Source organism: Somniosus microcephalus, chromosome 12, assembly GCF_052327205.1.
Source record: "Somniosus microcephalus isolate GS21.2 chromosome 12, FLI_Smic_1.0, whole genome shotgun sequence".
NCBI classification, from domain to species: domain Eukaryota; kingdom Metazoa; phylum Chordata; class Chondrichthyes; order Squaliformes; family Somniosidae; genus Somniosus; species Somniosus microcephalus.
In genome coordinates this window covers 137131927-137204015 of record NC_140998.1, presented here as the reverse complement: position 1 = coordinate 137204015, position 72089 = coordinate 137131927, and the positions used below count along the sequence as shown (strand labels likewise).

Sequence of the window (72089 nt, the reverse complement as noted above, 5' to 3'; positions counted from 1 at the left end):
AATGTGATAATGACTAGGTAATCTGTTTTTTTGTTATGTTGGTTGAGGGATAAATATTGGCTAGGACACCGGGGATAACTCCCCTGCTCTTCTTCAAGATAGTGCCATGGGATCTTTTACGTCCACCTGAGAGAGCAGACTGGGCCTCAGTTTAACGTTTCATCCGAAAGACGGCACCTCCGACAGTGCAGCACTCCCTCGGAGTGTCAGCCTAGCTTTATGTGCTCAAGTCTCTGGAGTGGGACTTTGAACCCACAACCTTCTGACTCGGAGGCGAGTGTGCTACCAACTGAGCCACAGCTGACACTGAGATTGAGATTGATAGATGGATAAGTGTATTCAGAGATAGGGAACAAAGGCGGGTAAATGGAGTTGAGGTACAGATCAGCCGTGATCTAATTGAATGGTGGAACAGGCTCGAGGAGCGAGTGGCCTACTCCTATTCCTATGTTCCTATGACCATGTACACTAGACATGCTCCATGCACCAGACATACTATATACACCCAGATAAATACTATGACATTATATATGTACAATATACCACACATACACAAGACACATATAACCTGCTCCCAAGCTTCTGCCAGTGTCTCTAACTGGATGCTAGGTGGTGTGGGAGAGAACAGGATGCAATAAAAATGCTCTTCCTCCACTAGGGAGATCTTCACTGCATTGAAATCAAGACACCTTGTACCCAATCCAACTTCATTTCTTTCCCAAGATCTCCTGCAATTTCCCCTTCCTCCTATAATCTACAGATTTTTTTGACTAAACATATTCAATTTTCTATCCTACTCTTTTCAATCTTGGTGGTGTTCTGCACTATGTGCCTTGGTCATCCATCCTGGTTTTTCAATGAGAGACAGAAGTGTCTCTCCCTGTAACTTATACATCTCTACGGGGAAGCACTTGGTTTCAACTCCACACTACTTGTGAAGGAATGATGGATATGAACCCAAGTCCTATCATTGCTTGGAGCAGTGTTTTAGATCCCAAATGTGCTGTCACCTTAGCAGATTTTTTTCAATTCTGAGACACAAGGTGAATGTGGCTCTCTAATTCAGTGACCTACTCATTGATAGTCTGTCATGTGCATTAGCGTGGAAGAACTTTCAACTGAATTTACATGTTGTCTCATGTCTGACTCCATCTTCTGTAATAAGAACTTTGTTGCCAGTTAGATCAATGTTGAGTGCTGCATTGTGCTGTAAATTATGCCAGACTGTGTTAAGACTATAGTAAAGGAGACTCAACAACAATTTAGGAAATCCTCAATGAAACAGCCTACAATTAGCAAAAATTATCACACCTCAACTAACAGCTAAATAGGAGAAAAAGGCAGTTAGTTATGTCCCCAGTAACTCAGGTTCTAGCAATGCCATGCAAATAAGCTGAATCAGCTGCCTGCTCAGCTTTATCCTATGGGTTTCTTCTACCAAGTATTGTCATGGTATGAGCAGATCTGACAGTTCAAAGCCATACTCTTAATGAATGCCTCTGAGACTTTACTTACAGGCCTTTGCTCCGATTGTTGGAAATAATTCCATTATAATGGCAGCCTGCGTTTTTGCATAGTGTTTGGTAAATCTGCAAACCAATCTTTTTCTAAAAATATTAATCACATAATTTATGCCTTTTTTTTAGTTTTCATTGTGTATGTGAGTGGACTTCTTGAATGCTCTGCGTGTCAGCCTTGTTGAAGTGTTATTAATATTGATTTCCTTGTTAATATATGCTTTGATCGCAGTGTCGAACTTAAGTATTTCCCACTTGACTATGTAAGTTTGTTACGAGGTGTTAAAAAGAAAAAGGTGGATACAATAAACACGTCTAGAGGAGAAAATTAGCAATTCTTTCACAGACAGTTGACTTTGGTTATGCTGTTACAGTTGTCATGTCACTGTGACAATAAAACTGACATGGTTCCAGTGCTCATTTCAATAGAGTGGACCTTTATATAACTATCATTACCAGCCTCCTCTGCTTTGTAGAATAATTGACAGTGGCAAGTGTTATTGGTGAGTGAGTAATACAATAAAGCATTTATAATACAGCACTGTCACTCAACTCACAAGGTGGATTTCCCAGCAGCCTCCAAAGACCAAATACCATTGAAAGCAAACATACCTGTGGTGGTGCTGGCTGCCATTGTTTATGTGCATTCAGCCCACGTTAATGGGCTAGCGAATGGGCTTTTTATATTGCTGGCCTCCGTTAGCAGTAAAAGAAGTTAAATGAGAAAATGGAACGTGATATACTTGGAGTTGCAGTTACCCTTGAGTAACACCAATAGTACCAAACCCTAAAAAATCCTGTGACGTTACAATTTACTTTCGAAGTTTATTTTAAAGATATATGCAAGTATGCTATCTATTTTTTTTAATGATCTCAAAGTGAATTGCTATCTACCAAGTACTCTGCAAGTCAGCATGTCTGGCAGTTGCATTTTGCCATATTTGAACGAAGATAGACTGTTGGTCCTTGATGTTCCAGCCGTCCCATTGCCCTCGCTATGCCATTAGCAGCTCGCACTTCCAGCAAGTTACGGAGCAAAAACATTTTGATCTGAAGGGTGCAGGAAAAAATAATAGCGTACACCGCGGGATGTCCCGCTCCGGAAAGATCTGGCCCATTGTTTTTCTTGCGAGTGAAATGATTGGTTAGTACTCTTTCAGTACTTTTCATTGGCCATTGTGTAGAAAATAACCGGCTGAAAATTCAGTAGCCTTAGCGCCTCATTTGAGGCGCTAGAGGGCCTTGCGCCGGAGTTATGGCCAGTAGTGAAATTCCCTGGGGCCCTAAATCGGCGTTGCTCCGGTAGCGCTGCGCCGGCACCGATGACGTCATCGGTGTGCGCAGCGTCCCGGTTGCCGTGGTAACCCGCCCGAACTCCGAAATTGAGTTGCGGCCGCCTCGCCCGTGGCAGCCGCAACCAGCGTTTTGTCAGAGGTGCCTTACTGCAGTTAGCGCCGGCGCATTAAAGGCCCCGCGGCGGCCGGCCGCCTGCCCGCAGCTCCCTCCCCGGACTTCTCTCCCCCCCCCCCCCGGAACAGATGCAAGCCCGGCACTTGTCCGAGGTGCCGGGCTCATTTTTAAGCAGATTTGCGCGGGCCGCGGCCGGGTGCAGGCAGCTCCTCCTTAACGGAAGGAGGAGGCCTGCACTTCCCCAGCCTGCCGCACCGCATCGGGTGCCGCAGCGCCGGAATTGCGGCGCGAAACGGCAGTTAGCGCCCTTTTCCAGGCGCTAAGACCCTTCAGTAGCGCCGGCAGCCGTTTGGGCGCGGCGCCACTGAATTTTTGGCGCACGCAGGGGACTTAGCGCCGGCACTAATTTCCGGCGCTAAAGCCCTGGCTAAGCCAAAACCCAATTTCTAGGCCTGCATGTAACTCCTTCCCATCACAATGAATATGATGCAGTAATGTTAAATCTAGTCATTGCTCTTTCAAAATCTTTAGCTACTTCAGGTCAGCACATGCATCAGATACAGGCAAGAGAAGCCATGTTGATTGCAGACTCACAAACCATGTATATTCCAATGATTGTTTTGTTTGTATTTCTCTTGCTTAAAGTAGTTGGTTTCATCAATCCTTGTCACCAATGTTGTGTGCAGAACTGGGTTTTGAATGGAACTGAAGGAAAACCATTCCTTTTGTCTTTATTCCTTCCTCCAGCGATCCATTTTCCAATGTACTTTCCTGTTAACAACTATTTGTTGAAAACCTCACTCTAATGTCTCCACGTTATAAGAAATGGAAGCGAGTGCCTGGTTTACATCTCTGGAAATTTTGGGACAGACATTCAAAATGCGGACTGTCCCATCTGAAAACCAGACATGGTTGATTTTGTGAGCACTTACATCACGGGACGCCTCACCACAAAATTGGTAAGTGGAGTGCTGAATTGGCGCCCAAAAACTGGGCAAAATCATAAATGGATTCCTACCCCTATGGGGGGTAGAGCAAGCTGCAATCGCAACCTTACAGTAGTACCAGTGTGACTATCAGACCCTGATCCTGACCGGGAGCCAAACTGCTGACAGATCTTTTTCATGTCAGGGGACAGCTTCAGTATGGAGCTGAAGGATCCTATTTTGGTGCTGCTGGCATTGCTCTAACAGTCCTCACGCGAGTCACTGAACAAATGCAGTGATGCTCCTCTTTAAACCCAATGCCAGGCTAGCTGGAAGTAGCACGGTGGCATAGTGGTTAGCACTGTTGCCTCACAGCGCCAGGGACCCGGGTTCAAATCTGGCCTCGGGCGACTGTCTGTGTGGAGTTTGCATATTCTCCCTGTGTCTGCGTGGGTTTCCTCCGGGTGCTCCGGTTTCCTCCCACAGTCCAAAGATGTGCAGGTTAGGTTGATTTGGCTATGATAAATTGACCCTTAGTGTTAGGGGATTAAATACATGGGGTTATGGGGATAGGGTGGGATATGTGTCGGTGCAGGCTCGATGGGCCGAAATGGCCTCTATCTGCACTGTAGATTCTGTGATTCTGTGAAATGCCCAACCTTCCTTAAAGCCTCCAGCAACCTTTGTAAACCAACACAAAGACATTTTAAACCCTACTCTTTAAAAAATAGCTCTCTGTGGTTTTTCCTCCTCCGGCTCTGTGCCTGGAGTTATATAGAACACAAAGGCCCCACATTCAGTCCTGGTATATGCTGAATAACAAGTTTATAATTACTTTTTAAACATGTCTATTCTTTAAAGTTTTTATGAACCATGTGTGCATTGTTCATGGAGTTTTGAACAACCCATTTTGTCAATCACATTGACTTCGTTTATATGGGCATCGTACACAAAGAAAGACACCTGCGGATTCTGAATGGAACCAATACCGAGAACACACATGGACCTTGGGACCTGTATTAGTTATTCCCACCAAAACATTTGAGGGGAAAAGTCATTAGTTGGCCTCATGTAAATACTGTAGCTGGTTAATGTTTAGGTGAGGGTTCCTGTTTCAAATTGTTTGGATGCTTGATTTTTATTAACAGTAATTTTCTCCCTTCTCTCTCGCTGTCTCGTGCTGGGGGTTCAGCTCCTTGGCCAAGTGCAATTCACATTTGAGCGTAGATAGTGAGTGGCAGCAAGCTATTTAACCATAGGAGATGTCACAACTCAGCCCAGTCCTGTCCTCAATCTGCGTTGAGCCATTTTCCAGTAGGGATCACTGGATAGTATCCGGGAGCAGAAACATTACCTCGAGACAGCCCCAATTGGGACATCCTGATTTTATAGGGAAATATCAATCCGCTTTCACTGACTGTGCAGCGTTCCCAGAATTCTGAAACTATTGCAATCTTCAAGACGTCATTTGGAATTATAAGGAAGAAAGGTTTTGCTTGTATTTCTATTGAACCTTATCATGTCCTCAGGACGTCCCAAAGTGATTCAGATCCAATTAATTACTTTTTAAGGTGCAGACTCTGTTGTTTTGTAGCCAAACACGAAAGCTAGGTCCCACAATTAGCAAACGAGATGGAAGAACATTTGTTTTGGTGGTGGTGGTTGGGGAACAAATGTGGCCCAGGAATCTGGGAGAACTCCCTACACTTCTTTAGATAGTGCCATAGGATCCTTTACATCCACCGGAACAGGTGAACAGGGCCATGGTTAAAACTTGCACCCAAAAGGCAGCATCTCTAATGAAGCACGTAATGGTGACGATCGGGGGGATGGGGGAGGGGTAGTGGTGGGGGTGGGGGGAGGGGGAGTGGTGGTGATGGGGGGAGGGGTAGTGGTGGGGATGGGGGAGGGGGAGTGGTGGGGAGGGGGAGTGGTGGGGATGGGGGGAGGGGGAGTGGTGGGGATGGGGGAGGGGGAGTGGTGGGGATGGGGGAGGGGTAGTGGTGGGGATGGGGGGAGGAGTAGTGGTGGGGATTGGGGAGGGGTTGGGATGGGGGAGGGGAGGGGTTGGGATGGGGGAGGGGTAGTGGTGGGGAGGGGGAGGGGGAGTGGTGGGGAGGGGTAGTGGTGGGGAGGGGGAGGGAAGTGGTGGGGAGGGGGAGTGGTGGGGAGGGGTAGTGGTAGGGAGGGGGAGGGGTTGGGATGGGGGAGGGGGAGTGGTGGGGAGGGGGGAGGGGGAGTGGTGGGGAGGGGGAGGGGGAGGGGGAGTGGTGGGGATGGGGGAGGGGGAGTGGTGGGGAGGGGTAGTGGTGGGGAGGGGGAGTGGTGGGGAGGGGGAGGGGCAGTGGTGGGAGGGGGAGGGGGAGTGGTGGGGAGGGGGGAGGGGGAGGGGGAGTGGTGGGGAGGGGGGAGGGGGAGTGGCGGGGAGGGGGTGGTGGGGATGGGGGAGGGGGAGTTGTGGGGAGGGGGGAGGGGGAGTGGTGGGGAGGGGGTGGTGGGGATGGGGAGGGGGAGTGGTGGGGAGGGGGAGTGGGAGTGGTGGGGAGGGGGTGGTGGGGATGGGGGAGGGGGAGTGGTGGGGATGGGGGGAGGGGGAGTGGCAGGGATGGGGGGAGGGGTGGGGATGGGGGAGGGGTAGTGGTGGGTAGGGGGGAGTTGGAATGGTGGGGAGGGGGTGGTGGGGATGGGGGGAGGGGGAGTGGTGGGGATGGGGGGAGGGGGAGTGGCGGGGATGGGGGGAGGGGTGGGGATGGGGGGAGGGGTAGTGGTGGGGATGGGGGGAGGGGTGGGGATGGGGGAGGGGGAGTGGTGGGTAGGTGGGAGTTGGAGTGGTGGGGAGGTGGTGTGGTGGGGATGGGGGAGGGGGAGTGGTGGGGATGGGGGAGGGGGAGGGATGGGGGAGGGGTAGTGGTGGGGATGGGGGAGGGGTGGGGATGGGGGGAGGGGCAGTGTTGGGGATGGGGGGAGGGGAGTGGTGGGGATGGGGGGAGGTGGAGTGGTGGGGATGGGGGGAGGGGGAGTGGTGGGGATGGGGGGAGTGGTGGGGATGGGGGGAGTGGTGGGGATGGGGAGGGGGAATGGTGGGGAGGGGGTGGGGATGGGGGATGGGGAGGGGTGGTGATGGGGAGGGGTCATTATCGGGGAGGGAGAGTGGTGTGGATGGGGGAGGGGTCGTTGTGGGGATGGGGGAGGGGTCATTGTGGGAATGGGGAGGGGTCATTATGGGGATGGGGAGGGGTGGGAGGGGGGAGTAGTGGGGAGGGGGGAGGGTGTGTGGTGGGGATGGGGGAGGGGTGGGGTGGGGAGGGGGGAGGGGGAGTGGTGGGGATGGGGGAGCGGGAGTGGTGGGGATGGGGAGATGTGGGGATGGGGGGAGGTGGAGTGGTGGGGATGGGGAGTGGTGGGGATAGGGGAGGGGTAGCAGTGGGATGGGGAGGGAGGAGGAGTAGTGAAGGGATGGGGAGGGTTAGTGAAGGGAGGGGGAGTGGTAGTGGTGGGAGGGGGAGGGGTAGTGGTGGTTGGGGAGTGGTGTGGATGGGGAGGGGGAGTGGTGGGGATGGGGAGGGGGAGTGGTGGGGATGGGGAGTGGTGGGGTTGTTGGGATGGGGAGTGGTGGGGATGGGGAGGGGGAGTGGTGGGGATGGGGAGGGGGAGTGGTGGGGATGGGGAGTGGTGGGGATGGTAGGATGGGGAGTGGTGGGGATGGGGAGGGGGAGTGGTGGGGATGGGGAGGGGGAGTGGTGGGGATGGGGAGGGGGAGTGGGGTGGGGATGGGGAGTGGTGGGGATGGTGGGATGGGGAGTGGTGGGGATGGGGAGGGGGAGTGGTGGGGATGGGGAGTGGTGGGGATGGTAGGATGGGGAGTGGTGGGGATGGGGAGGGGGAGTGGTGGGGATGGGGAGGGGGAGTGGTGGGGATGGGGAGGGGGAGTGGGGTGGGGATGGGGAGTGGTGGGGATGGTGGGATGGGGAGTGGTGGGGATGGGGAGGGGGAGTGGTGGGGATGGGGAGTGGTGGGGATGGGGGGAGGGGGAGTGGTGGGGATGGGGAGGGGGAGTGGTGGGGATTGGGGTAGGTGGAGTGGTGGGGATGGGGAGGGGGAGTGGTGGTGATGGGGAGGGGTGGGGATGGGGTGGGGGAGTGATGGGGATGGGGAGGGGGAGTGGTGGGGATTGGGGGAGGTGGAGTGGTGGGGATGGGGGTGGGGTAGTGGTGGGATGGGGAGGGGGGAGGGGTCGTGAAGGGATGGGGAGGGTTAGTGAAGGGAGGGGGGAGGGGTAGTGGTGGGAGGGGTAGTGGTGGGATGGGGAGGGGAGGGATAGTGAAGTGATCGGGAAGGGTAGTGGTAGGAGGGGTAGTGGTGGGATGGGGAGGGGGAGGGGTAGTGGCGGGAGGGGTAGTGGTGGGATGGGGAGGGGGAGGGGTAGTGAAGTGATGGGGAGGGGTAGTGGTGCGGATCGGGATTTGGTACATGCGTATGCGGAAATCCCAGAGTTGCGGTCAGTCATTGAGAGCTCTGAAACAGGCTGCATTTTGCCCGCTCCACCCCCCCCTGCCCCCACCACCACCACCACCCCCGACCACACACAGATCTGGCAATCTGTGTAATCAGCCAAATCACTGAAACTGACAAGAACTTCAACGCCTCTGCAGTCTTCTTTTGTATGATAGTAGCAAAGCGAATCAAATGTCAATATCTGAGTCAGATATCCAGGCCACAGCTTCCGAGTGTAACAGTGTGGATATCTTGTAGGCTGCCTGTGAATTTCCTCTGAGGGCAGGGCTCAATGATGTGCTCCAGGGTCTGATTAGGAGCTCCACAGTCACATGATGGGGATGCTTTAATCTTCCATCTATGGAGCAGCTGGCAGCATCTACCATGACCAATTCTGAGACAGTTGATGTTTGCGAGGAAGTTTTGATCCTTCAGGTGGGGTCCTCTTTAAGGAATGCATTCCGTATGTCACAGTTCTTCCAAGCATTTCACCATTGGTCATCAAGGCTGAGGAGAGATCATTGAAGGGCTTCGGCGACGGCCCAAAATGGCCTTTTAGATTTGAGACGGGTTGGTGGTAGGCTGTTCAAGTCAGCCTGGATCGGCATGTCTTTGCTGGTGTAACTGTTGTATTCTCTGGAGACTGTATATTCGCGGTATAGGTGTGGCGGGTCGATGTTTGCAGCCATGGGCAGCCAAGGTGCTGGTGTCAACAAAAGCGTACCGGTGATAATTCTCATCGTAGAATTCAGCTGGACATCAACGGACTTGACATGTGGACTTGATAGCCATGCTGGAGAGCATGTAGAGTACACCAGGGCGAGTGCTGCCGTACGGAGGATTTGCGCATCTGCTCCCTATGTGGATCCGGCGGATTTCTGATTCAAGTTGACCCTACTCTTTAGTTTCTTCCCAAGGTTCTGGAGATGCTGTCTATACGACAGGGTGTGATCGAGCGTGACTCCTAAATAGATGGGGTTTTTGGCATGGTTTACCTCTGCGCTGCAAAAGGAGACTTTCTAAGCTTGGTTTGCTTGATGGGTGTTGAGGTGGAATGTCGAGGTGACGGTCTTTTGCAGGTTTGGGTGAAGTTGGCATTGGCAGAAGTAGGCCTCCATCCTCTGTAAATCACTGGTCAGAGTCTCCTCGGTTGTTAGATCTGTGATTCTGAGAGTATGATGTTTTTCAATAACCACACGGATGCTGTAACTTAACAATCAACAGATATTTACTGGAGTAGGGTAGTCTCATGACTGGGGTACAGAGGCATGCTCAAGGCTTATATACAGGTGTGGTCACTGCCGGTACTACAGTATACAGGAGCTGTAAAAGTAGTTCTCTCTTAAAGGTACATACACTACAATTCCTCCCCTTTTAGATTAGTAGTACCCATAATATTCAAATAACAATTAACACTTTAACATGTACATTAAACAACAATAGTCCATTTATAGATTCAATCTTTGGGGCGGCTTCCTGATCCTTTCGGGATAGCACCTTTCCTGAGGTTCTTGTTCTTGGTGCGGAGGCGATTCTGGCCCCTTTTCATCGGTTACTTCATTGGGTTCCACTGCTACTGGTTCGGAGGTAGATGCTACCGGTATGTCGGGTTCATCCCCAGGTACGCAAGACATAGGGTTGACTTGTTCCTGTGATGCTAAGATCTGATCAACGTGGCGTCTCACAATGTTCTCCCCAACATCCACTGTGTACATTAATGGCCCCTGCCGTGTGCATATCGTTCCGGGTTGCCATTTCTCTGTTCAGTAGTCACGGGCCAAGACTGGTTGTCCTACATTGAAGCTCCTTGTCGGCTTCTCATTGATGTGCTGGAATTGTTTATCCTCAACATTTCTTCGCACATTTGGTCTAAGCAAGTCCAGATGAGATCGCAACCTTCGGTTAAAGAACATCATGGCCGGGGTCTGGTTGGTAACTGCATGTGTCGTGTTTCGGTAGGCTAATAAGAAATTGTCCACCTTATGCTGTAGTGGAATTTCATCGTTGCACATGGCCTTTGTCGCCTTCTTAAAGGTTTGTACGAACCTCTCAGCCAATCCATTTGTGGCTGGATGATACGGGGCAGATGTGTAATGCCTTACCCCATTCCTTCTCATAAATTCTTGAAACTCTTCGGACACAAACTGTGGTCCATTATCAGAGCAAATCTGCTCTGGCAAGCCGTTTCTGGCAAATATGGTCCGTAGGACTGCAATCGTTTTCTCTGTAGTGGTTGAGGACATTTTTATCGCCTCAGGCCACTTCGAATGAGCATCCACTGCTATTAAGAACATTGAGTCCATGAATGGACCAGCAAAATCAATATGCACCCGTTGCCATGGAGAGGAGGGCCACTCCCATGGGTGTAGAGGGGCATGTGGTGGTGCATTTTGGACCTTCTGGCATCCTGAGCAGCTCTTGGTTAGGCCTTCGATTTGTTGATCGATTCCCGGCCACCACACATAAGCCCTAGCAAGGCTTTTCATTTTCACTCCCCCCAAATGACCGTCATGTAGCTCATTTAGCACTCTCTCCCTTAACTTGGGTGGAATCACCACTCTGGATCCACACATCACTGTCCCCTGGCATACTGACAGCTGTTCTCTTCTGGATGAGAATGCTGGCAACAGTGAGTCGCCATGTGTTGGCCATCCCCTCACCGCCAAATCATATACCCGAGACAGCGTCGGATCATTGCGGGTCTCCTTCTCTATATCCGCGTTCGTTACTGGCAATCGTTCAATTATTGACGAATAAAATATCTCAATAGGGTCCACTCCTGGTGCTTCCTCCACAGTAGGCAGTGGCAGGCGCGACAGCCCATCAGCGTTTCCATGCTGTTTCGTGCCTTTATATTCTATTTCATATTGATTCGCCCCTAGGAACAGGGACCATCTTTGTAACCGTTGTAGCATCATCACTGGAACGCCCTTCTTAGGATTAAAGATGGAGACAAGTGGTTGGTGGTCAGTCAGCAAGGTGAACTTCTGCCCATGCAGATAGTGGTTGAATTTTTTTACTCCCCATACTAGGCTGAGAGCCTCCCTGTCAATCTGGGTGTAGTTGCGCTCGGCTGAGGTTAGTGACCAAGACGCAAAGGCTACTGGCCTCTCCAACCCGTCTGGGAATTTGTGCGACAGCACCGCTCCAATACCATAGGGTGATGTATCACATGCCAAACGAATTGATAGTGCTGGGTTGAAATGGGCCAACACCTCTTTTGATGTGATCAATTCTTTACACTTCTGGAAAGCTCGTCGACGTTCGTCATTCCACTTCCATGGTTCCCCTGTTTGCAGTAGGGTGTTCAGTGGGTGTAATACCGTGGACAAATTTGGTAAGAACTTATGGTAGTAGTTTACCAGCCTGAGGAACGACCTCAGTTGTGACACATTTTCCGGTGCTGGAGCCTTGACTACTGCCTCAATCTTTTCAGGGGACTTATGTAACCCCTCTTCATCGATGACGTGGCCACAATACGAGATCTGTTTCTGGAAAAACTCGCACTTGTGGCAATTAGCTCGTAGCCCATATTCCTTTAATCTGGTGAGCACCTTCTCCAAGTTGGGGAGGTGATCACTGTCATTTTCGCCCGTGACCAGGATGTCGTCCAAATAACACTGGGTCCCTGGAATCCCTTGCAGGACTTGATCCATCGCCCTTTGCCAAATAGCCGGAGCCGATGCTACCCCGAACACCAGCCGGTTGTATTGATAAAGACCTTTATGAGTGTTAATCGTAAGGTATTGTTTCAAGGCTTCTTCTACCTCCATTTGCAAGTACGCCTGGGCTAGATCAATTTCGGTGAAGCGTTTACCTCCAGATAGCGAGGCGAAAATATCCTCAATTCGTGGAAGAGGATATTGTACCATGTGAAGGACTGGGTTGACTGTCACCTTAAAATCCCCACAGATGCGGACCTTCTTTGGTTCCCCAGGTGTATTACTCAACGACCTCTTCATTACAGGAACGATGGGTGTAGCCCACTCGCTCCAGTCTACTTTGGACAGTACTCCTGAACGTTCCAACCCTTCCAGCTCTGCTTCGACAGCTGGTCTGATCGCATAAGGCACTGGTCTGGCCTTAAGAAACTTTGGGCTTGCATTTTCCTCTATTTTAATCATTGCTGTTATGCCTTTTAGTGTTCCGAATCCCTCCTGGAACACTTCTTTTGCGTCAGTTAGCATTTTTGACAGTCGTCCAGGTGTGATGTCGTCATCCTTTTTGGCCTCAACCTTCAGTGCCTGTATGGAATGCCAATCTAATTGTATCTTCCGGATCCATTCACATCCTAGCAGTGGTGGTCCTCTATCTGGCAATACATATATATCCATTTTAGGTATTTCCTGGCCTTTATCTATCACTTTCACCCTTATTTTTCCTTTGGGGTAGGCTTTTTGCCCCGTGTACATCTTCAAGACAATCTCTGTAGCTTTCAAGGGTATATGTGAAAATCGCCGCTTGTAGTCCCTTTGGTTTATGACTGTTAGGGCTGATCCTGTGTCCAATTCCATTTTCACTTGGACTCCGTCTATCTTGAGTGTAACCCAGATAGTCTGGTGATCCTCCATTTTGGTTACCTTATGTAGTTTCAGACAACCCAGCTCCTTGCTTCCGGAGTCTGTGTCACTTTTCTGTTCGCCTGAACTACTGTCCATCACCTGGTGTACCTTTTTGTACTTCTCCTGTGGAGATTTCTTACTGTTGGTTTTCTTCCCAGACCTGCAGACTCTTGCTATGTGTCCTGCTTTTCCACACTGTCTGCACACTTGGTCCTTGAACCAACAATCCTTCTGGTCATGTGTTGTTCTGCCGCAGCGATAGCGCTTCCCTGTTCCATAGGACATTCCATTGGTGCCATATTCTTGCGGTCTCCGTTGTATCTCTGCAGCGCCCCTTGCGGCTGCTTCGTGTGATACTGCCATACTGAAAGCCTTGTCCAGCGTAAGATCCTTTTCTGATAGAAGCCGTTTCTGGGTTCCTTCACTTTGCAGCCCACACACAAACTTGTCCCTTAACGTATCTGCTAGTCCTGCTCCAAACTGGCAGTGTTTCAATAGCTTGCGCAGTTCCGTTAGGTACTCAGCATTGCTTTCGTCTTTGTGTTGGTTCCTTTTATGGAACTTAAATCGTTCTGCTATCAGCAGCGGTGTGGGGTTTAAGTGGTCCTGTAGGATTTCTACTATGCTTTCGAAATTCTTGTTCACAGGCTTCTCTGGGGTTATTAGGTTTCGCAGTAACCCATAAGTTTTTGCACCCATGGAATTTAACAAAGCCAGTGCTTTCCTAGCATCTGGCACTTCATTCGCCCTGCAGTACACCTCAATACGTTCCACATATGTCGCCCAATCTTTGACTTCATTGTCGAACGTAGAGATACTGCCACTCTTCAGCATCCCTGGGTGTGATTTAACTGTCAAAAATGGCGTCTCCCGCGCTTCCCCTTCTTCTCCACTGGCACAAAATGGTGTCTCCCGTGCTTTCCTTCCTTCCCGCGCTCGCCCTTCTTCTCCGCTGCGGCTTCTAAAAATGGTGTCTCCCGCGCTCTTCCTTCTTCTCCGCAGCTCCATGGCGTCTCCCGCGCTCTCCCTTCTTCTCCCCACGGATACTGTTCAGCCCTTGAGACCTGGCTGTGCTCTGCGCGTTCTTTTGTTTGTGCGCCTTTCCCGTTTCTGCCGCTCGGTCCTGAACCCGGCTGTTGCTTTACCCTCTCTCTCTCCATTTTGTTTTTCCTCGACGCCGCTCGGTTTTCAACCCCTGGCTGCACCCTCTGTCTTACCCCGTCGACGCTGCTCGGCTTTCTCTCCGCCGTCGGTCGGCTCCAGCCGCCGCTGTCCGGGAAGGGTCTGCGCTGTACCTGTCGTCAGTCTCTTGCTGATCGTCGTGGCTGGGGAACCAAGCCCGGCTCTCCACAGCCTCCCCTGCGATGTTCACTCTCTGCCGGACGACTGGGCGGTTGCTCGTGGTCGTCGCCCGTGTTTCTGGCCTCGACTTTCTTCTACCGCCCTCCCGGAGCGAATCCTCGAAGGGAAATGCAGAGTTGCAGGTAGATTCAAATCGACACTCGTCGCCACTGTTAGATCCGTGATTCTGAGAGTATGATGTTTTTCAATAACCACACGGATGCTGTAACTTAACAATCAACAGGTATTTACTGGAGTCGGGTAGTCTCACGACTGGGGTACAGAGGCATGCTCAAGGCTTATATACAGGTGTGGTCACTGCCGGTACTACAGTATACAGGAGCTGTAAAAGTCGTTCTCTCTTAAAGGTACATACACTACATCGGTGATGGGCAGATTCATGTTTTAAGTGGCCAAGGCAATGTCATCTGTGTATAAGAATTTACGGGACTCTGTTTCGGGCAGGTCACTGGTGTAAATGTTGAATAACATGGATACCAGGCAGAACCCTGTGGGAGTCCATTGTTCAATGTCCTATATCTGCTCTTCTGGGTGCCAGAGTACATACAGAAGCGTCGGTTGCTAAGCATGGAGTTGAGAAGATGGATCGTTGTTCTGCAGGGTAAAATGCTGGAGAGCTTGAAAAGCAGTCCATGCTGCCATACTGGGTCATATGCCGCTGACAGGTCCACGAGTGCTACGACGGTCTTGAGTTGGCGCTGAAAGCCTGCTTCGATGTGCGTTGTTAAAGCTACCACTTGGTCGCAGCAGTTGCGGCCACTGTGGAAGCCTGCATGCTCATTACCTCCGTAGTAATTACGCTGTTAAATTCCCCACTAAAAGTTAGACCCAAAGGGATTAGGTGTAACTGGGGTTTTGACAGCGTTATTGCTGCTAAACAAATGTTCAGGGCCTGGAAAACTAATTTTAATTTTGTGCAGTGTGAAATGTGTCCATTTTAATAAAAATTTAAATTTTTAGGAAACTTTTCAAAACTTAAAACAAAAATTATTTTGAAGTTTGTCTATCGTTATTTCAGGTTTGCGTTTTCCCCATGTGAGAGCCCCAATCTTTCTTTTGCTCTCGCTAACATTTTTTAAAAGTTAGAATTTTAAGAGCTTACTCACTTCCTTGTTTGCTGTCTGTGAGAATTATGCCTTTTGATTGGCTGCCTGTTGACATCGCAGCAGTTCACATAAGGGAATCCCCATTAACTTCCGTTGCTTTGCACTGCAGGTCAGAAAACCCTAAGTTCTTGACACAGGGATCGCGAGATCCTTGTGCGAAACATACTTCCAGGCCAATTTAACGTTACCTCTTTTCTCCTCAATATCCCTATTTATAGAACCTAATGTCATGTAGTCTTTTTTCTTCTTCTTCTTCTTAGGCAGTCCCTCAGAACCGAGGATAACTTGCTTCCACACTAAAAATGAGTTCTCAGGTGATTGAGAAGTCCAATGCAGGACCTACTGTCTCTGTCACAGGTGGGGCAGACGGTGGTTGAAGGGGCGGGTGGGTGGGGTGCTTGGGTTGACGTGCGTTCCTTGCGTTTGGCTTCTGCTTGCTCCCGGCGAAGAGACTCGAGGTGTTCAGCGCCTTCCCGGATGCTTCTCCTCCACTTTGAGCGGTCTTGGGCCAGGGATTCCCAGGTGTCAGTGGGGATGTTGCATTTTTTCAAGGAGGCTTTGAGGATGTCCTTGAAGCTTTTCCCCTGCCCACCTGGGGCTCTCTTGCCGTGTCGGAGCTCCGAGTAGATCACTTGTTTTGGGAGTCTCGTATCAGGCATGCGGACGATGTGACCCGTCCATCAGAGCTGATCGAGCGTGGTCAGAGCTTCGATGCTGGGGATGTTGGCCTGAGCAAGAACACTGATGTTGGTGCACCTATCCTGCCAATGGATTTGCAGGATCTTGCGGTGGCAGCGTTGATGGTACCTCTCCAGTGCTTTGAGGTGCCTGCTGTACATGGTCCATGTCTCTGAAGCATACGGCAGGGCTGGTGTCACTACTGCTCTGTAGACCATAAGCTTAGTGCTGGGTTTGAGGTCCTGGTCTTCAAACACTCTCTTCCTCAGGCGACCGAAGGCTGCACTGGCACACTTTGGCAGGGTTGGACTTTGTCATCGATGTCTGCCCTTGTTGACAGTAGGCTCCCGAGGTATGGAAAGTGGTCCACGTTGTCCAAGGCCTCGTCGTGGATTTTGATAATCCGGGGCAGTAATGTATGGCGGGGGCAGCTTGGTAGAGGACCTTTGTCTTACGGATGTTTAGTGTAAGGCCTATGCTCTCGTACGCTTTGGTGAAGGTGTTGACGATGGTTTGGAGTTCGACCTCCGAGTGTGCACAGACACAAGCGTCGTCTGCATACAGTAATTTGATGAGAGAGGATGGGACGACCTTGGACCTGGACTGGAGGCGATGGAGGTTGAACAGTTTCCCGTTTGTTCTGTAGATTAGCTCCACTCCAGCGGGGAGCTTACTGAGGGTGAGATGGAGCATTGCAGCAAGGAAGATTGAGAAGAGTATTGGTGCGATGACACAATCTTGCTTGACCCAGGTCTCTACGTGAATTGGGTCTGTGGTGGAACCGTTGGTCAGGATCACGGCTTGCATGTCGTGGTGAAGCAGGCGGTGGAGGATGGTGACAAACTTTTGAGGGCAGCCGAATTGAGGAGGATACTGCATAATCCCTCACAGTTGACAGTGTCGAAGGCCTTTGTGAGGTCAAAGAAGGCCATGTACAGCTTCTTTTTTAAAGCTTTATCAACTCCCACTTTTAAAGATTTATGTGTCTGAATCCTTAAATCTCTCTACTCTTCTACTCCTTTTAAAGATTTATCATTTAATGTATATGTGCTTTCCTTATTCTTCCTCCAAAAAAACCTTGTATTGAATTTAATTTGTCATCTATCTGCCCAATCTACCAACTTCTCTATGTCCACTTTCAGTCACTCATTGTCCCCTTCACAGTTAAACATGCTCCTTAAAAAGGCAGAGAGAGATAGAAAGAGAGGGTAATTTTTGCTCTTCAACGATTTTAGTTCTTGAAAAATAATTGATTTTGTTCAGAAAAAGGAATACAAACATATTTTGTGAATTCATACATTTTGTGACATGATACTTATAGGAGCGGTCATTGATGCTTTGGGATCATCGCCAAGACGATTTGCCAATAGTCTATGCACATTGAAGCAGAATTTTTCACAATTTGCAAAAGCCTTTATCAAATCTTTTGAACTGATTACCATGGAAGGTAGTATTAGAAGTTACAGGTACAACGTGTATAGTATCACTGCCAAGGTTGTAAGTGTTGAGTCTGTGTGTCCCAGTTATGCTTATTATAAATCACTGGACACAGACAACAAGAATAACTTTAACAGGTCTTTACTATTCGGAGGTCAGGGCTGAACTGCCCAGCAAATCACTACACAACGTTTATATACCGGTGTGGTCACCACCGGTATTACAGTATACAGCAGCCAAGAGAAAGTAGTACATCTCTTAAGGTAGTTCTCTTAAGGTGGAACAGGTTACATACACCACAATCCTCCCTTTTTAGCTTAACAGTGTATATCCCCATTTAACATAACATAATAACATATATATATATATATACAACGTCATGCAAAACAGTTCAAAGATTCAGTCTCTGAGGAGGCCTCCTGATCCGAGTTGGATAACGCCTTTCAGGGGTCTCTGATTCTCATTGCTGGGGTGACTCATCTAGTTGATCTCTTATGGATTGGACATCATCATCAGGTACATTCACTTCTGAGGTAGATGCTTCAGGTTCACTAACTTCTTCCACGGTTGTCTCTGCCGTAACCATGGGTTCGACCCTTGTTCTCGATTCTACCAGTTGGTCAGCATGACTTCGTATTACATTTTCACCAATATCTATCGTGTACATCAGGGGTCCTTGTCTGGCCCGAATTGTTCCAGATTGCCATTTCTCATTTTTATAGTCCCGGGCTAACACTGGTTGTCCTATTTCGAAACTCCGAGTGGTCTTGTTATTTATATGCTGGAACTGTTTGTTTTCGACTTCCCTCCGCACATTTGGTTTTAACAAGTCCAACCTGGACCGCAACCTCCTGTTATAGAACATCATGGCAGGACTTTGGTTTGTCACTGCATGAGTGGCGTTTTGATATGCCAGTAGGAAATTGTCCACCTTGTGTTGTAGTGGAATCTGATCTTCGCTCATGGCCTTTATTGCTTTTTTGAATGTTTGTACAAATCTCTCGGCCAACCCGTTTGTAGCCGGATGATATGGGGCAGAGGTATAATGTTTCACCCCATTCTTCTTCATGAATTTCTGGAATTCTTCTGACACGAACTGCGGTCCGTTGTCTGAACATATTTGTTCTGGCAATCCATTTCTTGCAAATATCGTTCTTAGCACCGCGATCGTCTTTTCCGAGGTAGTGGTAGTCATCTTAATCACTTCTGGCCATTTAGAATGTGCGTCCACCGCAATTAAAAACATGGAGTCCATGAATGGACCAGCAAAGTCAATATTTACACGTTGCCATGGGGTTGAAGGCCATTCCCATGGATGCAGCGGTGCAATCGGAGATGCATTTTGAACTTTTTGGCACCCTGAGCAGCTTTTCGTCAGATCCTCTATCTGTTGGTCGATACCCGGCCACCACACATAAGCCCTAGCAAGGCTTTTCATCTTGACTCCCCCCAGATGACCTTCATGCAGTTCCTTTAGAACTCTCTCTCTTAACTTAGGAGGAATAATTTACCCTTGTTCCATACATCAATGTTCCTTGACAGACGGACAGCTGTTCTCGTCTTGCTGAGAATGCCGGTAACAGTGGATCACCATGTGCTGGCCATCCCTTCACTGTCAATTCGTAGACCCGGGACAGTGTCGGGTCGTTCCTGGTTTCTCTTTCAATACTTGCATTGGTGACTGGTAAACATTCGATGATGGTCGAGTGAAATAACTCAACAGGGTCAACCGCCGGTGCCTCCTCCGCTGTAGGTAGTGGCAGGCGCGACAGCCCATCAGCATTACCATGCTGCTTTGTACCTTTGAATTCAATCTGATATTGATGTGCCCCTAGGAAAAGGGACCATCTCTGGAGCCTCTGTGCTGTCATCACCGAAACACCCTTCTTAGGGTTAAAAATGGATACCAATGGCTGGTGGTCTGTCAGTAGCGTAAACTTTTGGCCCTGCAGGTAATGATTAAACTTCTTTACTCCCCACACAAGGCTGAGAGCCTCCCTATCTATCTGAGCATAGTTGCGCTCAGTGGAGGTCAATGATCTGGATGCGAACGGGACTGGCCTCTCCAAGCCATTTGGCAACTTGTGTGAGAGTACTGCCCCAATACCATATGGAGAAGCATCACAAGCCAAACGAATAGGCAGCGTTGGGTTGAAGTGAGCCAACACTTCCTCTGAGGTGATCAATGCCTTGCTTTCGCGAAAGGCCCTCTTACAGTCCTCGCTCCACTTCCATGGTACTCCCTTCTGCAAAAGAGCGTTCAGCGGGTGCAGCACCGTGGATAAATTTGGCAGAAACTTATGGTAATAGTTAATCAACCCTAGGAACGACCTCAACTGGGATACATTATCCGGAGCGGGAGCCTTCACAACAGCTTCGATCTTGTCAGGAGACTTATGAAGCCCCTCCTGGTCAATGACATGACCACAGTACGAGATCCGCTTCTGAAAGAACTCACATTTCTGGCGATTAACTCGAAGTCCATATTCTTTCAATCTGGTGAGCACCAGTTCCAAATTTGCAAGGTGTTCCTCATCATCATCTCCTGTAATCAGAATATCATCCAGGTAACATTGTGTGCCTGGAATTCCCTGTAATACCTGCTCCATGGCCCTCTGCCAAATTGCTGGAGCCGATGCCACTCCAAAAACCAGTCTATTATACCGATACAAGCCTCTATGCGTGTTGATCGTGAGATACTGGCGTGACTCTCCCTCAACTTCCATCTGTAAGTACGCCTGCGCCAGGTCTATCTTGGTGAAGTGTTTCCCGCCAGACAACGAAGCGAAGATATCCTCAATCCGCGGAAGTGGATATTGCACCTTGTGAAGCACCGGATTAACAGTGATCTTGAAATCTCCACAGATGCGAACCTTCCCCGGTTCCCCCGGCTTGTTGCTCGATGAGCGCTTCATGACGGGAACAATGGGTGTGGCCCACTCACTCCAGTCCACCTTAGACAGTACTCCTGAACATTCTAGCCCTTCCAGTTCAGCTTCCACAGCAGGTCGTATTGCATAAGGTACCGGTCTGGCTTTGAAAAATTTCGGGTTTGCATGTTCTTCAACCTTGATGTTTGCCGTAATTCCTCTCAGTGTTCCCAGTCCCTGTTGGAACACCTCTTTAGCATCGTCCAATATTCTGGACAATCGTTTAGGTTTGACATCTTCTTTTTTACCGGAATCTACCGTTAGTGCTTTTAAGGAATGCCAGTCCATATTTATTCTCCTGATCCACTCCCATCCCAGTAGTGGTGGACCTCCCTCAGGTAGCACATATAAGTCCATTCCTCGGCTTTCTTTGCCCTTGTGGACCACCTTTACCTTTATCTTTCCGATGGGGTATGCTCTTTGCCCCGTGTATGTTTTCAATACAATCTCCGTATCCCGTAGGGGAATATGTGGGAATAACCTTTTGTAGTCTTGCTTATTCATGACCGTCAATGCCGATCCAGTGTCCAATTCCATCTTCACTTGGACTCCTGCTATCTGAAGTGTGACCCAGATAGTTTGGAGGTCTGCTTCATTACCCACATTGTGTACTCTTAGACAACCCAGTTCCTTACTGCTGGAGTCTGAATCTGACTTCTGTTCATCCGAACTGTTCTCTGTCACCTTGTGTACCTTTCTGCACTTTTCCTGCGGTGACTTTTTGTTGCTGGTCTTCTTTCCTGACAGGCATACTTTAGCTATGCGACCAAGCCTGCCACATTTTCTGCATTCCTGATTTTTGAACCAGCACTGGTTCTGATCGTGCGTTGTCTTTCCACAACGATAACACTTTACTGCACCCAAGGCCATTTGATTGGTGCTGAGTTCCGATGACCTTAGCTGCATTTCCGCAGTGCCTCTCGCTGCGGCTTCGTGTGATGCTGCAATAGTGACAGCTTTATCAAGCGTAAGATCATTCTCCTCTCGCAGTCGCTTTTGTGTTCCTTCTTTTAACAATCCACACACAAATTTATCTCTCAGCGCATCTGCTAGTCCTGTTCCCAACTGACAGTACTTTGATAGCTTACGCAGTTCAATTAAGAATTCAGCATTGCTTTCTTCTTTCAGCTGCGTTCTTCTGTAAAATTTAAATCGTTCCGCTATCAGCAGCGGCGTGGGGTTTAAATGATTTTTCAGGACAGTAACATTATTCGCGAAAGTCTGATCCGCCGGTTTATCTGGTGATACAAGGTGCTTCAATAGCCCGTATGTCTTCGCACCCATTGAGTTTAATAAGGTTAGTGCTTTCTTATCATCTGGTACCTCATTTGCTTTACAATAAACTTCCATGCGTTCTACATACGTGGCCCAATCTTCGACATCGCTATCAAAAGCATGTTTAGGCATCCTTGCAAGTTTCTTTAAATTTTCTTTTTCCCAAAATGGCGGCTTCCCGCGCTTGTCTTCTTCCCCCGCCTACTAAAATGGCGGCTTCCCGCGCTTGGCGGTTTTTTCCTGCGCTCGTCTTCTTCCCCCGCCGACTACAATGGTGGCTTCCCGCGTTTGCCTTCTTCCCCCGCTGGCTGCAATGGCGATTGCCGTGCTGCTGCCGTTCTCACCTCCCCAGCGGTTCTCAATTCACCGACATTGCTTTTTTTTTTTTCTCCCCCGCGGTTCCCGTGGGCATTCACGCTTCCCCTGCTGTTGCGCCTCTCAGCCCCGCTTGCAGGCTGGTCCTTTACACCGGCTGCGGTTGAGTTCTCCGTGGTTCTCGTGGCCTTAACGCTGCCCCAGTCGCTGCGCCTCTCGGCCCCGATTGCAGCTCGGCCCTTTTCACCGGCCGCGGTCGAGTTCTCCGCCCTTTTTCCTCCGTTTTCCCTCCCCTACTCCACAGCCAACGCGGCCGACTTTCTGCTCGTGTCGCTGATCGGCTTACCCACCACCGTGGTAGAAGGGATGATCACTGCCTGTCGCTGATGGAGGGCTTCGTGGTCAGAATTTTTCTTTTTCCCAGGTTCTCGATGCCTCCCGTGCAATGTGGTGCTCAGCAGGATGATGAGGGCGGATGCCTCTTCTCGACACCCGTTCTGAGGATGAAGCTGCCTTGGATGTAAAACTGCCACAGGGTAAGATCGGACTCGTCGCCACTGTTGAGTCTGTGTGTCCCAGTTATGCTTATTATAAATCACTGGACACAGACAACAAGAATAACTTTAACAGGTCTTTACTATTCGGAGGTCAGGACTGAACTGCCCAGCAAATCACTACACAACGTTTATATACCGGTGTGGTCACCACCGGTATTACAGTATACAGCAGCCAAGAGAAAGTAGTACATCTCTTGAGGTAGTTCTCTTAAGGTGGAACAGGTTACATACACCACAGTAAGCTCTTTCAATAAACTAATTTCTCATCACCGCAAAGCTGTAGCCCATTCACTAGGCCCCACAGGGATTATACAGCACTTACTGCTGAAAGCAAATGAGACATATTGACTAAAGAAATGTCATTGATTTTTTTTTTCCTCACCTGATTTTTTGACCCTTGAGTTAGAGCAGGATGGTTTATCAGCCTCCTCCTTGGACAGCTCCCTCTGGGCTTCATCACTTCACTAAGCTCTATATCATTGTGATTGATTCATATTGTTATTTACTGGCTTCTAAAGGCTACGTACATTAGCATTTTCTGTGGCAGAGTAATGTTAAGATCAGATGGTATCCAGACAAGGGATAGCGGGCAAAAACGCACCCCTGATACTGAGCTTGTTGGTGATCAGAGGGACCTGGGTGTCCTTGTACATGAATCACTGAAAGTTAACATGCAGGTCCAGCAAGCAATTAGGAAAGCAAATGGTATGTTTATTGCAAGAGGATTTGAGTATAAGAGTAAAGACGTCTTAATGCAATTATATAGGGCCCTGGTGAGACCACACCTGGAGTATTGTGTACAGTTTTGGTCTCCTTACCTAAGGAAGGATATACTTGCCATAGAGGGAGTGCAATGAAGGTTCACCAGACTAATACCTGGGATGAGGGATTTTGTCCTATGAGGAGAGATTGAGTAGATTAGGCCTATATTCTCTAGAGTTTAGAAGAATGAGAGGTGACTGTAATGATATCAGCAAATAGTGATGGTATTTGCCTGTTTGATTATTTATGCCTTACCAGCATATTTGCCTGATTGATTATTTATGCCTGACCAGCAGAGGGCATGTGAGAGACAAGCAGTTTAGTTTTAGTTTCATTTTAGATGGATCTCTAAGATGGTGTCTCCTGTAATGCTGTTAACTGAGTTGAACATACTTTAGATAAAAAGACATCTCTTTCATGAATGTTTCGTCATTGAACCCACATACAAATCAATACAGTGACCTCATTGAAGCATACACAATTCTTACAGGGCTTGATAGGGTAGATGCAGGGAGGATGTTTCCCCTGGCTGGGGAGTCTAGAACCAGGGGCCACAGTCTCAGAATAAGGGGTCGGCCATTTAGGACTGAGATGAGTTGAAATTTCTTCACTCAGAGGGTGGTGAATCTTTGGAATTCTCGACCTCAGAGGGCTGTGGAGGCTCAGTTGTTGAGTATATTCAAGACAGAGATCAATAGATTTTTGGATATTAAGGGAATCAAAGGATATGGGGATAATGCAAGAAAGTGGAGGTGAGGTAGAAGATCAGCCATGATCTTACTGAATGGCGGAGCAGGCTCGAAGGGCCAAATGGCCTACTCCTGCTCCTATTTCTTATGTTCTTATGTATTCCCCCCCCTCCTTCCCGGTGCTGCTTCCTGACAATCAGGCTATGACTGAGAATTTTCTCGGAGCTGCTGTCACTCCACCGCCGTATCTTCAGTGGGACCGTGGCAGAAACCCCATTCATACGCGGAAACAGGATTCCCGCCACACTTCCGGCGAATCTACAGTGGCGCAGTGGGGTCTTTTCTGGTTAACCTGTAGGGGGAGACACTGTGTTGCCCCAGCCTCACCGGACGGGAACTTAAAATGTTACAGCACGCGCCCTTGGGCACCACAAACATGATAAATAGACAATAAATAACTATGCATAATACAGCGACATTACACAAATAATAACTAAATCCTATTGTTATCGGGAATATTGATTATCCCCTCTATTCCTTGCGGTGATCACCAGTTGCGGAAGACCTCAGGTGTACCGGTGGACACCTCATGCTCCCTCTCTAGGGCCACCCGGACAAGACCGTGGAAAAGAGGCAGGCAGTCAGTGCCACCCCCAGCCCCAGGGGCCCTGCCCATCCTGGACCTATAAATTGCTGTTTTATCAAGGCCCAGCAGCAGGCCTACGAGAAGGTGAAGCAGTGGGAGCAGCTCCAAGGAAATTCCAAATGTCCTGAACTTTCCATGGACATCAGGCAAGGACTACCCTCTCCTCCCCGTGACCACGGGGAGGAGAAGGAGGGGAGGGGGAAAGAAGCGTAATTCTTACCTCTTATCCTCTACCACATGGCAAGTTGTGCTGTATACTTCTGGCAATTTTTAATGTTCCGATGTTCATTTTTTTGACTTATTATGTTAGTCATGACCAATTGGGATCATGTGTTTCCTGTGCTCTGCCACAGAATGTTAGAACACTGGTTTACTCTCAAAATGTCGCACGTGGGTTCCCACGCAGGTCCCACAGCACCACTGGCACACACCAGCGAACAGCTCGGCTTCTCACACTCGTGATCCGTGGGCCGTACGTGGTGTGCGGGAAATGTAAAAGGAGGTCGGGGGAAAATCTCAAACTAATAAAACGTTTAACCAACCTGTTGTGAACAGGAGCGGTCCAGCTTTATAAGCAGAATTATGATTTGCCCAGAGTTTTATCAGCTGGAAAAATAATGTGTACGGGTTCCGTCACAACCAAAACAGTGCCCTGTGCAATCGGTGCTGACAGGAGCTTAACAGCACGCTTGAAAGAAAAAAAAACTTGCATTTACATAGCGTCTTCCACAACTTCAGGACATCCCTCAGCACTTTACAGCCCATGAAGAAATTTTGAAGTGTTGTCACTGTTGTAATGTAGGAACCGCGGCAGCCAATTTGCGCACAGCAAGCTCCCACAAACAGCAATGTGGTAATGATCAGATAGTCAGTTTTAGTGAAATAAAAACAGAAAATGCTGGAAATAATCAACAGGTCAGGCAGTATTTGTGGAGAGAGAAACGGAGTTAACGTTTCAGGTCATCAGAACGAAAGGTCATCGACCCTATCCAAGATGGCTCCTGGGCTGGCAGCTCCTTAACGAGCTGCTTTTCTCTTCAACAGCATCAACAACAACTTGTATTTATATAGCGCCTTTAACATAGTAAAACGTTCCAAGGCGCTTCACAGGAGTGTTATAAGACAAAAAATTTGACAACGAGGAAAAATTAGGGCAGGTGACCAAAAGCTTGGTCAAAGAGGTATGTTTTAAGGAGTGTCTTAAAGGAGGAAAGAGAGGTAGCGAGGCGGAGATGTTCCGGCACGGAATTCCAGAGCTTACAGCCTAGGCAATAGAAGGCATGGCCACCAATGGTTGAGCGATTATAATCAGGGATTCTCAAGAGGGCAAAATGAGAGGAGCACAGATATATCGGGGGATTATGGGGCTGAAGGAGATTACAGAGATAGGGAGGGGTGAGGCCATGGAGGGATTTGAAAACAAGAATGAGAATTTTGAAATTGAGGCGTTGCTTAACCAGGAGCTAATGCATCCTTAGTCATCCATTGCCATCCTCTGCCCTTTCTTCCCCCAATCTCCTTTCTTCCATTGCTTAAAATAGCCTGGCTCTGATAGTGAAGGCATTTCAGCCCAAACTACAAATTTAAAGCTACCCCTGCAGTGTCCACTGCCCATCCTCCGACCCTGCATGTCTTTGTTCTCACTGAGCTCTTTCTACTGCTGGAACTCTGCTGAAACTTGACTTCCATCACCTGGATTCGTCTACCAACAGGACTGCGTTGCTCTACTGACTACACTGTTTGACTCAGCTGCTGTGACTCTGCTCTGCTTTTCAGTCGCTTCAAGTTTTAAGCTGCTGAATTCTTTTCTCAAATTGGTTTCTGATCTCCTGGACTTCTCTGGACGTCTAGACTACGTTTCTGCTTTGAACTACACTGGATTGCACCACTACGCTTCTGCACTGGACTACACTGGATTATACTGTAAGACTTACCGGCTGTGTCTCTAACCCTGCTGCTAAAAGTTTTTAAAATCTTTTTTTAAATAACTTTTAAACTGCGGCCGTGTCTCTGCTGAACTGGTTCTACAGGTTTTTCAGCTTTCTAGGCTGCTGGCTTGTGGTTTTACATTTTTCCCGCTGCTTTGATCTATGGTGAACTCCAACTTGCGTCAATTTCGCCATCATCTTTCTGCATCGCTACCGACTCTCATTCTTACAGCAACAACTTCCAAGCTTGAGCTCTCTACCCTTCAAATAGCTTCTGGACTTCACTCGCCTGCTACACCTGTCTCTGAATTTGGACAGCGGTTCATCGATGCTCCGTGGTGGCTCCATCCTGCTTATGTCAGCTTTGTCCCTCCATGGGACCTCTGACATTGACTGTCTACTATTGTCTCCAACCTATTCCCTGCTACCAGAAAATATGTACCCCATTAATTACTACATAACCAGGCCTATGTAACCTAAGCTTTTCCTTGTGTCCGTTCGCGTGCACACTTTGGCTGCCACTCTGGACCTGAGCCGTTCATGTCTTCATTTCTTTTTCCACATTTTTCTCCTCCTTATCCTTTTCTCTCTATCCCTCCCTGACCAGTCTCTCCTGTCGACATGCCTCCTTTCATCTCTCCTCTCTTGGATACTCTGCCCTCCCAAATCCCTACCCCAATCCTTCATTACTCTTCAACCTTCCTACTCTCCTGCTGCTGTCCCAGGCTTGACTCCCTCTTAGATAAGCCCACAGCTTCCCTCTGTGCCTCTCTTGGCATCCTACAAAGGGCCCATCGAGGCACTCGTCGCTGCCTCCTTACGAGCAGCAACCCCAACTGTCCCATCCTACTCTCTCGCCAACCTTCCCACCCAGCATGCCCACTGGGGGCTGATCGTGCTAATCTCCTCCCCATCCAATTCACCCGTCCCAACGCTGACCCTGTGGACGCTGGCAGTGGGTCAGCCATCACTGACCCTCTCCGCATCTCCCTCCAGAATGTCCGTTCACTTGCGAACAAGGCCCTTGCCATCATGAGCTTATCGTGGATGATTGCATTGACATCATGGCCCTGATGGAAACCTGGCTGAGGAGTGATGACACCTTACCCTTAAATGAAGCCTCCCCACCTGGCTATACCTTCCATCACTTGCCCCGCTCAGACCGCTGTGGTGGTGATGTGGCTCTCATCACCAAATCACACCTTGGGCTGTCCCCCTACTTCTCCAACACTTTCTACTCCTTTGAGCATCTCCCCTTATTCCACACCTCTCACCTCTCATTTCAAATTCTCATTCTCTACCCAACTATCATCAAAATTTTATTACCGAGATATCTTCACTACTTTCCTCCCTCAGCCCCTGCACCGAGCGACTTCTCATCCTTGGTGATTTCAACCTCCATCTCAATTCATCATGCTCTCTCTCCTCTGAGCTCACTAGCCTTCTATCCTCCCTTAATCTCTCCCTCCATGTAAACTCCCCAGCCCATATTCACGACCAGCTCCTCGACCTTGCCATCTCTCATGGCCTCGCTTTTCCCATTGTATCAATCGCAGATAAGGCCATGTCTGACCACTTCCTCGTATTGCCCTCCACCCACATCCCCCTTCCCCGCAGCCCCCCACCCCACCCCCCAACCCCACCCCCCAAACCCTACTTCCTTCTGTGTCCGCCCCTGGAAAAAGTTCTTTCCCAACTCTCTTACAACTGCACTTACGAAATCCCAGCTGTCCAGCCTTTGGCCCTCCATTCACCATAACATTTCTGCAGCTACCGATCTGCTCAACCACACCCTCACCACCACCTTTGATGCCCTAGTCCCTATTAAAATAATTAATCACTCTCACCCTGGCCGTTCCCCCAGTATGGCCCTCATCTTCATTCCCTTAAGTGCAAGGGATGCAGACTTGAACGGATACGGCGGACAAGTGGTTTAGCCATTCACCGCCAGATCTGGCTGGACCACATAAAGCATTATCAGGTCCTGCTCTTGTCTGCCAATATTGCTCACTATACCAGAATCATTCTGGAATGCAAAGTTAACCCCAGCTTCTATTCTCCACTGCTGACCGTCTTCTTAAACCCCTCTCCCATGTCTTCTCCACCCTCATCTCCAACAAGTGTGAGGAGCTCATGGACTTCTTTGTCTCTAAGATTGAGACCATCTGTTCAGCTGCCTCTGCCACTTCCCTTCCTTCCCCTAGCCCACCAGGCCAAACTTACTCCAAGCTTCCCCCCTGCCCTAGCCCAGAACTCACATCTTTCTCCAGTTTCTCTCCGATCTCTCCTCATGACCTCTCTGCACTCATCTTGTCCATGAGACCCATTTTCTGCTCTCTCGACCCTATTCCTATCAAACTGCCGACCACCCAACTTCCTTTTCTGGCTCCCATGTTAGCTGATATTGTTAACGGTTCTCTCTCCTCAGGTACTGTCCCCCTCTCCCTCAAATCTGCCGTCATCACCCCTCTCATAGAAACATAGAAACATAGAAGATAGGAGCAGGAGTAGGCCATTCGGCCCCTCGAGCCTGCTCCGCCATTCAATGCAATCATGGCTGATCATCCAAATTCAGTACCCTGTCACTGCTTTTTCCCCATATCCCTTGATCCCCTTAGCCTTAAGAAATATATCTAACTCCTTCTTGAATATATTTAATGAATTGGCCTCAACTGTCTTCTGTGGTAGAGAATTCCACAGGTTCACCACTCTCTGGGTGAAGAAATTCCTCCTCATCTCAGTCATAAATGGCTTACCCCTTATCCTTAGACTGTGACCCCTGGTTCTGGACTCCCCCACCATCGGGAACAGCCTTCCTGCATCTAGTCTGTCTAGTCCTGTTAGAATTTTATAAGTTTCAATGAGATCCCCTCTCATTCTTCTAAACTCTAGCGAATATAAGCCTAATCGACCCAATCTCTCTTCATACGTCATTCCCGCCATCCCAGATATCAGTCTGGTGAATCTTCGCTGCACTCTCTCCATGGCAAGAACATCCTTCCTTGGATAAGGTGACCAAAACTGCACACAATACTCAAGGTGTGGTCTCTCCTCAAAAAACCAACACTTGACCCAGCTGTCCTTGAAAACTACCGCCCCATCTCCAACCTCCCTTTCCTCTCCAAAGTCCTTGAACATGTTGTCGCCTCCCAAATCCATGCCCATCTTTCCCGCAATTCCACGTTTGAATCCCTCCAATCAGGTTTCCGCCCCTGCCATAGTACCAAAACGGCTCTCATCAAAGTCACAAATAAATCCTTTGTGATTGTGACAAAGGTAAACTATCCCTCCTCATCCTTCTTGACTTGTCTGTGGCCTTTGACACAGTTGACCACTCCAGCCTTCTCCAAAGCCTCTCCACCATCGTCCAGCTGGGTGGGACTGCATTCCCCTGGTTCCATTCTTATCTATCTAATCGTAACCGAAGAATCATCTGCAATGGCTTCTCTTCCCGCTCCCGCATTGTTACCTCTGGTGTCCCCCAAGGATCTATCCTTGGTCCCCTCCTATTTCTCATCTACATACTGTCCCTTGGCGACATTATGTGAAAACACAGCGTCAGTTTCCACATGTACGCTGACAACACCCAGCTCTACCTCACCACCACGTCTCTCGACCCCTCCACAGTCTCTAAATTGTCAGACTGCTTGTCCGACATACAGTTCTGCATGAGCTAAAATTTTCTCCAATTAAATATTGGGAAGACCAAAGCCATTGGGCAGGATTTTCATTGGGCCGTGGAGGCGGGATTGGAGGTGTGTGGGGGGTTAAAATCCTGAAATCGGGGGTCCCGACCCCATCCCGCCCCAACCCGCCTCCATGCCAGTTTCAAAGGAGGCGGGTACCCGCCCCGCACTGGGACCCGCCCCCCGAGGTGGGAAGGGGATTAGTGCCAATTAACTGCCTGTTAACAGGTAGTTAACAGGCAGTTTTTAGCCTAATCCCTATTTTTAATGTTGAAGTGTGGGATTCCCAACGGCTCCAAACCATGCCAAGTTAGAGGAGGCGGACTGTCGGGATGAAGGGCTTGGAGGGGTCGAGATGTCCGGTGTTCAGTTGAGTAATGGGTGCATGAGTGCAAAGGTAAGTGTGTTTGGTGTGTGTAAAGTGTTTAAAGACGTTTTACAGACATTTACTTACCTTTACAGCCTTCCTTCCTTCAGGTCTCGGGAGTCCCTCATCTCACCGGCACAGAAAGCAGAATGGCTGCGAGCTGTCAAAAATTGCAGCATTCAGCTTTCTGTTCCATGGAGATCTCTAAATCATCCTGAGAGGAAGGAATTAACTTAGAATACAGATTGTCAGTGTTTGACAGCTTCAAACAGCTGTGAAACGCTGATATTTCATCTGTCAAAAGGTCTTGACAGATGAAATATCAATCTGTGATGTCACCTGTTTCTGGGTGGCCCTTAATTGGCCTGCTGAGCCCGCTGGGCAGGCTCAACAAGGTCAATCAAGTTAAAATCGCGTGGGTTGGCTAGAACTCGATGGAGGCGGGACTACAACCCGGAAGTTATAGTCCCGCCTCCTACCTGACACCTCAATGAAAACCCAGCCCATTGTTTTCGGTCCCTGCCATAAACTCCGTTCCCTAGCCACTGACTCCATCCCTCTCTCTAACATCTGTCTGAGACTGAACCACACTGTTTGCAACCTTGGTGTCATATTTGACGCTGAAATTAGCTCCAACCACATATCTGCAGCATAACAAAGACCGCCTACTTCCACCTCCGTAACATCATCCATTGGCGTTCTTGCCTCAGCTCATCTGCTGCTGAAACCTTCATCCATCCTTTGTTATATAAGAACATAAGAACATAAGAAGTAGGAGCAGGAGTAGGCCATATGGCCCCTTGGGCCTGCTCCACCATTCAATAGGATCATGGCTGATCCAAACCTAGACTCACGTCCACTTCCCTGCCCGCTCCCCGTAACCCCTAATTCCCTTATCAGCTAGGAAACTGTCTATCTCCATTTTAAATTTATTTAATGTCGCAGCTTCCACAGCTCTCTGAGGTAGCAAATTCCATAGATTTACTACCCTCTGAGTGCAGAAGTTTCTCCTCATCTCAGTTTTGAAAGGGCAGCCCCTTATTCTAAGATTATGCCCCCTAGTTCTAGTCTCACCCATCAGTGGAAACATCCTCCCCACATCCACCCGATCAAGCCCCATCACAATCTTATATGTTTTGATAAGATCGCCTCTCATTCTTCTGAATTCCAATGAGTAGAGGCCCAACCTACTCAACCTTTCCTCATAAGTCAACCCCCTCATCTCCGGAATCAACCGAGTGAACCTTCTCTGAACTGCCTCGAGAGCAAGTATATCTTTTCTTAAATATGGAAACCAAAACTGTACGCAGTATTCCAGGTGTGACCTCACCAGTACCCTGTATAACTGAAGCAAGACTTCCCTGCTTTTATACTCCATCCCCCTTGCAATAAAAGCCAAGATTCCATTGGCCTTCCTGATCACCTGCTGCACCTGCATACTAACCTTCTGTGTTTCATGCACCAGGACCCCCAGATCCCTTTGTACTGTAGCGCTTTGCAGTTTCTCTCCATTTAGATAATAACTTGCTCTTTGATTTTTTCTGCCAAAGTGCATAACCTCACACTTTCCAACATTATATTCCATCTGCCAAATTTCTGCCCATTCACTTAGCTTGTCTATGTCCTTTTGCAGGTTTTTTATGTCCTCCTAATTGTAGAAGTGCCTTACTTCTTAGCTCTGGGTAATGACTCAATACACACTTGGATTCGTCAGACGGACAGGCCTTTTATTTTACTTCTCTTGCAAGGGGAATCAGCACCTCCACTCAAGGGGTGAGGCTACTATTCCAATGATACAGCGTAAGCGTTCCATATTTATACAGTGTAACAAACAAGTTTGATTGACATTCCTTTGTTCCTCTATCAGGATACATTTTAGATTAATCATCAGGTAGAAATAACATATTGACAGAAGGATCCTGGACACATAAGTCAACCGTTAATCTATAACAGGGCATGAATCGTGTAACCGGAGGTCCTCTTTAATCATATATATAGGGAGGCTAGCTTTGCTTTCGGTCACAAGTTATCAGGTCATTGGTACATCAAAGAAACTCATTATTTCACTTCTACATTCTCATTAGGTGGGCAGGCATCTGTTCCTGGCTGCAGTCTGAGTACTTACAATAGCTCTAGTTACACATCGACACTTGCCCAGTGTCAAATCTGAAAACTTTTACCCAGCAAGCACTTGAAATTAACCCCTTATATCATGTAGATTTCCTCATTCCCCCTTTTGTCCTTTCTAAGGACAATCTATTTCGCTAAGTTTAAAAAACTCTACATCAAAGGTCTCACCCTTAATATCCTCATATTCAGACATCATTGGTACTGGAGGAGTTGACGCTAATAAGGAAAGGACTTTTGTACACAATAATTTTAAACAACCAATCAATAAACTAATTAAAATTATTATCATCACAATTGCGATAAAAGCTTCCAAAATTTGCTTTCCCAATGCTCCTCCCCATCCTGAAATCCAATCCCACATGGACCATGGTTCAGGTTGACGTAGTTTCTCTACAGCCTTCTTTATGTGGTTTACCAGATTGGTGATATTCTCCGAACTATCTGGGATATAGGTGCAACATTCGGTTTTTATGATTGCACATGTGCCCCCTTCTTTTGCCAACAAATAGTCCAGAGCCATGCGGTTTTGTAAGGCAACAGTGCGCAAAGCCACCATTTCTGCGTTTACATCACTAAGAGCATCTGCAGTATCATTGGCTATTTGTTCCAACACTGCTGCCATGTTTATAGATTCTCTTGCTATCTTCCCTGTTCCATACCAGGGAAATGCTATAGCAAAGAACCTTTCAGTTTCTGTAATGGCTCGTTTTGCTCGTGTCCCAGGGTGGCTATCCAAAGATGAAATGTGATGTATATAAGGCACTACATATCCCAAATAACATGACCCAGTCCAATTTTGTGGTAACCAGGGGTATGCTCTATGCCCACAGATGAAATAGGTGTTATTATAGGCTTCAAATTTGTTCCATATCTGGTGCATCATTCCTATTCCTTGTTCTCCTTTCCAGATTTTTTTTTTACTAGTCAAATTTTGTACTGTGGACAGGTTCCACCGTCCCCAATAGGGCCATTCGACTGCGCCCGGTGGTTTAGTAGTAGTTTTAGTCAAAGTGTAGTTACATTTGCACTTACTCCATCTATCTTCTTCTACTATCTTATCCTGCCTAATCCTAAGACTCAGGGGTTGATACGGGGGTACCTGCATAGTGTGATCCTGAAGCTGAACCTTCATAGTCTCGTTATAGCATATAATATAAAAGAAATCACTGTTTAAAAGTACACATTCTTCTATGCATGGTTTGCCCTTCAGGGGATCTGGGTAAATCAATATGGCAGTTTCAATTATCGTTGACAAAGAGAACAGTCTTGTTAAAGTCCAAATCCAGTTCATCTTGGCAGTGTATTATCTTCGACTGATGCCTTCTTACAATGGGACGCGTGTATCCATGTTGGTCGCTCCTTTACTTTTACAGCGGTGTTTGTGGTCAGGAGTACTTGGAAGGGTCCCTCAAATCTGGGTTGAAGGCTATTCTTTCGCTTGAAGATTTTTATATAGACGTTATCTCCTGGCTCGAAAGTATGGCACTTTCCTTCAGTGGGATCGACCTGGGCTTCCTTCACCTGTTGATGGAAACTAGAAATGCATTTGGTTAGTGCAATGCAATAACTCAACATATCTTCCTCCATTTTATGAATGTCCATTTGTTTAGCTGTTAAAGGTGTCGAAAAAGGCAATCTTTGTGGTCTTCCCATGACGATCTCGTGAGGCGACAATCCTGTAGTTCTGTTGGCAGCAGACCGCATTGTCATTAAAGCTATGGGTAACAGATCAATCCATTTAAGTCCAGTTTCTTTACACAGTTTTGCAAGCTTGTTTTTCAGCATCCCGTTATATCTTTCCACTAGTCCAGCCGACTGTGGATGATAACTGCAATGGAGGTGCTGGCTAATCTGTAAGGCTTTGCATAGTTCCTTAATCACTGTTCCCGTAAAATGGGACCCATTGTCACTTGACAGTTTTGCTGGTATCCCAAAGCGAGGTACAATGTCCTTCAATAAACATTTAGCAACAGTGGTAGCGTCATTCTTTCTGCAAGGAAAAGCTTCAATCCATCTTGAAAACATATCAATAATAACTAATACATATTTAAAGCTCATACATACAGGTAGTTCAATAAAATCCATTTGCAAGTGTACAAAAGGACCCATGGGGTTTGGATGGGATGCGGGCTGTACCTTCTTTATTTATTTTTTTGCATTCATGTTCTGGCAGATAATACAATTTTCACAAATTTGTTTTGCCAATTTTGAGATTCCTGGTGCATACCAGGTCTTAAGGATATAGTCCGCCATCCCCCCTTTGCCCGCATGGGTGAATTTATGAACACATCGGGCAATTGGTGATAGTAATGATTTGGGTGCCACCATGCGGCCGTCATGATGAACCCATAAGCCGTCAGTGTTTTTAAAACAATGATTAACAACCCATTCCTTTACTTCATCAGAACTGGCCCTATCTTGATGGGTCAGCACATCATCTAAGGACGGGGGCTGCGGTATCTCTGGCTTTTCCCTAACAGGGAAGGCTGAAACTTGTCGTTCAGTACTTGATATAGCTACTGACTTAGCAGCGCTATCTGCAGCAGCGTTTCCAAGCGCAACCTTGTCCAAATGCCCCGTGTGCGCTTGGCACTTAATAATTGCAATCTGTTTACGTCTCTGAATAGCTAGTAAAAGATTTTTCACTTCTTGTGCATTTTTAATCTGGGTTCCCGAGGAAGTCAGGTAACCGCGAATTTTCCAAATTTGTCATGCTCATGTATTCATTGTCTACAATAGCCAGTCATTCCTAGAAAATGCTTCATTTCTCTTTTAGTTTTTGGCAACGATGTGTTGCAAACAACCTTTATTCTATCCGGCGTTAACTCCCTGTTTTAACAATGATTCCATCACTGGCTCAATTCCTTTTTCTGCTTTCTCTGACAATGGATACTGTGACCTTTTGGGTAATGGTGCAGCTGGATTAATTGTAACTTTATAGGGCTGTGCAGTCTAATAGTTAGGAGGTATTTTAAATCTTGTCCTGTTTTGTCATAGCAGGCCGTGCAGTGCAATTTTGAATGCCATTTGCCTAGTTTCAGGGATTCCTGGTATTGTTTTATGGAGCTTGTCCCCACGCTCCTAACAGACTGACGAGTTTGGGACTCAAACTTGGGTCGGCAATTTCCCATGCGTAAAGAACAGGGGGCTAGATTTTCAGTTGCTTGCGCCAGCAGTTAGCGCCTTAAGAGAAGTGATTTCCGGGCGCTATGCGTGTAGCGCCCGGGCGCAGCGCAGTTTGCGCCCCGCCCCAAATTAAGTTGCCCGTTAGCGCCGGCGCAAAGTTTAGCGCCCGCCCGGCTGCGCGCGCAGAAAATGACGTCACATCCTCGTGCAACGCCCTTTGGCCGCCCCGATTGCAAACTTCAGTCGGACCGCCCCATTGTGCGGCGGGCGGCCGGAGCGTTTGGAAAAAGGAACGCAACACAACCAGCGCGGGCCCCGGGGGGCGCTAATTAAAGGGAACGTCCTCTCCAGTATAAAGGCCATCCATTATTTCAGAAAACAGTCTTGTGCAACGCATTTCTGGAGACACAACAAGGAGGATAGCTAACTGGTTTCAAGCAGCAAGAGCCAGGTATTTTTGGACTCAGGCAACAGCGCTGCAAGTGGCCATTTGGAAATTAGAGTGTTTGCCAGGATTTGATGGGGGTTGCATGGGGTGCCAACGCGGAGCTGCAGCTCCATGTCCGTAGGGCTCGCAGACGCATTGTGAGAGGGGCAGCCCTGGCTAGAGGCAGAGGGGGCTACAGGCGTCGGCCACGTAGGCCTTACCCAGTCAGGCTATACCGCCAGCAGCGCTCCTACCTAAACATGAGTGCCGCGCGATGTGTTAAAAGGCTCCGATTCCGAAAGGAGGTGATTGCAGAGGTCTGCCACCTGCTTCGCCGAGATCTGCGGCCAAAGCTCAGGTGCAGGACGTCTCTGTCGGTGGAAGTGAAGGTGACAGTGGCATTGAACTTCTATGCCACCGGCTCCTTCCAATACGCTGCTGGGGACATAGCAAACATCTCCCAGTACGGCGCGCATCGCTGCATCCGCCAGGTGACAGAAGCACTGTTCAGAAGGAGAAGCCAATTCATCTCCTTCCCCATGGCCCTGGAGAGCCAGCATCAGCGCGCATTGGGATTTTCCAGACTCGGGGAATTCCCCTTGGTGCAGGGCGCCATTGACTGTACGCATGTGGCTTTGCGGGCCCCTCTGGAGCATGGCGAGCAGTATCGCAACAGGAAGGGCTACCATTCTCTGAATGTGCAGCTGGTCTGTGACCACAAGCAGCGCATCATGGCAGTCAATGCCAGCTTCCCAGGCAGCAGCCACGATGCCTTTATCCTGCGGCAGAGTACTGTGCATGACATGTTCCAGGCACAGCCTCCCCCAAGAGGATGGCTACTCGGGGACAAAGGCTATCCTTTGTGCACCTGGCTCATGACCCCGCTCCGCGCGCCCAGGACCGCTGCTGAAGAGGCCTACAACGAGAGCCATCAAACCACCCGCAACATCATCGAGCTAACTATTGGGGTCCTCAAGCAGCGGTTCCGCTGCCTTGATCGCTCCGGAGGAGCTCTCCAGTATTCGCCGGACCGGGTCTCCCAATTTGTGGTGGTTTGCTGCATGCTACACAACCTGGCTATCCGCAGGACTCAGGCACTGCCACCTGACGTTGGACCAGCACCTCAGGAGGAGGAGCAGGAGGAGCATGAGGAGGAGGAGGAGGAGGAGGAGGAGGAGCAGGAGTACGTTCCCAGGAGGGAGCGACCAGGGCCAAGGGCCGCACGACGCCACCTTATTACACGGTACTTCTAAGCCCCCTGTCAGGGAATGGCCAGGGGCCATGAGGGAAGATGAATGCAGCTGCTCCGCAAGCCCTCAGCCGGCGAAGCCAACAAACACTAAGAAGAACAACCATGGAGACTGCATGAATAAAGATAATTTTTTATTAAACAAAAATGGAAAGCCCTTCCCACATGAATCCCCAAAAACAATAAACGGGCCCCACAAAAAGCCCAACAAACGACTCACTCCCACAAACTGGGGAGGAGCCACTCCACCTTTATTGAAACCGGGCCTCAACGTCGGCCTAACGCAAAAAAAAAGCCCTCCAAAAGCACAACCATGGGCAAAATAAAGATGGCCACCGCCATATTAAAGGAAAGCTGGCCACACCCTCTACTGAGTGGCCCGCGAGGGCGAGACCTTGGCCAGCATTTTGCCTCCCCTGCCCTGCCTGCTGCTCCTTCGCAAGCTCTGCCCAGTGGCTGCTGCGAGGCTGGGGGAAGGCGCCTGAGGCTCAGATGCCCTTCCGCCAGATGCCGCTGGGGGGCGGCCTACACGGCGTTTGGGCCTCGAGGGGCCGTCTCCTGAGTGGCGCGCCTGAGCCTGGCCACCATCAGCTGCAGCCGCTTGCCCTTGACGCCCCAGAGGGGGAATGGCGGCGACGGATGGTGCAATGTGGGCCAGCTGGCGTCTGGGATGCGCTGGCTGGTGCTGTGGCGCGGTGGCACTCGGCCGGGCCCACACTGCAGGATCCGCAGCAATCAGCCGACGGCCGGCTTGCTGGGATGGTCCAGCGCGGCGCCTGCCCTGGCGATGCCTGCCTGAGACAGCGCGTGTGGCAGCAGTGAGTGGCCCTGTGGTCCTGGTGTGCGCGCGCATCACATCCGCCAGGGTCTTGACGGCATCAGTTAGCATGCGGCCAGTCGCGGCAGTTGCTGCCCCGAACTCGCGCACACTGGTCGCCAGCGACTCGATGGCCTCAGGCATGCGCCCCACCACGCTCATGAGCTCCGTGTGGCGCCGGTCCGAGTCGTCGGCCATCTGATCGAGCTTCCGCACCTCCTCCGAAGTGAAGGTGTCCGGACTGGAGTCGCGACTCTCCCGCTGGGGAGGAGGGGGCCGAACTAGGGGACCCTTGCCGCGTTGGTGACGGCGAGTGTGCCGAGCAGCAGCACTCCCCTCTGATCCTTCCCCCCTTTGGGGGGAAGGCCGCGGGCCACGCGCACGGCTGCTGGGTGGCTGGACGCCACTGGTCCCAGAAGCTGCATTGCCCTGCGACAGTTCCTCCAGGCACTCGTCCAGTGAGGAGGTGTCGAGCATTTCCTCCTCTCCTGCGGGACGTGACTGTTCCCCCGAAGGTCCGGCTTGCTCCTCCTCCTCCTCCTGGTTGGAGGTGCTGTCACTGGCAGCCTCAGGGTCCTGGTCGTCACCAGCTGAAAGCAGGAATGCACAAGAGTAGCTTCAGAGTGAGGAGACGGCGTCAGCGAGGGAGTTAGGACTGGTGGGATTCAGCGCATTGGTGGGACAGTGGCAAAGGAGGTAGCTCGGATGGGCCAGTGCGACGCGAGAGGGCCAAAAGGCGAGGTCCTTACCATTGCCGGGCAGTGGAGGGTCGGATACACCGCACGCTGTGGGGACAATCACACGTGCTCCCATGAGCACACACACGCGCTCCTCCAGCCGAGTGAGCTTCTGCAGCTTGGCGCGGCCACCCCTGGCACGGGCCTGGCGATTAAACGCTACTTTAGCCTGCAAGAGAAAGGACGGGCTGTAAGTGCGCAGTGAAGCCCTGATGTAGTGTGCACTGCCTCCCATGGTGGAATAGCTTGGACAGAGTGAAGCCCTGATGTAGTGTGCACTGCCTCCCATGGTGGAATAGCTTGGACAGAGTGAAGCCCTGATGTAGTGTGCACTGCCTCCCATGGTGGAATAGCTTGGACAGAGTGAAGCCCTGATGTAGTGTGCACTGCCTCCCATGGTGGAATAGCTTGGACAGAGTGAAGCCCTGATGTAGTGTGCACTGCCTCCCATGGTGGAATAGCTTGGACAGAGTGAAGCCCTGATGTAGTGTGCACTGCCTCCCATGGTGGAATAGCTTGGACAGAGTGAAGCCCTGATGTAGTGAGCACTGCCTCCCATGGTGGAATAGCTTGGCCAAAGTGTAGAGTGCCGAATGGCCATTTGATGCTCATGACTGTCCCAATGCTGCTGGCTGAGGGCTGGCCAAAAGGACTTTCAGGTCCCTTTGCCCATCATGTCAGGTGTACATGCAAGAATGAGGAGGAGACTGGAAAGGCTACTCACCCTCACAATCCTGGTCAGATCGTTGTACTTCTTACGGCATTGTGTGTGGGTCCTGGGGGCCTCGCCGGTGAACGTCACCCTCTGGGCGATCTGCTTCCAGGCTTTGGTGTAGTCGTGGTGGGTTGGATTCCTCCCACTGTCTGGAAACAAGATCTTGCGCCTCACCTCCAGAGCTGTGAGCATGATGTCCAGATCACCCTCTGAGAAGCGCAGGGCACGCTGACGGGCCTTCTCTGGCGTTGCCATGACTCCCTGGGGCTGAGCAGTAGTGTTGAGGCCTCTTTGCAAGGCTGCAGTGTGCAGGGCGTGGCAGCAGACCAATTCGTCCCTTCCCCCTTTAAGAGCTGGTCGGCACCACGGGGTCTGCTGTCAGTGCAAAAATGACCGCACCCGTGCTGCGCCCCGCCTGGGCGCTATCCCTCTGGACCGCCGGCTTAGCGCCTAAAGAGAGTAGTGGAACGCCTCTTTTAGCGCTCCACCAACCTCTTAGGGCGAAGCCACTGAATTCCCGGCAACGGGGCGCTACTTTGGGGCGGGCGCTAACTTCGGGCGGGCGCTAAAGCTAGCGCCCCAAAACTGCCTAAACTGAAAATCTAGCCCAGGGTGTTTTATTTCTGTTACTGGGTACGCATATGCCTTATCTACTTGGATTTCTACCGTTACTCCTGATGGGGAGCAAATGATTGTAGCATTCATTTTGCACAGCAAGTCTCTTCCACATAAATTCATAGAGACATCTCCTGATAACAGAAAGGAGTGTTCTTCCTCAAATTCTTCTACTTTTACTGTGGGGGGAGTCGATTGATTCAAGCATTGTAGTATTCCAGCCAATCCAGCTATCGGGGTCTTTTTCCCATTAATAGGCATTCCTTCAGAATATCCTTTCCCTAACACCGAAAAGGTTGCTCCTGTATCTACTAAAATGACATAGGTCTCCCAGCTATTTGCATTTTAATTTCAGGTTTGCTGCGTGAATTTAAAGAAACAACGGGCATTTGGTGGTCTGTGGCGCCTGGGGCTGCTGGTGTCAGTCAGTAATTCTGATCTCTATTTCTCCTAAATCCCTGTCCGTTTGTAGGGTAACCTCCTGACTGGTCCAAAAAAGGGTTATGGACAGTGAAATTAGGACCTTTATTCTCTAACGGAGGTCCATTATTGGAGGTTTGGTTCTGACGATTTTTCGCAGGGCATTGGTTTGCCCAATGTCCGGGTTGTCCGCAATTGTAACAATTACCAGATCGTCCATACCCTCTTACTCTACCACGTCTTCCTCTATATTCCCCTCTATTCATCCTTCTATAGTTACCTTGTTATCCTACCATAATAGAGGAGAAAGGTGTTTCTTCGGGGTAATTAATTTTTTTTTCTGACTCAACAAACATAGAGGCAGTCTTTTTATCTGGCTGTTCTCTATTTCTCTCTTGTCCGTTAAACATTCCTCGAGGCAAGTAATTCTTTCTATGTTAAATGACTATCTGAGGGAAAGGGTCTAGTCTTATTTACAGTCCATTTGGACCAATTTGGTAGGTGATCAATGGATGATTGACCAGTTCTTTAACATAAAGGCTGCTGGCGTGCCTTTCTCGGGTGGCTTACTGGTGCTAGCACCCATTTTAGCAGCTTAAATGGTTCACTTAAAACAATCTAAACTCCCGTGACAATCCATGATCTGCGTTGTACGCCCCTACAGATCAGATTAATAAACTATACATACGTATAAAACTCGCGGGTTCTCAACCCTCGTGGAAGGTATTTCTAACTGGGGAAAATACTGAATCCACAATAGCTTAGTGGATCATGTAAAAGACATCACTATTTTCTCAACCATACATTCCGCCGCGGGACTCACTTCCCCGGCTTGGGTCTTTTCCAACCCCTTCTGCAGTTTTTTTTTCAGCTTAAATATTTTAGTTAAAACATACAACAATTCCGTAACACTCTATGATCTGCGTGGGACGCCTCTACAGATCAGACATGACTAAACATTAATACATATAACAATAAACAATAAACAATACACTTGTTAAACAACAACCAAAGTGTTACTAAATCCCCAACCTATGCAGCCTTACTGGACAAAGCTGCAAAGTTGATTGATAATAACAAGTAGTTAAATACTCACTCTCATAAACATTAAACATTGACACTGTGTTTCAGACAACCGCCCACTCCTCTCTTTTTTTTTTACCCTATTCCCTTTAGCCAAATCTTTAGCAAAAAGGGCCTTCAATTTGTCCCAGCTAACTTCAAGCTCTTCTCTCCTTCTACCCTACTCCCTTTAGCCAAATCTTTAGCAAAAAGGGCCTTCAATTTGTCCCAGCTAACTTCAAGCTCTTCTCTCCTTCTACCCTACTCCCTTTAGCCAAATTTTTAGCAAAAAGGGCCTTCAATTTGTCCCAGCTAACTTCAAGCTGGAACCTTGCTAGTTCAATTTCCAGTAAATCGCTAGCTCCTTAGTTAATCAAATTCCTGACTTAACCTTCTCTCTCAGCAAGCTGGAACCTTGCTAGTTCAATTTCCAATAAATCGCTAGCTCCTTAGTTAATCAAATTCCTGACTTAACCTTCTCTCTCAGCAAGCTGGAACCTTGCTAGTTCAATTTCCAATAAATCGCTAGCTCCTTAGTTAATCAAATTCCTGACTTAACCTTCTCTCTCTGGTACCTTTATACAGTCCTTTTCTGCACGATCCTGTTCGCGGGGCGTCAGCGCCTCATGGCTGGTCCTCTGTTCCGTTTCTGAAAGGGAAGCAGTCACAACGGCAGTTTAACCTCCGAACCTTGTGAGTCAATTACCCGATGGCAGTACTGTCCAATGGAATAAACAGACTATGCGCAGCTATGCTTCTGGCAGGGAAAGTCCCAAAAATGTGACAAAACACCACCTTCGGCCGATGGGATTTTCCCAACCTAGCACCGTACTCAGCGTCTGTTAACTCACCAATTGGTACAGCAAGCCATCTCGGTGGAACCTCCAAATTGTAGAAGTGCCTTACTTCTTAGCTCTGGGTAATGACTCAATACACACTTGGATTCGTCAGACGGACAGGCCTTTTATTTTACTTCACTTGCAAGGGGAATCAGCACCTCCACTCAAGGGGTGAGGCTACTATTCCAATGATACAGCGTAAGCGTTCCATATTTATACAGTGTAACAAACAAGTTTGATTGACATTCCTTTGTTCCTCTATCAGGATACATTTTAGATTAATCATCAGGTAGAAATAACATATTGACAGAAGGATCCTGGACACATAAGTCAACCGTTAATCTATAACAGGGCATGAATCGTGTAACCGGAGGTCCTCTTTAATCATATATATAGGGAGGCTAGCTTTGCTTTCGGTCACAAGTTATCAGGTCATTGGTACATCAAAGAAACTCATTATTTCACTTCTACATTCTCATTAGGTGGGCAGGCATCTGTTCCTGGCTGCAGTCCGAGTACTTACAATAGCTCTAGTTACACATCGACACTTGCCCAGTGTCAGGTCTGAAAACTTTTACCCAGCAAGCACTTGAAATTAACCCCTTATATCATGTAGATTTCCTCATCACTCACTGCTTTCCCTCCATCTTTGTATCATCGGCAAATTTGGATACGTTGCACTTGGTCCCCTCCTCCAAATCGTTAATATAGATTGTAAAGAGTTGGGGTCCCAGCACTGACCCCTGCGGAACACCACTAGTTACTGATTGCCAACCCGAGAATGACCATTTATCCCCACTCTCTGTTTTCTGTTAGATAGCCAATCTTCCACCCATGCCAGTATATTACCCCCAATCCCGTGATTTTTTATCTTGTGCAGTAATCTTTTGTGTGGCACCTTGTCAAATGCCTTTTGGATGTCCAAATACACCACATCCACTGGTTCCCCCTTATCCACCCTGTTTGTTGCGTCCTCAAAGAATTCGAGCAAATTTCTCAAACATGACATCCCCTTCATAAAACAATGCTGACTCTGTCCGATTAAATTATGCTTATCCAAATGTCCTGTTACTGCTTCCTTAATAATGGACTCCAACATTTTACCAACCACAGATGTTAGGCTAACTGGTCTATAGTTTCCAGCCTTTTGTCTACTTCCCTTTTTAAATAAGGGCGTTACATTTGCAGTTTTCCAATCTGCTAGGTCCTTTCCTGAATCCAGGGAATTTTGGAAAATTACCACCAATGCATCCGCAATCCCTACCGCTACTTCTCTCAAGACCCTAGGATGTAAGCCATCAGGTCCAGCGGATTTATCCGCCTTAAGTCCCATTATCTTACCGAGTACCATCTCCTTAGTGATTGTAATCGTGTTTAGCTCCTCCCCCCCATAGCCCCCTGTTTGCCCAGTGTTGGGATATTTTTAGTGTCCTCTACTGTAAAGACTGATACAAAGTATTTGTTCAGCGTTTTTGCCATCTCCATGTTCCCCACTACTAATTTCCCGGTCTCGTCCTCTAAGGGACCAACATTCACTTTAGCCACCCTTTTTCTTTTTATATAACTGTAGAAACTCTTGCTATCTTTTTATATTTTTTGCTAGTTTACTTTCATAGTCTATCTTCCCTTTCTTAATTAATCTTTTAGTTATTCTTTGCTGCCATTTAAATGCTTCCCAATCTTCTATCCTCCCACTAGATTTGGCTACTTTATATGCCCTTGTTTTCAGTCGGATACTATCCTTTATTACTTTACTTAGCCACGGATGGCTGTCTTTTTTTTTACGCCCCTTTTTTCCTCAGTGGAATATATTTTTCTTGAAAGTTGTGAAATATCTTCTTGAATGTACACCACTGCTCATGTACCGTCTCACACCTTAATCTATTTTCCCAGTCCACTTTAGTCAACTCTGCTCTCATACCTTCATAGTCTCCTTTATTTAAGCTTAGTACACTGGTTTGAGATCCAACTCTCTCACCCTCCAACTGAATTTGGAATTCAACCATGTTATGGTCACTCATTCCAAGGAGATCCTTTACTAGGACATTTTTTATTAATCGTGTCTCATTACACAGGACCAGATCTAAGATTGCCTGCCCCCTGGTTGGTTCAGTAACATACTGCTCAAGGAACCCATCCCTAATGTACTCTGTGAACTCTTCCTCAAGGCTGCCCTGCCCAATTTGATTTGTCCAGTCAATATGAAAGTTAAAATCTCCCATGATTATAGCTGTTCCCTTATTACAAGCCCCAACTATTTCCTGATTTATACCCCGACCAATAGAGTTGCAACTGTTAGGAAGCCTATAAACTACACCCACTAGTGACTTTTTCCCCTTATTATTCCTTATCTCCACCCAAACTGTTTCACTATCCTGATCCTTTGACCCAATATCATTTCTAACTATTGCAGTGATTCCATCTTTTATTAACATAGCCACCCCACCTCCCTTTCCTTCCTGTCTGTCCTTCCTAATAGTCAAATACCCCTGGATGTTTAGTTCCCAGTCATGGTCACCTTGCAACCATGTTTCTGTAATGGCCACCTGATCATACCCATGCGTAGTTATTTGTACCGTCAACTCGTCTATTTTGTTACGAATGCTACGTGCATTCAGATAAAGAACTTTTAAATATGTTTTGTGACAATTTATTCATGCTTTTACCCCCTTTACTACTTTACCTTTATCTTTATATATTCTGTCCCTTCCTGACACGCTCTGGTTTTTAATTCCCCCACTGCTACCTTGCTCTATTGCCTTCTCCGCTGAAATTTTTATTTTTCGTTCTCTTGAAACGTCCCCCCCACTAATTAGTTTAAAGCCCTCTCTACAGCCCTAGTGATTCGATTCACCAGGATTCTAGTCCCAGCACTGGCCAAGTGAAGTCCGTCCCAATGGAACAGCTCTCTCCTGTCCCAGTACTGGTGCCAGTGTCCCAAGAAGCAAAACCCATTTCTCCCACACCAGTCTTTGAGCCACGCATTTAACTCTCTGATTTTATTTACCCAAGCCAAATTTGCTCGTGGCTCAGGTAGTAATCCAGAGATTATTACCCTTGTGGTTCTGCTTTTTAATTTGGCCCCGAGCTGCTCATACTCCCTCAGCAGAACCTCTTTCCTTGTCCTATCTATATCGTTGGTACCAACATGGACCACGACAACTGGATCCTCCCCCTCCCACTCCAAGTTTCTCTCCAGCCCAGAGGAGATGTCCTTAACCCCGGCACTGGGCAGGCAACACAACCTTTGGGACTCTCGCTCTCAGCTGCAAAGAACCCTATCTATCCCCCTAATGATACTATCCCCTACCACTACAACATTTCTTTTTACTCCCCCCACTTGAATGGCACCTCGTTCCACGGCGCTGTGGCCAGGTTGCTCATCCTCCCTGCAGTCCCCGTTCCCGTCCTCACAGGGAGTAAGAGCCTCGAACCTGTTGGACAAGAGCAAGGGCTGCGGCTCCTCCAACACTACCTCCTGGATCCCCGTACCTGCCTCACTCATAGTCACACCCTCCTGTCCCTGACCACGGACTGCATCTGAATTAGTTAATCTAATTGGTGTGACGACTTCCTGGAACACAGAGTCCAGGTAACTCTCCCCCTCCCTGATGTGTCGCAGTGTTTGAAGCTTGGACTCCAGCTCATCAACACGGAGCCGGAGTTCCTCATGCAGCCAGCACTTACTGCAAATGTGATCAATGTGAACATCAATGGTGTCCACCAGCTCCCACATATTGCAGCAGTAACACATCACCTGCTCTGCCATTCTATGTAATTAATAACATTTATTATTATTATTTTTAAATACCCTCTGCCACGATTCTAGATGATGAATATCACACCTCTGTTTAATTGAACTTACCAACTTATAAAGGTTTAAAAGGGAAGGAAAAGTACTCACCAACCAGCCAATCACCTACCAGCTTGGCTGTGATGTCACTTTTGAATTCTGACTTCCCCTTGGAATGTTGCCTGTGGAGCCTGTTTAGGCTGCCTCGCCTTGCTGCTCCGTCTCGGCTCAACACCCGCTGCTGCTCCCAGCTGCCTCGACTGGGCCTCGCCTCTCTGCTCCGCCTCCGCGATGTCTGCTAATCCTTAGACTGGCAGGAAAAACAAGGCCAGAAACAAAACAGAAACAGCACCTAACACCCCACTTACCCCAACTCTCTCACTTACCCAAACTCTCATGGCACTCTGTGCTGCTCGCACTCAGACCTCTAGACTTGACTATTCCAACATGCTCCTAGCTGGCCTCCCACATTCTACCCTACATAAACTTGATGTCATCCAAAACCAAGTCCTGTTCGCCCATCACCCCTGTGCTCGCTGGCCTACATTGGCTCCCGGTTAAGCAATGCCTCGATTTCAAAATTCTCATTCTTGCTTTCAAATCCTTCCATGGCCTCGCCTCTCCCTATCTCTGTAATCTCCTTTAGCCCACAACCCCCCAAGAGATCTGTGCTCCTCTAATTCTGCCCTCTTGAGCATCACTGATTATAATCGCTCAAACTTTGGTGGCCGTGCCTTCTGTTGCCTAGGTCCTAATCTCTGGAATTCCCTCCCTAAACCTCTCCGTCTCTCTACCTCTCTTTCCTCCTGTAAGACACTCCTTAAAACCTACCTCTTTGACCAAGCTTTTGGTCACCTGCCCTAATTTCTCCTTATATGGCTCGGTGTCAAATTTTTTGTCTTATAATACTCCTGTGAAGCGCCTTGGGATATTTTGCTACATTAAAGGCGCGATATAAATACAAGTTGCTGTTGTTGTTGGAACGTTAACTCCGTTTCTATCTCCTCGATGCTGCCTGACCTGCTGAGTATTTCCAGCATTTTCTGTTTTTATTTCAGATTTCCAGCTCCTGTGGTATTTTGCTTTTGAATCAGTTTTAATGATGTTGATTTAGGGATAAATTTTGGCCAGGACGCTGGGGAGGTCTCCCCTGCTCTTCTTCAAAATAGTACCACGGGATCTTTTACGTCCACCTGAGAGGGCAGATGTTTAATGTCTCATCTGAAAGACGGCACTTCCGACTGTGCACCACTCCCTCGGTACTGCACTGGAGTGTCAGGCTAGATTTTGTACTCAAGTCTCATGGAGTGGGACTTGAACCCACAACCTTTTAACTCGGAGGCGAGAGTGCTACCACTGAGCCACGGTTGACATGGCTTGAACAAAAGGGAGAGTATTAGCAGTCAGTAAACTGTTATACCTAAACTCTGAACTGCAGCAGCCTCAGACTTCAGCTGCACTCTCAGGTTCCAGTGAAAAAAGTATTCTCTGTAATTTGAAGGAAATCAGCATTCAAACGCACTCTGAAATTGAGATAGATGATAGTAATTATTATTCGTGACATTACAACAAAGTGTTAGTCACGAGTAAAACAAAGGGGCAGATTTTCTTCTTATGCTGTTTGGATGAAAGAATTTTCCTGAGTGCAGAACATGGAGGCAGATCGGGCAGGGAGGATTGTACACCTGTAGTAGAACCCACCCGATCTTCAGTCCATTCATTTCACAGGCAGGCTCCAGCCCAGGCATGTGATCCTCCCCACCTGATTTGTCTTCATGTACTGCAACCAAGGCGGTCCTTTACGCCCAAGTTGAATCAGAGAAAAATCAGCTACAAAATTGCAGGGATTGCACTCAAGGCTTAAATTTCCCCCGGTAGCGTTGTGGTTAACACCTTTGTATTTTCCTTTGCCAAACCTCCTTTTCCTATTAGCTGACTAGTATCTCAGCCTCGTGTCAAAGCCTATTTCCTCTCATAAGCAAAATGGTGCTGATGCCCTAGGCCATAGGTTTTCAAACCAACTTATGTGAAGTCTAGGGTATCCATGAGGTCAGATTCCTGTCCATCTGGGGCAGGGGAGCCTGCTGTGAGCACTATGTCTTGAGAATTCTGATTCTACCTTTTTTTCTACTTTTGCTGACTCAGGTAGCATTTTAGTTCTGATGAAGGGTCCCAGACCTGAAACGTTAACTCTGTTTCTCTCTCCACGGATGCTGCCTGGCCTGCTGAGTGTTTCCAGCATTTTCTGTTGTTATTTCTTATTTCTGTTGCTGTGCCTAATATAAAAAACACTTCGCTGCAATGTTATCACTCATTTCCTTTGAAAAGCTGGCACTGTCTTTCCGAAGTTACGTTGTGGGTCCCTGGGATTGTGCTAGTATTTGCAAGGGATCCCCTGGAATGTGCCAATGTTCTCAGAGAGTCTCCGGGCTTGCACGGGTCCCCGCGGAGGTGCCAATATTTCCAGGGGGGGCCCCCAAGTGCATGACAGTATTTGTGAGGAGTCCCCGGGGATTTCTCAGGGGTCCCAGGAATGTGTTAATACCTGCAGGGGGCATCCCCATGCACAGTAAACCACTGGCGTAGGCAATGATAAATGACTGGGATTGCATTCAAGATTTAGATTTTCCCCGGTAGCGTTTGGGTTAACACATTTGTATCAATTGAACTGTGTTAAAATAGCACACAGAAAAATGTTACGTGAACATGTTAACCAGTGCACTGGCAGAGGAATTGAGATCCCCCTCCATCCCTGGAATTTCGTTGATGCTTCTAATTGCTAATTAATCCTTATCTATTCTACCAGTTACATCCTCAAAAAATTCCAGTAGATTAGTCAAGCACTATTTACCTTTTGTAAATCCATGTTGACTTTGTTCGATCCTGTCACTGTTTTCCAAGTGCTCTGCTATTATAATGGACTCTAGCATTTTCCCCACTACTGATGCCAGGCTTACCGGTCTATAATTCCCCGTTTTCTCTCTACCACCTTTTTTGAATAGTGGGGTTACATTAGCTACCCTCCAATCCATGGCTACTGATCCAGAGTCTATCAAATTTTGGAAGATGACCAGCAATGCATCTACTATTTCTAGGGCCACTTCCTTAAGTACCCTAGGTTGTAGATTATCAGGCCCTGGGGATTGATCGGCCTTCAATCCCGTCAATTTCCCGAACACCATTTCCCTACAAATACTGATTTCATTCAGTTCCTCCCTCTCATTAGACCCTATGTTCCCCGACATCTCTGGGAGGTTGAAATAACAACAGAAAATGCTGGAAATACTCAGCAGGCCTGGCAGCATCCGTGGAGAGAGAAACAAAGTTAACGTTTCAGGTCTGGGACCCTTCATCAGAACTGGAAAAAGCTGGAGATGTAACAGATATTAAGCAGGTGCAGAGACGGGGGCGCGGGGGGGGGGGGGCGGGTTAGGAGGGGAGGAAGGAATAGAAAGAACACCCTGTACTTTTGTAAGAGGCAGGAAAGATAAAATGCTGCAACTGGGAATGGCAAAAATCATACTGCATGAAAAATGGGGGCAGGGATAATTATCTGAAATTGTTGAACTCAATGTTGAGTCCGGCAGGCTGCAAAGTGCCCAATCAAAAGATGAGGTGCTGTTCCTCGAGCTTACGTTGAGCTTCATTGGAACAATGCAATAGCCCGAGGACAGAGAGATCAGAGTGGGAGTGAAGCGGTGAATTAAAGTGACAGGCGACTGGAAGCTCAGGGTCACCCTTACGGACTGAATGGAGGTGTTCCACAAAGCGGTCGCCCAATCTGCGTTTGGTCTCCCCAATGTAGAGGAGACCACGTCGTGAGCAGCGAATACAGTATATTAAATTGCAAGAAGTACAAGTAAATCGCTGTTTCACCTGGAAGGGGTGTTTGGGGCCCTGGACAGTGGGAAGGGAGGAGGTAAAAGGGCATGTGTTGCATCTCCTGCGCTTGCACGGGAAGGTGCCAGGTGACTCTTCCGACGCCCTCCGTCACTTTAACAGTTTCCAGTTTCCTGGCTCCAACCGTCTCCTTTTCACTATGGACGTCCAATCTCTCTACACCTCCATCCCCCACCAGGATGGCCTTCGGGCGCTCCGTTTCTTCCTTGAACAGAGGCCCAACCAGTCCCCATCCACCACCACCCTCCTCCGCCTGGCTGAACTTGTTCTCACATTGAACAACTTCTCCTTTGACTCCACTCACTTCCTCCAAATTAAAGGTGTTGCTATGGGAACCCGCATGGGCCCTAGCTATGCCTGCCTTTTCATGGGATATGTGGAACACTCTTTGTTCCAGTCCTACTCAGGTCCCCTCCCTCACCTCTTTTTCCGGTACATCGATGACTGCATTGGTGCTGTTTCCTGCTCTCGCCCTGAACTAGATAATTTCATTCACATTACTTCCAATTTCCACCCTTCCCTCACCTTCACATGGTCCATCTCCGACTCTTCCCTTCCCTTCCTTGACTTCTCCGTCTCCATTTCTGGTGATCGGCTTTCAACAAACATCCACTACAAGCCCACCGACTCCCACAGCTACCTGGACTACACTTCCTCCCACCCCGCTTCCTGTAAGGACTCTATTCCATTCTCCCAGTTTCTCCGTCTCCGCCGTGTCTGTTCTGATGATGCACCTTCCATACTAGTGCTTCCGACATGTCTTCCTTTTTCCTCAACCGAGGATTCCCCTCTACCGTGGTTGACACGGCCCTTGACCGTGTCCGTTCTATTTCCCGCACTTCTCTCTCACCCCTTCCCCTCCCTCCCAGAACCATGATAGGGTTCCCCTTGTCCTCACCTTTCACCCCACCAGCCTCCACATTCAACGGATCATCCTCCGCCATTTCCGCCACCTCCAACGTGATCCCACCACCAAACCCATCTTCCCCTCACCTCCCCTTTCAGCATTCCGAAGGGACCGCTCCCTCTGCAACACTCTGGTCCACTCCTCAATCACCCCCAACAGCCCTTCTCCTTCACCTGGCACCTTCCCGTGCAAGCGCAGGAGATGCAACACATGCCCTTTTACCTCCTCCCTTCCCACTGTCCAGGGCCCCAAACACCCCTTCCAGGTGAAACAGCGATTTACTTGTACTTCTTGCAATTTAATATACTGTATTCGCTGCTCACGATGTGGTCTCCTCTACATTGGGGAGACCAAACGCAGATTGGGTGACCGCTTTGCGGAACACCTCCGTTCAGTCCGTAAGGGTGACCCTGAGCTTCCGGTCGCCTGTCACTTTAATTCACCGCTTCACTCCCACTCTGATCTCTCTGTCCTCGGGCTATTGCATTGTTCCAATGAAGCTCAATGTAAGCTCGAGGAACAGCACCTCATCTTTCAATTGGGCACTTTGCAGCCTGCCTGACTCAACATTGAGTTCAACAATTTCAGATAATTATCCCTGCCCCCATTTTTCATGCAGTTTGATTTTTGCCACTCCCATTTGCAACATTTTATCTTTCCTGCCTCTTACAAAAGTACAGGGTGTTCTTTCTATTCCTTCCTCCCCTCCTAACCCCCTGCCCCCTGTCTCTGCACCTGCTTAATATCTGTTACATCTCCAGCTTTTTCCAGTTCTGATGAAGGGTCCCAGACCTGAAACGTTAACTCTGTTTCTCTCTCCATGGATGTTGCCTGGCCTGCTGAGTATTTCCAGCATTTCCTGTTGTTATTTCAGATTTCCAGCATCCGCAGTATTTTGCTGTTATATCTCTGGGAGGTTATTTGTGTCCTCCTTTGTGAAGACAGAACCAAAATATGTATTTAATTGGTCAACCATTTCTTTGCTCCCCATTATAAATTCCCCTGATTCTGACTGCAAGGGACCTACGTTTGACTTCACCAACTTTTTCTCTTCACACATCTATAGAAGCTTTTACAGTCAGTCTGTACTGGGAGCGCCAGCCTAAATTCTATGTTCAAGCCTCTGGTGTGGGATTTGAATCCACAACGTTCATTGACTCTGAAGCGAGAGTGCTACTACTTTTTTTTAAAATAATACTTTATTGAACATTAAGAACATTTACAACATCGTGATGATTACATTGTATGATACAAATCAATTCCACTGCCCTGCACAGCCATTCCGCCACCACATTTTAACATCAAAACCTGAAGTTTAATTTGTCACCTGTAACATATATTAATCGATTGTACTTTAAAAATTGGTTGTAAAATACTGTCCTTAAATTCCTTTCTGAATAAAACATCCACAGAGCCTTATAATGGTCTTTTAGCTTATATTTAAAATACTCTTTTAGATTGATTCTCCTCCCCTTAAAAAACAGAGCATTCCTTCTTTGCATAATCACGAATCTAGCCAAACTGAACATTAAATTAATTGCCGCTCCGCTAGACTCTGGCAGACTCTCCTGCAATCCCCATCTCAAAATTGAGTCCCACGGGATTCCCATTCTCGCTGTTCGGTCCCCACCCAGCAAAAAAGCTTCACACAACTGTCGAACATAGTACTTAAAGTCATTTAACTGCGGACATAACGCCAGTAAATGGGACAGAGTCTCATCCTGTGTCCCATACATTGGGCAAGTTGCCGCCTCCACTCGTCCAATCTTGCACAAGACCGTCATGGTAAAAATCCGGTTATGAGCCAATTTGAAATCCAGTTCAATCCATTCTGGGCATTTAAAATTCGCCCACACTCCCTTCCAAATCCTGTTGAAGTCCAGCTGTGGGTGTATACTCTGACAAAACTCCTGACCAGCAGGTGTCTTGAATCTCCATTCTCTGAATACCTCATAGAAATCTCGAGTATTACAGTTGTCAAATTGGACTAACTCTCCCCCTTTCTCCAGTACAAAGCTTGGAAAAGCAGGACGCATTTTACTTCCTTTGGAGATTTCCGCATTTATTTCTTCCATCCAATCCTGTGGCATTGCCCTCACAATCTTCTCATACATGATTTCTATTGCTTTTCCTTCTACCTCCTGATCTTCCTCCCCCACCATGTCCCTCACTATCGCTTCCGGCAACCAACCTGGAATCACCTCGTATAATACATCTTTCACCGATATAATCCCAGCTTTTATAAAAGCTTGATTAAATAAAACCTCTCCTTCGATGTTGACCCACCTGTTCAAAAATAAAGGCTGTTCTAAAAATTCCTCAGCCCCCTTGGGCATAAACTGCACGCTTTTTAAAAATTGAGCCCAAGTCTCTACAACCCCCTTATAAAACCTAGGGAGAAGCTTAATCGATTTCAGAAACATATTATTGTATTCCATATACAATATCCCCTGCCCTCCTATCCCACTTCATTTAAAAAAATGCTCAAAACAACTCTTCCAAAAACTTGAATTTGACTTCTGAAGAAATCTCTTCACCCATTTGATTCTAAAGGATTTTTTCTTCAAATCAATATCTGGGAAGTTGAGTCCTCCATGATTTCTCTGTCCAATGATGGTATTGTAAGCCACCAAGGCTGGTTTCCCTTCCCATAAAAACCTCACACAAGCCTCTTGGATGGACTTTTCTGCCCACTCAGGAATATCCTCCACCGTCAATAAGTACCATAGCTTAGATAGCAGGAGAGCAGACACCACTGTCGCTCTTCCTTGCACTTTCAACCACCTTCTTTCCCATCTTCCCAAAATCTTTTTAATTTTCATAACCTTCGGTTCCCAATTTAATCGATCCACTTCTTCCCTGTCTTTCTTGCATCCCATATGCACCCCCCGAACTTCCAAAACCTCCACCACCTTAAAGGGACAGTCCCCCAACCATTCCCCCCTACCCCTCCCTGCAACCAGGCATTGGGACTTACTATAATTCACTCTGGCACCTGAAGCTCTACAATATTCCTCCACTACCTCCATAGCTTTCCTCACTGACTCCCCATTTCTCAATGTTAAGGTTGTGTCATCTGCATATTGGTGTATCACCGACACCAGCCCGGAACTGGGTACCACAATCCCAACTACACCTTGTTTCTTTCGCATCATGTAACCTAATGGTTCTGCTACCAATGTGTACAGCAGTGGGGACAGGGGACAACCCTGCCTCACTGATCTCTGTATCAGAAAATACTTAGATAAAAAACCATTACATTTAACACAGCTAAATATGTTTGAATAAAAAATCCTTATCCACTGAATGAAATTTTCCTTGAAACCAAATGCTTCCAAAACCTTCAATAAAAACTCATGAGAGATCCTATCAAAGGCTTTCTCTTGATCTATCTTTAATACATAAGCCTCCCTCCCACTCTCTTCCATGAGCTCTATCGCATCTCGGATTGAGACCACAGAGTCTGCGATGTCCTGGCCTATGACTCCATAGGACTGAGAGGGCCAAACTATCTCCGGTAACACCTCCTTCAAACGATTTGCCATAACCCTCGCCAAGATCTTATAATCAACATTTAATAGTGTGATGGGCCTCCAATTCTTCAGATCCCGTCTACCCCCTTTATTTTTATAAGCTAAGCTTATGATACCTCACCTCATAGATGGGGCCAGGCTTCCCTCAATTTTAATTTCCTTAAAAACTTCTAAGAGCAATGGACTTAAAATCTCGAAAAATTCCTTATAAAATTCTGCACTTAGTCCATCAGACCCTGGGCTTTTCCCACCCTTCAGTTCACTTATTGCTATTTTTATTTCCGATAATCCTACTTCTTTATCACACATACTTCTCTCATCCTCCTTTAAACCCTTTTCAATAAAAGCAGTAACCTTCTCCATCTCCAAATTAGAAATGTCTTCTTTTGTATATAGCTCTTGATAAAAGCTGCTAGCCGCCTCCAAAATCTCCTCACTTTCATGAATGATCTTCTCCCCAACCTTCAACTCCTCAATTAACGATATTCTCTGTCGCAGCTTCTCTTGCTCTAGAAAATATCTAGTACATCTTTCGCCCTCCAATGCATCTCTAGCCTTTGCACAGAGAATGGCCCCCTTGCATTTTTCAGCTTGCAATAATTCCCACTCTTCCTTTAGCACCCGGAACTTAGTCTCAGCTCCCTTATCCCCTCCGTCAACTGCTTTACAGACATCCGTAAAACTTTTGTTTATATTCTCTTCTCGATGCCGGTTAGCTGCCGCCCTCTTTTTCCCATAACGTACCGAAAAAACTTTTACCTCATATTAGAAATTGTCCCACCAAACTCTTCTTTCTTTCAAGAACAAAAAGTTCCTTCCGAGCATTCTTTATTATATTTATAATCCCTTCTTTATAAGCACATTCCTTCAGGTATTGATTGTTTAAAATCCACACCCCTGAACCGATCTTAACTCTGCTGTTCCTAATTCTAAGAACCAAAGCCGAGTGATCACTAAAAAATACTTTTTTATAATAAATCTCCATCACCTCCGAACTTAACCCTTCCTGCATTAATACAAAATCTATTTGGCTCTGTTTTAAAACATCACCCACCCAACCTGCTCTGGAGAACTCCCTTTTTATGGGGTTCCGGTCCCTCCATAAGTCTCTCAAATTTAAATTTGCCATCATTTTTATAATCATCCCTCTGGAGTTATCCTCTTTAAAGGTCATCTGGGCTGAAATATCCATCCAAGATAAAAATACATTAAAATCCCCCACTATACAAGGATTTTCCACCTCTGCCACTTCAGTGAATAACCCCCGAAAAAACTCGCGACGCTTGCAATGGTCGTTCGGTGCATAGATATTAAAAAGATCGCAATTAAATCCCTCCAATTTTACCCTTAGCTGTAAAAATCTCCCCTCAGTGTCCTTGTCCACCAAGGCAACGTTCTCTTCTATGGATGGACCCACCAAAACAGCCACCCCTCTACTGTTATTGTTTGCACAACTTGCAAACACCTCTCCCTTCCAAACCATCTGAACTCTTTCTAGAATATCCTCATCCCAAAAGGTTTCTTGCAGACACAACAAGTCCGTGCCTTTAAAACCCTGCAACAACTGCTGCAATTTCTTCTCACCTCTCAGTCCGTTCACATTGATCGAGACCAATGTAATCATGGCTCCAAAGAAGGGAAGTGTGCCCAATAATCTCCCCATCATTTAATCTCTGGCTCTTCCCTCCTCTCATGCTCCTTCTCAACTTTTCGGGCAGCTGTTGCTTTTTCCTGCAGCCTCCGGCTCTTTTTCCCCTCCTGTTTGACCCCTCCCTGCTGTTTCAGCCTCTTCCTTGCCTTAAGTTTGGACCCAGGAGCTGCCCTTTCTCCCTCCTTCTGCCCCTCACTAACCTTTCCCTTTCCACATGATGCCACCCCATCCCCGACTTCCATGTCTCTGTCCCCCTCTAATTCCTCACACTCAAGCTCTTCTGCAACCCCCTGTACCTGCTCCCTGTCAGATACATAATCCTGCTCCCCGTCAGATACTTCATCTCCCATAGAGAGTCTTCCTGCTATCGCAGTTTCTCCCACTGTGCCACCCACTTCGACCACGTCTCTACCTCTGACCCTTGCACCTTGTTCCCTCACTCCATGGGACAATGGCGCACCTAAATTGTTCCCTTCTGACGTCTCTATCTCGCTGATCCCATTCTGCTGTCCCTTTAAGGCTCCTGCCTCTTGCACCCTCTCCCCGCCCTGCCCCCTCCCGCTCACCAAAATATTCGACTCCCCGCCTCTCCCTGGAGCACTCACTTCCACCACACAACCCGCTCCTGCCTCCTCTCCCCCCGCAGACTCCAGACTCCCCAGGGGGAGCCGAACTGCACTAAGGCTCGAGTCTGCACTCGACCCTTGCTGCCCGCTGCTGTCTTTATTCCCCTCCATAGCACTCGCCGTGTTTTCTGCCATCTCCATCTCGATCTCCGCTCCGCCAACCTCTGCCCCTTCCTGTGCCCCTTTTTCCTTCATTTTACCGGCTGTGTCCTCCGACTGCACTGCACCTCCGGCCATTCCACACTCCTCTCCTGCTCCTTCTCCCATCTCCTCATCACTCATTTCGCTCCCTTCTGCCACACACTCACAGCGGGCGGGGCCTTTACGACACACCCCACAGCTCTCCGCCTTGCAGCTCCGTGCGATATGTCCCGACTCACCGCAATAGTAACAATACAAATCAGGACAGTTTCTTACGAGATGGTCATGTCCCAGACAATAGTAACACACCTTTACTTGGTTATCGTGCAGCACACGAAAGTACTGTACTCCTTCAAGTGTCTCGAACTTCATACTGTAAGGCAAAGACCTCACCCCCTCTGGGAACCGCACCTTTACATACCGGGTTCCGTCTGCTACCCGTGTTCCCGGATAGTACCTCTTTATTTCGGAACAGATTTTAATGTCCCACGACTCCAACTTTTTGCTCAGCACTTCGTCCTCGATGTACACAGGCAAGTTCAAAAATGAAACCACCACCTCCTCTGAATATAGCAGAGTCACCTCCAAAAATTTCTCTCCAACTTTCAGACTGAGCAGTAGTTTTTCCACCTCCTCATGGCCGCTGACCGTCACCTCAAATCCCACATTTGGTTTTGGTCGGCAGGCAAAACAGCTTCCCTCACCACAGTCCTCATGAACCGCCTGGATTATATCCCAGGCTCGAATCTTCTTATCTTCACATTGCACCACCACTGTATTTTCTTTACCAAACCTCCTGAAGTCCCGACCCAAATCTTTGGGCCTTTTTTTCCCCCTTCCCACCACAGTTTCTTCCCTAATAAAATTCCTCTCGGGAATATTGTCCTCTGAGGGGCCCGGCACTCTGGACCCCTCAGCAGCCATCTGGCTGTTTTTGTGGGCCAAAAAGGCCCTAAAACCTGAAAACAACACCCCAAAACCCTCCACCAACTTTTTACAAAACTTCCTCCAACACCCAGCTGCAATTAGGCAACCAGTCACACCTGGCTCACTCCTAGCCCCTCCCACCTAGATAGTGCGACTACTGAGCCACAGCTGACACCTAGCAATAATAACAATAATAAAATAACAATGGCTATTTATTGGGTTCATTTGTTAAAAAAAGGTGGATTGCTTGGGCTGGGGCGGGGAGAGGTTCAGGGAAAGAGATGGAAGAAATTGGAGAGGCTTCCTTCAAATACAAAGAACATCATGTGAGTTGGGATGAGAGGGCTGTCCTATGATGAGAGATTGTGTAGAATGGGCCTATACTCTCTGGAGTTTAGAAGACTGAGAGGTGATCTCATTGAAACATACAAGATTCTGAAGGGGATTGACAGGGTAGATGCTGAGAGGTTGTTTCCCCTGGCTGGAGTGTCTAGAGCTAGGGGGCATAGTCTCAGAATAAGGGGTAGGCCAGTTAAGACTGAGATGAGGAGGAATTTCTTTACTCAGAGGGTTGTGAATCTTTGGAATTATCTGCTCCAGAGGGCTGTGAATGCTGAGTCTTTGGGTTCGATTTCGCCAGGCCCGAGGAGGTGGGATTGGAGGCTTGTGAGTTGTAAAAATTGCAAAAAATGGCGGGTGGCTCCAATCCCGCCTCCATCCCACCTCCGAGCAATTTTCCCACATTCGTGGTTTCAGACCCTATTTCCATCCTGCCTCCAAGAGGCTGGATAGGCCCTTAAGGCCCTTAACGACCAGCTAATTGCCTCTATAATCCCATTTTGAGAGGCCTTTCTGATTTTAGCACATTTCCGCCATCCTGCATGTCTCCTCTGGAACACGCCAGTTAATCATGGTGGCCACACAAGTGGATTGCTTACTAACAGCTGCAGCTCAGCCATTAAAAAGGAGTTTTCACCAATGATCATTTGCAGGTGGCAGAACTTTGTTGTCTCAGGTCTGGGGAACTTTTAGCAGGCCTACTCATTGTTGTGGATGTTTGGAGCCTGACACCCATCTCCAGTGTGACCTCCTGGGAAACTCCTCTCCCCGCCTTGACTGAGCGCTTCCTCAACTGAGGTATATACCAGAAGCATGGGAACCATTTATTTCCTTTTCTCCTGGCTATCAGAATCAGATGAAGACCAGCCGTGGCAGCAGCAGAACTCTGAACAACAGCACCACCAACAGCAAGAGCAACATCAGGAGCGCCAAGCTGCTGCTCACCCACCTGAAGCTGCACAGGCCAGAAGGCACCAGTGCGCGACCACATTGCTGGCCAGGATGCAAGGGACGCACTCATCTTGGCCAGATTTGCTTAGCCTGCACAATCAAACACTTTTGCCTCGCACCTTCTTACCAGAGCATTGACAATGAACAAGAACCTGTGGATTCCTATCACTCTGACCACCATACCGACAATTGCAAGTCGCCCTAAGCCCTCAGTGTGGAAGTCCCATTTGCAAACATAGAAACATAGAAGATAGGAGCAGGAGTAGGCCATTCGGCCCCTCAAGCCTAATCCGCCATTCAATGAGATCATGGCTGATCATCCAAATTCAGTACCCTGTCCCTGCCTTCTCCCCATATCCCTTGATCCCTTTAGCCTTAAGAAATATATCCAACTCCTTCTTGAATATATTTAATGAACTGGCCTCCACCGCCCTCTGTGGCAGAGAATTCCACAGGTTCACCACTCTCTGGGTGAAGAAATTCCTCCTCATCTCAATCCTAAATGGCTTACCCCTTATCCTTAGACTATGACCCCTGGTTCTGGACTCCCCGGCCATCGGGAACATCCTTCCTGCATCTAGTCTGTCCAGGCCTGACAGAATTTTATAGGTTTCGAAGAGATCCCCTCTCAATCTTCTAAACTCCAGTGAGTATAAGCCCAATCGAGACAATCTCTCCTCATACGTCATTCCTGCCATCCCAGGAATCAGCCTGGTGAATCTTCACTGCACTCCTTCCATGGCAAGAACATCCTTCCTCAGATAAGGTGACCAAAACTGCACACTTTACTCAAGGTGCGGGCTCACTAAGGCCCTGTACAACTGCAGCAAGACATCCTTGTTCCTGTACTCAAACCCTCTTGCCACGAAGGCCAACATACCTTTTGCCTTCTTAACCACTGATGTGCCTCAATAAATCCGAGACTCGATGTTAGCGAAACAAAACAAGGCTTTTATTGACTTAGAAGGTAACACACAGAGGAGAGGTATCTTCCATCCAGAGGTCTGCCGTACTGGATGTGATGCAGGCTGGGCCAGCTTACATAGGGGCCAGGTATGGGCGGAGCCCTACACACAGTACAATACAATGGTGAGGAAACGGAACTGAGGTAAGGGAAATGAAACTGAAACCAACCACAGTCACAGGCAGAGAATACCAATGAGTGATGAATGGAATAGTTCATCACAACCACCTGCTGCACCTGCATGCTTACCTTCAGCGACTGGGGCACAAGAACACCCAGGTCTCTTTGCACTTCCCCTTCTCCCAATCTATTGCCATTCAAATAATAATCTGCCTTCCGGTTTTTGCCACCAAAGTGGATAACCTCACATTTATCCACATTATAGTGCATTTGCCATGTTTCTGCCCAATCACCCAACCTGTCCAAATCGTACTGGAGTTTCACGATATCCTCCTCACAGCATACCCTCCCACCCAGCTTTGTGTCGTCTGCAAATTTGGAGATACTACATCCAATTCCCTCATCCAGATCATTAATATATATTGTGAACAGCTGGGGTCCTTGGACTGATCCTTGCGGTGCCCCACTAGTCACCGGCTGCCACTCGGAAAACGACCCGTTTATTCCAACTCTTCGCTTTCTGTCTGCCAACCAGTTCTCTATCCAAGTCAATACCTTGCCCCCAATCCCATGTGCCTTAACTTTACACGCTAATCTCTTATGCGGGACCTTATCGAAAGCCTTCTGAAAGTCCAAATACACCACATCCACTGGTTCTCCCTTATCTATTTTACCAGTTACATCCTCAAAAAATTCCAGTAGATTAGTCAAGCACGATTTACCTTTTGTAATTCCATGTTGACTTTGTCCGATCCTGTCACTGCTTTCCAAGTGCTCTGCTATTACATCTTTTATAATGGACTCTAGCATTTTCCCCACTACCGATGTCAGGCTTACCGGTCTATAATTCCCCACTTTTTCTCTACCACCTTTTTTGAATGACACAGGCCACAACTTCAACAGTTTGCCATCCAATCTGTTTATCATAACAATTCAAGAATGGCTTGTCAAAGATCATTACAACAGAACACCTAAGTGACTACCCTTGTGACTACTTGTGCTTTATCTTCCTCTTACGTGTGTTCCTATGTGGTGCTTCCCCTGTGGCTTCAGCAGATGTGGAGGCCCCTTGCTCACTTTCTTGCTGCTCTTGTCTTGACACCTTTGGCGGCCATCCTCTGGGGTTGCGAACCTGTGAGGGCTCGGCAGCAGTCTGCTGCTGCTGTGACTGTGCAGGGGATGAGACGCCCATCTCAGTTGGGTGAGGACTCTGGTGGGGCTCTGACCGAGGGCTTTGCAGTGGCATGGTCGTGTGAGCGGTTGGAGAGGAGCCCCCAATTCCTTGTTGTCTGCCACCAACATCCCTCTCATGGGTCAGCCCCACTTCAGAGCTAGCAAGTGGCTTGATAGCACCATGCTGCAGTTCAGGGGGGCCATGAGGACCCATTTCTGCACTGGAAGGCCTACTCCAGAGGACTTCCATGATGGTCTGGTTTCTATGCTCAATAGCTGACCATCGCTCCTCAAGAGATGTCAGTCTATTCTGAACAATAACCATGTTTTCAATACCCTGATGACTAAGCTCCTCCATGGCCGTAGCCATCCTCTCCTCTATGGTAGCCAGCCTTATCACGGAGGTGGCCATCCTTTCCACGGAGGTTGCCATCCTTTCCGTGGTGATGCGTTTATGCGCCAATGCCTCCACAAAGGCTCTGCTCATGTTCGCGATGGACTCCTCCATTCACTCCACACTCGCAGTGACCCTGAAGACAAAACCGGCCAGAGACTCCTGCACCTGTTCCTGGAGTTCCAGCACTGCTCTCCTTCTGGATGGACCTGGAGACACAGGGTCGACATGCAGCTGAGCCGAGCTGGCAGAGTCCTGCACCCTCCGATGAGGACTCTCCACTGCTGTCCCTCTCTCCACCACCTGCTGATGCTCACTTGTGATCTGTGATACACCAAGCGACAACACTATTCTATCTCGCAAAGATCCCACCGAGGTGTGATTGTCTGCGCTGGTGCTGGGTGCGCTGAATCCTGCTGGCACTGCGCCCTCAGAGGTTGCAGCTTCCTCTGAGGAGTCTTGAGGCTCGGGCTGTTTCTCTTGGACAGTGGGGACGGGGGCTCTCGATGGTCCTGTGAGGGAGTAAAGGAAAGAGTTAGAGATGTGAGGTAAAGGTTGCATGCACTTTGAGTTGTGCAGATGATCATAAGTCAATCTGTTAGAGCATCAGAATCATTATCAGTCACTCATGCAATGTCAATGAGAGAGATGCTAAACTATTCTGTCACCAGCTTGCTGTGATATGCCCGTCTGTCCGTTCCCCACTTTCGAATCGCCCTCCACTCTGGAAATCTCCAGGGCCGCCTCCTCCGAGGTGGTGAGCTGGGCTGCTGAGGGTGGCCCTCCTCCTGTCTTCAATCTTTCCCTCTTATTGTGGGCTCTTTTCCTGCAATGAAGGACACAAGTGGAGTTTGAGTGAGAATGGAGGAGTGAGTGGAGAGAATCCATAGCATAGATGCTTAGAAGGAGACAAAGGGCCCTCCCTGTGTGTTGCAAGTTGTTGTCATTGCATCACAGTGAAAGGGAGTGTGAGGGCTGAATGGTGGAATAGTTAAGTGAGTGTGACCATAGAGAGTGAGGGAATGGGTAAGAGTGCAGGGATGTAAGGGTCAAGTGGGATGTGGAGGAAGAGGTTGGCAAAGCAGAGTGCTGGTGATGACAGGTGATGGGGATCAGATTGAGGCTGATGGGAAAGTCATACTCACTTTTCCTGTGCGGAGAAGGTCATGAAACCTGAGGTTCTGCTGCACATAGAAATTGTGTTTACCTCTTGGGCCATTTGCAGCCACACAGCTTTAATCTGCTGGGGAGGCTTTTCCTTCCCGAGGAAGGGAAGATCACCTCCTTATTTGACCTTGCTCCCTCCACCAGAGCTTGGAGGGAGGTCTTATCGAATCTCGGAGCACACTTTGGTCTACTGGTGGACATAATTGTTGAAGGAAGCGCTCAGAACAATGGGCATAAAGTTTAAAGGCTGAAAAACAAACAAGGCTGCTTGCAGGCCTTAAATCCAGCAGCATTGGTGATGTCATTGGAGGCGACTTTTTGTATGAAAAGGCTCATTGGGCCAGGGGTTCCCACACGTTGGAAATCAAGTGCCCAATTAGGACAAAATCACACTTTTGTCCCACTTCACATCGGAGTCGGGATCCTCACACGACGACCACCTGACACGCCCCCAGCTCGCCCCTAATGAAAAAATCCAGCCCTTTGAGTTTATTCAAGGCTGAGATAGATAGATTTTTGGACTCTAGAGGAATCAAAGGATATGGAGGTCGGGCGGGAAAGTGGAGTTGAGATTGATGATCAGCCGTGATCTTATTAAATGACGGAGCAGGCTCGAGGGGCCGTATGGCCTACTCCTGCTCCTATTTCTTATGTTCTTATGTTCTTAGTTGAATACATGTTTATCTGGTGACAGTTTTGTTGCAAGTTGCTGAGGGATGGTTGTCTTTCATTCAATTCTGATGGACAGCCAATGACCATTCAGAATATGAATATTTTGTCAGTGTATGTTAAACATGTTCCATTCTGTGATGGACGGAGAAAATCATTTACTTTCTCATCCAGGTTTCCCAAGCTCCTAGCATGCCAGATGGAAAAAAATCTACAACTGTCACAGGAGGTTTGAAATTGCACAGAATATTACAATATTAAGTCACCTTTGGCATCTAGCACTGGAGAGGAAGTGGAATAATGTAGAGTCATTACTAATAACACTATGAAATATGCATAGCCAGATACTGACTGTCCCAGTAGCTGTATCAATTAACCATTGAAGTATGCTCTTCTTTGAGTTTCAAGTGTCCAAACTCATTGGGCTAACTTTTCCATTTTCTTTGAAAAATGGAGGAGAATTGCCCATTTTAACTTTAATCAATGTTCCAGTTAAAAAAAATCACAGGACACACATCTTTTAAATGTGTGATTGCTGACAACACAGTCTGAATGGTGGCTAATCATGATGCCCCTCCAATAATGATCCTTTAACACTTCCTGCTGCAGCTAATGAACTATTTAAGCAGTGAAAATGGACTAAAGATCGTTAATTGAGCTGCAGTCTGCAGTACTCTGGCTCAACAGAAATTGAGAAAATCCTGATTATTAAGGAGACCTGCTGGCGCAGGTAAACTCCGCAATAGAGCACCACAAGCATATTTTGATGGCGGAACCTGGCCCCCGAATATGCTAAGGAGGCACCAAGCATGTGCATATGTCACCAAAAGTGCCAGCTGGTCTCAGATATAACCAGGCTAGGGGTCTGGAAGAAATTTAATTACATAAAGAAGAGCATAACAAGAACATTACTGTAGTTTCGCAAAACAGGACGTATATGGGCAGGAAAGAAAGGAAAAATATGCAAAGCTGTTCTACTGACAGAAAAACTTTGGTTGCAAATAAAGTTCAAGAAGTAAAAGAGCAGCATTAATCAGATCACATTATCAGTGTTGTAACAAAAATGAAGATGCAAGTTAACATGTGCCGTGATCCTGGCACTTATGTGGGGATTGCCCACTAACACTGACTCCAATGGTATACATGGCCATCTCACCCTCAATAAGCTCCCCGCTGGAGTGGAGCTAATTTACAGAACAAACAGGAAACTGTTCAACCTCCGTCACCTCCAGCCCAGATCCAAGGTCGTCCCATCCTCTGTCGTCGAATTACAGTATGTAGGTGATGCTTGCATCTGCACTCACTCGGAGGTCGAACTCCAAACCATCGTCAACACCTTCACCGAAGCGTACGAGAGCATGGGCCTTACACTAAACATCCGTAAGACAAAGGTCCTCTACCAACCTGCCCCCACCACACAGTACTGCCCCCCGATTATCAAAATCCACAACAAGGCCTTGGACAACATGGACCACTTTCCATACCTCGGGAGCCTACTGTCAACAAGACAGACATCGATGACGAAGTCCAACACCGCCTTCAGTGTGCCAGTGCAGCCTTCGGTTGCCTGAGGAAGAGACTGTTTGAAGACCAGGACCTCAACCTGGCTCATGGTCTACAGAGCAGCAGATATACCCACCTTGCTGTATGCCTCGGAGACATGGACCCTGTACAGCAGGTACCTCAAAGCACTGAAGAGGTACCACCAACACTGTCTCCGCAAGATCCTGCAAATCCATTGGCAGGATAGGCATACCAACATCCCCAGCATCGAAGCTTTGACCACGCTCGATCAGCTCCGATGGACATGTCACATCGTCCGCATGCCCGATACGAGACTCCCAAAACAAGCGCTCTACTTGGAGCTCCGGCACGGCAAGAGAGCCCCGACATGGCAAGAGAGCCCCAGGTGGGCAGAGGAAATGCTTCAAGGACACCCTCAATGCCTCCTTGAAAAAGTGCAACATCCCCACTGACACCAGCGAATCCCTGGCCCAAGACCGCACAAAGTAGAGGAGAAGCATCCGGGAAGGCACCGAACACCTCGAGTCTCTTCGCCGGGAGAAAGCAGAAGCCAAACGCAAGCAGCGCAAGGAGCGCACGTCAACCCAAGCACCCCACCCACTCGCCCCTTCAACCACCGTCTGCCCCACCTGTGACAGAGACTGTAGGTCCCGCATTGGACTCATCAGTCACCTGAGAACTCATTTTTAATGTGGAAGCAAGTCATCCTCGGTTCCGAGGGACTGCCTAAAAAGAAGAAGAAGACATGGGATCAGGGGAGGGCACCTGCCCTGTATGTGGCTGATGGGTGCCTGTGCCACTAAGGTTGCGTCTCTGGTGTCCACTGACTGCTGCTAACTCTGGTGCTACGTTCCTGTTTCAAAGGGCAGCCAAATTCCCCACTCCAACCGCCCCCTCCCCCACCACCCTGCCACTGCTTGTGCCATTAAACAGGCCAGTATGCTTTATCTCAGTCGCTGAACCAGCCTACAAACCTACACTGGGCCCCCTATTGAGCCAAGGTTGTGTAGAATATCCCAGTCCTCAGCCCCAGCCGTACATGTCAATGTCCATGTTTGGGGTGGGTGGGAACTCCAGCCCCAAACGAGCCCATTGGCCCAGACGCGGTGTTTCCGGGTGCTGGAGGAGTGTGTAGCTGTTCCGCTGGACTCCTCCTAGAGTCATGGCACAAGTCTACTGGAACAGCCAAGTAAGTTCAAGGCCAGGACATTTTGTCAATAATGTACATTACTGGCTTCTTTCTTTCAGTTATATGGGGTTAAAAACAGGTAACATTCGCGCCACAGAAGTGCCAGGCAATGACTATCTCCAACAAGTGAGAGTCTAACCACTGCCTCTTGACATTCAATGGCATTACCATGACCGAATCCCCCACCATCAACATCCTGGGGGTCACCATTGACCAGAAACTTAATTGGACCAGCCACTTAAATACTGTGCCAACATGAGAAGGTCAGAGGCTGGGTATTCTGCGGCGAGTGTCTCACCTCCTGACTCCACAAAGCCTTTCCACAATCTACAAGGCACAAGTAAGGAGTATGATGGAATACTCTCCAGTTGCCTGGATGAGCGCAGCTCCAACAACACTCAAGAAGCTCGACACCATCCAGGACAAAGCAGTCCATTTGATCGGCACTCCATCCACCACCTTAAACATTCACTCCCTCCACCACTGGCGTACTGTGGCTGCTGTGTGTAGCATCTACAAGATGCACTGCAGCAACTCGCCAAGGCTTCTTCGGCAGCACCTCCCAATCCCACGACATCTTCCACCTAGAAGGACAAGGGCAGCAGGCACATGGGAACACCACCACCTCCAAGTTCCCCTCCAAGTTAAACACCATCCTGACTTAGAAGTATATCGCCATTCCTTCATCATCGCTGGATCAAAACCCTGGAACTCCCTACCTAACAGCAGTATGGGAGTACCTTCACCACACGGACTGCAGCGGCTCAAGAAGGCGGCTCACCACCATCTTCTGAAGGGCAATTAGGGATGGGCAATAAATGCTGGCCTTGCCAACGATGCCCACGTCCCATAAATGATTAAAAAAAATCCCAGTTTGCCTAGATAGAGTATATATTGATGTCTGGCCAAATGTCTGAGAGAGGAGCCAAGTCATTCAATTCAAATATAAGCATCTTGTGGGCTTCATTTATATATATATATATATTGTGGTGGAGCCACTAAGGGACTCCGATCAATTGTATATAATTCCCTTTAATAATATGTTAGCTACAGCCTGAGTCTGTATCTTTGTTTTCACTGTTTACATGTACAGAGCGCGATCACTTTAATAGCACGGGTAAACGCGATGACGTCATGCCGTTCATCACGTGATCCCCACCGGCGGGAAATATGTGATGATGTCATGATGTCAGCCACGGGACCGCCTAAGCAGTCCTCGTGGAGCCTCCGAACTGACTAGACCTATATTCGATGTTCTCCTGTAATTATCCATTAAACTCTGTTAGCTTTCATTAAACCTCGTTTATTTGATCGCCTGAGTGGACCTCAGTCTTTTGATAGGAACTAAACATTCCTACATTGGTGACCCCGACTTTTGCGAACGGTTTTCGCAGAAGTTACTGAACATGGAAATGAACGCCATTGCTTTGAAGCTACCACAGTTCTGGGAGCAACAGCCAGCCGCGTGGTTCATCCAGGCTGAAGCCCAGTTCGCAATCAGGAACATCGTTGCGGATCAGACCCGTTACTAGTGCGTGGTCTCCACCCTCGACAGTGCCACAGACTCGTGGATCGTCAGCCTGCTTGGTAATCCACCAGAAGATCGCAAGTATGAAACGATAAAGGCGCGGTTGTTACAGGTCTTTGGGCTCACAAAGTCGGAGCGCGCCCGCCGGCTGCTCGCTATGCCCGGCCTCGGGGACTCCAAGCCGTCCGAGCTCATGAACCAAATGCTCACGCTCCTGGGCTCCGAACCGGAATGCTTCCTCTTCATGGAGCTATTCCTCAGCCAGCTACCGGAGCAAATTCAGGCTGCCCTAGCCAGGTCGGAAGTCACAGACTGTGCAGAGCTGGCTGCCGAAGCGGACAAGATTTTCGCGGTGACACAGCAGTACTGCGCTGCCACGAGGCGCCCATCCCCCACAGACGCTGCTCCAGCCCCTTAACCTGCGGGGTTCTGCTCCTACCACGCCCGTTTTGGCGCAAAAGCAAGATGCTGCCACCCTCCCTGCAGCTTTTCGCTCAAAAAACAAAATCAACAGCAACCCTGTCGAAAGAGAACCGGTTATAAGGAGCGCCCCGCGGCTGCGATGGCAGTCGGTAATTCAAGAAAACTCCTCTTCATCACCAACTCCCTATCTGGTCGACGTTTCCTCTGCAACACTGGGGTGCAGCGTAGCATCCTACCTGCGTAAAATCTTGATATACAAGCCGGGGGGCACAGCCTCTCCCTCGAGGTGGCTAATGGAGGGGCCATTCGGACCTTTGGAAGACGACGGGTCAAGGTGTGCTTCGGCGACCAGCAGCTTTACTGGAATTTCATCACGGCCAAAGTCTCTCAAGCCATCCTCGGGGTAGATTTTTTGTGCGCCAACGGCCTCCTGGTGGATGTAAGGCACCGCCAGTTGATCAATGCGGCCACTTTTCACTCCATCCCGTGCCACCGCGGTAACGCCGTGTCGCGCACTGTCTCCTGTGCGTTCCCTCCTCTGGATGACTTCACTCGCCTCCTCGGAGATTTCCCAGACCTCACCAGACCCACTTTCTCTTCCACGGCCATGAAACATGGTGTCGAACATCACATCACCACTACTGGCTCCCCGGTCTATGCACGGGCCCGGCGCCTTGAACCTGGCAAGCTCACGGCTGCGAAAGCGGAGTTCGACACGATGGAGCAGCTAGGGATTATTCGCCGGTCGAATAGTCCCTGGTCTTCGCCTCTCCACATTGTTCCGAAACCTGGCGGCGGATGGCGGCCTTGCGGCGACTACCGGCGCCTGAACGACGCCATTACTCCTGATCGGTACCCGATCCCTCATATTCAGGATTTCTCTGCCCATTTGGCGGGAAATACCATTTTTTCAAAAGTCGACCTTGTCCGTGGCTACCACCAGGTCCCCGTGCACCCGCAAGACGTCCCGAAAACTGCACTCATCACCCCATTTGGCCTGTTTGAATTTCTGCGGATGTCGTTTGGATTGAAGAACGCTGCACAGGCTTTCCAGCGCTTGATGGACTCCGTGCTTCGGGACCTCAAGTTTCTATTCGTTTACCTCGACGACATCCTCATTGCCAGCCCTAATAAAGAGGAGCACATCTGCCATTTACGCACCCTCTTTAGACGCCTCAGTCAACACGGCTTGATCATCAACCCGGCCAAGTGCCAGTTCGGTCTGCAACAGATTGATTTCTTAGGCCATCGCATCACATCGGACGGCGCAATTCCCCTGCAAACAAAGGTGGAGGCAGTTGCTGCTTTCCCGTGCCCGCAGACCGTCAGGGCCCTGCAGGAGTTCCTCGGGATGGTAAATTTTTATCACCGGTTCATCCCTAATGCAGCTCTGCTCATGCAGCCCCTGTACGAGGCCCTCAAGGGCAAGTCCGGCAAGGATCCGCTTAGCTGGATGGTCAACATGGACTGGGCGTTCGTTGACACAAAAGGCGCCTTAGCCAACGCAACCATGCTGGCGCACCCGCTGCCAGGTGCCACCATCGCCCTTACCACCGACGCGTCAGACTACGCCATCGACGCAGTGCAGGAACAGTGGGTCAATGGGACGTGGCAACCGCTGGCGTTTTTCAGCCATCAACTACGGTGAAACAAACGGAAGTACAGCACGTTCGACCGGGAGTTGCTGGCCCTTTTTCTGGCCATCCGCCATTTCCGGTTCTTGCTAGAGGGCCGTCCGTTCACGGCTTTTGTGGACCATAAGCCACTAACGTTCGCTATGGCCAAGACCGCTGAACCGTGGTCAGCTCGCCAACAATGTCAGTTGACGTTTATCTCAGAATTCACCACTGACATTCAGCATGTGTCCGGTAAAGACAACCTGGTGGCGGATTGCTTCTCCTGCGCAACCGTTCATGCAGTCCAGCTCGGCATCAACTATGCTCTCATGGCTGCGGATCAAGCCTCGGATCCAGAAGTACAATCTTACAGAACCAACCCCTCTAGCCTCCAAGCGGCCGACGTCAAATTCCATGCCGCGGGCACTACGCTACTCTGCAACGTCTGTGCAGGAGATCCTCGCCCTATCGTGCCGGTCGCCTGGTGCCAAAAAGTTTTTGACGCCATACACGGGTTGTCGCACCCTGGCATGAAGGCCTCGCAATGGCTGATGTCGTCCAAATTTGTATGGCGTGGCATGCACATGGATGTCTGCGACTGGGCCAACACCTGCGTGGTCTGCCAAAAGGCCAAGGTGTAGCGTCACATCAAGGCTCCATTGGCCACTTTCGCTGTTCTGAAACGTAGGTTTGATCATGTGCATGTGGACCTGGTGGGGCCACTACCACCTTCGCACGGGTTTACTCATCTTCTTACAATGGTGGACCGCACCACTAGCTGGCCTGAGGCGGTTCCTTTGGCATCCACCACTTCCGCAGACGTCGCCAGGGCATTCATCTCCACTTGGGTCGCCCATTTCAGGGTACCAGCGGACATCTCTTCTGATCTGGGGCCGCAGTTTTCTTCTGAGCTCTGGAACGCTGTGGCTCAGGGGCTCGGCGTTAAGCTACATCGCACCACTGCCTACCATCCACAGGCGAACGGCCTGTGCGAACGATTCCACAGGTCGCTCAAAGCTGCACTGCGAGCCAGCCTTCAAGGTGCGGGCTGGGTGGACAGGCTTCCATGGGTCCTTTTGGGTCTTCGTACGGCACCTAAAGAAGATCTTCAATCGTCCTCGGCGGAGCTCATATATGGCCAGCTGCTACGCGTACCAGGGGATTTCCTTCCGACTCCAACAGAGCCATGGTCCGCATCCCAGCAGCTCATCAGCCACCAGGAGGCAGCCAGAAGTTTCGCTCCAGTGCCTACGTCGCATCACGGCTTGCAGAGCTTCCACGTCCCAGCTGAGCTGAAGAACGCCGACTATGTGTTTATCCGCCACGACGCTCATCGGGATCCGCTGAAACCCCCTTACACTGGTCCTTTCCGCGTGCTAGAGCCGGGAGACAAAACTTTTTCGGTCGATATCGGAGGTAAACCGGACCACATTTCAGTTGACCGGTTGAAGCCGGCACACTTAGACCTTGACCGCCCAGTCGAGATCGCACAACCGCCAAAACGTGGCCGACCGCCCACAGTCGCCGTGCCAGATCAAACGCAATCACCCGCCAGCTCACCCGCCGTCCATCAGCTTCCACTTCAAGGCTACAGAAGTCGATCTGACAGGCTTGTCAGGCCTCCTCGCCGTTTTACTTTTGCTGTTAAAGACAATTCTGGGGGGGCGCATGTGGCGGAGCCACTAAGGGACTCCGATCAATTGTATATAATTTCCTTTAATAATATGTTAGCTACAGCCTGAGTCTGTGTCTTTTTTTTCACTGTTTACA

At 48.6% G+C, this 72089-nt stretch overlaps 1 long non-coding RNA gene across 1 annotated transcript; it reads right to left on the bottom strand.

Moving 5' to 3' along the window:
• Positions 1–32353: 32353 nt before the first annotated feature.
• On the bottom strand, positions 32354–43404 carry LOC147109553 (uncharacterized). The gene is made up of 2 exons (XR_015080306.1): positions 42521–43404; positions 32354–34311 (listed from the first exon to the last, which is right to left on the bottom strand). It is a non-coding gene; the product is annotated as an uncharacterized LOC147109553 (long non-coding RNA).
• Positions 43405–72089: the final 28685 nt, after the last annotated feature.